Source organism: Hordeum vulgare, chromosome 1H (genome assembly GCF_904849725.1).
Source record: "Hordeum vulgare subsp. vulgare chromosome 1H, MorexV3_pseudomolecules_assembly, whole genome shotgun sequence".
In the NCBI taxonomy this organism is placed as follows: Eukaryota; Viridiplantae; Streptophyta; class Magnoliopsida; order Poales; family Poaceae; genus Hordeum; species Hordeum vulgare.
The window spans coordinates 485,883,254-485,954,461 of record NC_058518.1 but is presented as its reverse complement, the minus strand read 5'-3'; the positions used below and the strand labels follow the sequence as shown (position 1 = coordinate 485,954,461).

The 71,208-nt window shown below is 46.1% G+C and overlaps 4 protein-coding genes and 2 pseudogenes across 5 annotated transcripts; 4 read left to right on the top strand and 2 right to left on the bottom strand.

Moving 5' to 3' along the window:
• Positions 1 to 712, bottom strand: part of LOC123401505 — a 2,683-nt pseudogene extending 1,971 nt beyond the window's left edge.
• Positions 713 to 1,959: 1,247 nt separating this feature from the next.
• Positions 1,960 to 3,919, top strand: LOC123417185. 2 transcript variants are annotated; one of them, XM_045106887.1, is made up of 2 exons: positions 1,960 to 3,054; positions 3,151 to 3,919. In XM_045106887.1, the coding sequence occupies exons 1-2, from the start codon at positions 2,131 to 2,133 to the stop codon at positions 3,664 to 3,666; spliced, it is 1,440 nt and encodes a 479-aa protein (XP_044962822.1). In that variant the 5' UTR covers positions 1,960 to 2,130; the 3' UTR covers positions 3,667 to 3,919. The 2 variants fall into 2 exon arrangements, with proteins under 2 accessions (XP_044962822.1, XP_044962821.1); XM_045106886.1 differs by having other exon boundaries at positions 1,960 to 3,919.
• A 36,416-nt stretch (positions 3,920 to 40,335) lies between these two features.
• On the bottom strand, positions 40,336 to 41,813 carry LOC123401497 (annotated as a pseudogene).
• A 12,191-nt stretch (positions 41,814 to 54,004) lies between these two features.
• On the top strand, positions 54,005 to 55,742 carry LOC123417169. Its single transcript, XM_045106885.1, has one exon. The coding sequence runs from the start codon at positions 54,036 to 54,038 to the stop codon at positions 55,569 to 55,571; it is 1,536 nt and encodes a 511-aa protein (XP_044962820.1). The 5' UTR covers positions 54,005 to 54,035; the 3' UTR covers positions 55,572 to 55,742.
• Positions 55,743 to 61,469: 5,727 nt separating this feature from the next.
• On the top strand, positions 61,470 to 64,346 carry LOC123448182 (protein IQ-DOMAIN 6-like). The gene is made up of 4 exons (XM_045124996.1): positions 61,470 to 61,821; positions 61,939 to 62,169; positions 63,252 to 63,365; positions 63,448 to 64,346. The coding sequence occupies exons 1-4, from the start codon at positions 61,570 to 61,572 to the stop codon at positions 64,084 to 64,086; spliced, it is 1,236 nt and encodes a 411-aa protein (XP_044980931.1). The 5' UTR covers positions 61,470 to 61,569; the 3' UTR covers positions 64,087 to 64,346.
• A 3,082-nt stretch (positions 64,347 to 67,428) lies between these two features.
• On the top strand, positions 67,429 to 69,392 carry LOC123448173 (probable cytokinin riboside 5'-monophosphate phosphoribohydrolase LOGL7). The gene is made up of 7 exons (XM_045124984.1): positions 67,429 to 67,637; positions 67,789 to 67,886; positions 68,010 to 68,040; positions 68,536 to 68,635; positions 68,723 to 68,793; positions 68,937 to 69,080; positions 69,174 to 69,392. Exons 1-7 carry the CDS (start codon positions 67,527 to 67,529, stop codon positions 69,264 to 69,266), a joined length of 648 nt encoding a protein of 215 aa, XP_044980919.1. The 5' UTR covers positions 67,429 to 67,526; the 3' UTR covers positions 69,267 to 69,392.
• The last annotated feature ends 1,816 nt before the right edge of the window (positions 69,393 to 71,208 follow it).

Below are 71,208 nucleotides of genomic sequence, written 5' to 3'. Positions count from 1 at the left end.
AAAATGAGGGTAAGCTAACTGCAGTTGCACGAGGCTGATTTACTGATTTGAGAGACAATTCATGCGGCACCTTTATTTCTCTCCTCATTGACATAGAAATGTTCTTACCTTGGTAAGAAACTGAATTAATGTTACTGGAAGTTTAATACAACAATGTTACTGAAAAAAACTATTTCTACCGCAAGTTAAGCGCTATTAAACAAATGCATCATATTCTTGATATAAAACAGTTGTAATATTCATCTCATAACATTAAAAAAGAAAGAAAGAAAGGGCTTTGTATCCAATGTTTCCAATTCCTTCGAGGCGCTCCTGCACGCGCCCCTAGGAGGCAACCCGTTGTCGGAGTCCCCTCGTACTTCCCTGCATGCCGAAGCCACAACAGAGGAAGAAATAATTTCTTCAGCAAACAACGGCCCAAGAAACCGAAATTCAGAACCTGCACGAGAGGAATCGAGACCTGTGGAGACGGCGCCCTTCTTGAGGTCCACGACAAAGATCTCCTCGTCAACGCCCATCTTCTGTAATCAGATCGAAGCCCCGAGGGCACCAAGCTTCAGGCGGATTCCACGGGGGAAAAAGAGGAAGAGGAGGATGCCATACGTACCTTGGGCGAGATGTTGAGCTGGTAGTAGAAGCCGACCTTGTTGGCGATCTCCTTCTCGGCGTCGGTGGCGAGGTGGCATGCCGCTGTGTGGGATGAAGGACGCATCCCCTTAAGCCAGTCGCCGCCGCCCCTCCGGATCTCCTCCAACCCGTGGCTCCGGCGACCGTCCGTCGCCAGGTCAGGGCCTCATCCCGCCGCCTTCCCCGTGGTCCATCTCCATCGCTTCCTCTCTGCTCCATCGTTAGGCATCCGCTGAAGCCACTCGCCGTCGCCCCCCCGAATCTCTGTCGCTGCTGGAAAAAGGATAAGATAAAACAAAGGATCGCGAGTGAAAATTTTACAGATGTAGGGGCTTTCTTGCAAATCTGAAACGTTTTTTCAGATATCCACTGAATCAGGGACTGCAGGTTGAATCCTCAAAAACGGAGGGACTTTTTTGTAAAAAGGCCGCGACATACGACAGAAGCGCTCCGCGCTAAGTATTCCTTTCATCCGGCTGATCGAACACTGGGCGTCCGTCGCCTTCATCACGCGACGCTTCCCCAGCTCCTGCAGCATGCCATGGCCACCTCAAGCTCACGCAACACCACTGCTCATACGAGCCAGCAGGTCGCCGTCATATGCCCACGTGCTCCCGTGCTCGCCACAGGCTGGGCCTCCACTCCGCCGCCGGCCTGCTGCGTCCCCTCCGGCGTGTGAGGAAGGGGACGCCATGGATTTCCTGCAGGGGCGGAGCGTCAGGAGGTTGCGGCCGCCGAGGAGGAGAACACCTTGGGCGAGCTGGGGCATGGTTGCGGCCGCGCTGCCCTGCCGCGAGTGTGGCGGGCGGGCGGGGGCCGGGGCGCGTGCTGCGGCCGGTTGGTGGGGCAGCGGCGGCGTCAGATCAGAGAAGGGAGAGACGAAAAAAAATTCCGCAGCTTGACCTTTGTTGTAAAAATTCCTGAAACTCTACCATTGTTGCAGAAAATTCTTCCGTAAAAATACCTATGTTACAGAAAGACAAAGAAAAAAAAACTGCAACAAGCAAATCGTTTCCAAAGTTTATTTCTTGCAACAAAGCGAAAGTTTCCGCAATTCGAGCGTCGTTTCAGGAAATAACTATTGATCATGCGACGGGGATGCGGGGCGTTAGATCGGTATCCGACAGCTAGCTAGGTGACGAATAATTTTTAAAAATTATCCGACGAACGCGTAGGGTTCCCCTTATTATTAATTAGGGCCGAGCCCGCCTAACAGATTTGCCTATCCATACTTCCGCAGATCACCGCCAGGCTGGGCCGCCGCAAACCGGTGGCTGCGTGCTCCCCACCTACCCCTCCTCCCCACTTCCAACCCCGATTCAGATCTAAGACACTCTCATATCCAAATCGCCGTCGCCGCGCAATTTCAACTCCGATTAGAACAGGGAATCGTAGCCCCTGTCGGGTCGAATTCGATTTCGCGGCTGAATTTCAGGTCGATGCCTCTTTTAATCGCAAGCCCACCCCTCCCAACACCAACACCGGTCACTAATTTGTTCCCCAATGCCTAGGAAAGATGCCAAGCTCACGCGCCGCCGCCGGCCGCGCGCGGATCGCCTCGGCGACCTCCCCGACGATCTGCTCCTTGATATCCTGCGCCGCCTCGACACACGCACCGCGCTCGGCGCCGCTGCAGTCTCCAGGCGGTGGGCCAGCCTGCCCCGCGAGCTCCCCGTCCTGGACCTCAAGGTCACCGACATACTGCCGCCGCGCTACCACCGGTGCTTCCGCCTCCGCGAGGACGCCAGGGATTCGAAAATAGATTCGACCTGGTCTGACAGGATGCTTCTAGAGGCCATCATCGCCCGGTACGAGCGTCGCGCCATGCGATCCATGGTTTGCTCCGTCAAGGGCCTCCTGGCCAGCCAAGCTCGCCGGCGTGTCGACAGGCTGTCGCTCGAGGTCTTCGCCTACAGCACCTCGGCCCGCATCAACCGCCTGGTCGTGGACGCCGTCGATTCCTGGGGCGTCCGGGATCTGGAGGTTGTTGCCACGCCGACGGGGCCGCTCAAGCGTCGGGACCCGCCGGCCTACAGCTTCCCTCTTGGTCTCATCAGCAGGAAGCCCGGCGAGTCCCGACTGCGAAGCCTCAAGCTTGCCAACTGCTTGCCCCCGCCGCTCCAGGGATTCAACTCGCTCACCACGCTCGTCTTGCGAGACTTGCCGGGTCCCACGCCGGCGGCCGCCTACGAGGGAGTGGTCGCCGCATGCCCGCAGTTGCAAGTGCTGCACATTCTGTCATGCGAGGTCAAGGTAAGAGCCGGCAGGGTGGTCCTGGACGCGCCCAAATCGGAAATCAGGGAGCTTGTAGTTGGCGGCGAGCTCACGTCGGTGGAGATCCGGTCTCTCCCGAAGCTCGAGAGCCTCGCCAGCCAGCAAGCTGACGTGCTGCTTTGCTCCGCCGCCGCCGTGCCGTGCCTTGCGCACGTGAGCCTCGCCTTCTTCGTTGACCGAATGGAATGGGGCGGTTTAGCTGGCCTATACCGCTCCTATTTTGACCGCTTGATTCGGATGCTCGTGCAGTTCTTCCAGGGCGCCATCACCGTCAAGGATCTCGTCTTGCGGTTTACTGGACCAGAGATGTGGATCATGCCGACGAATCCCTTCTCTGCAATGTCGAACCTCAGAAGGCTGCTGGTCGCCGACGTGCCTTCCTCGTGGGACGTCTCATGGCCGCGCCTGCTCATCGAGGCGGCACCGTTACTTGAGAGCCTTTATGTGCATGTCTCCCGCAGCGAAGACGAGCCGAGACAGGAGATACCGGGGGAGACCTCGGCTTCGCGCCATCGCCATTTGAAGGAGCTGGTTGTCATTGGCTTCCAAAGGACGGAGAGACAGATGCACCTAGTGAGGTTCGCCGTGGAGGTGTCCACGGCGCTGCGGCGTGTCGCTCTGCTCAAGCATGGGCGCGTCGAGGACAAGGGGCTCTGTGACTGGGAGGTGGTGAGCCAGCAGAGCGAGTGGTGCGACGAGGAGAGACTCGCCGTTCTGGATGGCATCGGCTGTTCGACGAGACAGATCGAAGTTGTGCTCAGTTGAACTGAGCCTGTCATGTTGGAGAAATGAAGTTGGATTCCTGTAGTTCTGGTCTGGCTCTCCCCAATTCGAATAAATGGAACCTATGCATGTCGGGTGGGGTGATTGCCTGCTGCTCCAACAATTTATTTGTATGCCATGTGTGTGAACTGAAATGTTACATTCAGTTATTTTGGTACTGCTTCTTTGTATTTGAACTTGCTGAAGAATGAGGTCATGCAATATGATTGGAATGTCATGGTTTCTTGTTTTATCATCCTCTTATTAGTTGTTGTCTTATGGATTGGCCCAAAATTGAGATGGCAAAATGTGCATATACGCACGATTAGACATTCAAAATGCATGAACTGGTCTTGTAAACCGAGAAGAGCAATAATTGATGATCTGAAGACTGGAAATGCCCTGCCAAAAATGTCGACAGCGAATTTGAACTGGAATCACTTGAACCACGCTCAGCTCGTTGTAGTTAGTATATGGTGTTTAGGTGAATCTACAGCCTCTGTATATATGACCAGACAAAATACAAAATTTTACATGTACTCATTTTAGGGAGAGGTATGGTTGCTCCACGGTGCAAAAGCCAAAAAGTCCTCTCTTTTTCATCTCTCATGTGAGGAAAGCCTACTGGTTAAGCAGACGAGTAGTAGTTGCTAGTGGGGAGTGGATTAAGGATGTGTTTGGTTCCTGTCATCAAATGAAATAGCACGGATTGGTTTCGTCCCTAAGGTCCACTAGTCGAATGCCCATGCGTTGCCACGTGACAAGAATATAGGTATGAAACATTTTTTTAAGTGAACAATATTTGTCGAACAAGCTATCATGATACGCGCTATGTTATGGAGGGAGATATAGCGGAGGATTTTCTTGCGTGTAAGGATAGCTATGATGTTGAGAAACTTCTGCGCAAGTGGAAAGAAAAATCTCTGAACGCTAGGATGAAATACGACCCGAAGTTTGCTACTTCGCCTATCTTTGTGACCGATAAGGATTATGAATTCTCTGTCGACCCTGAGTTAATCACTCTGGTCGAATCTGATCCTTTTCAGGGTTATCAGTCTGAAACGGTTGTAGCCTATCTTACCAAACTGCACGATATAGCCACCCTATTCACTAGTGAGGAAAAGATCCGCCACTACTATATGATCAAGCTGTTTCCTTTCTCTCTAAAGGATGATGCTAAGACCTGGTTCACTTCTCTTGCTCCTGGATGTGTGCGTAGCCCCAGGATATGGTCTACTACTTCTCTGAAAAATATTTCCCTGCCCATAAGAAGCAAGCTGCCTTGCAGGAAATATACAACTTTGCTCAAGCTGAGGAAGAGAGTCTCCCACAAGCTTGGGGGAGGCTTATCCAGCTACTGAATGCTTTGCCAGATCACCCTCTTGAGAAGAATGAGATACTTGATATCTTCTATAATGGACTTACCGATGCTTCCAAAGACCATCTAGATAGTTGTGTCGATAGTGTTTTTAGGGAACGAACCGTAGAACAATTTGAGATTCTATTGAATAACATCTTGTGCAATGAGAATGCTTGGACTATTCCCGAACCACCACCTAAGCCAACTCCGAAGAAAAGAGGTATTATATTCCTCAGTGCCGAAGATATGCAAGAAACCAAGAAATCTATGCGAGAGAAAGGCATTAAATCTGAAGATGTCAAAAATCTACCACCTATCGAAGAGATCCATGGTCTCGATAACCCGATACAGGTAGTAGAAGTAAATTCTCTGCGTAGGTTTGATGAGAGTGATATTACTTTTGATAAACCTGCTAGCTTATGCATGGATGAATTTGATAACTTTGTTGCCAAACAACAGAGTTTCAATGATTATGTTAGCAGACAATTGGAAAAGAATGCGCGTATGCTTAGTTATTTAAGTGCTTGTGTGGATAGAAACGTCAACGATCTTAAGCTTTTGAGTAAACATGCCTCTATGGTTATTACTCACGTAGAACAAGTACTTAAAGCTCAAAATGACTTGCTCAACGAGTTGAATGACAATTCCGTCAGAGTCGTCACTAGAGGCGGTAGAATGACCCAGGAACCTTTGTATCCTTAGGGTCATCCGAAGAGAATTGAACAAGATTCTCAAGGAGTTAGCACTGATGCACCTAGTCATCCTAGAAAGAAGAAGAAAGATGATAGGAACCTGCATGCTAGCAACCCTGTTGCTGCTACACCTGAGAGTCCAAACGATGCCTCTGTCTCTGATGCTGAAACACAATCTGGTGATGAACATGAGCCTAATGATAATACCAATAGTGATGTTCATGATGATGCTCAACCTAGCAATGAAAAGGATGTGGAGATTGAACCTGTTGATCTTGATAACCCACAGCCTAAGACTAGAAGATACGATAAGAATGACTTCGCTGCTTGGAAGCATGGTAAAGAAAGGGAACCATGGGTTCAGAAACCTATGCCCTTTCCTCCCAAACCATCCAAGAAAAAAGATGATGAAGATTTTGAGCGCTTCGTTGAAATGATCAGACCTGTCTTTCTGCAGATGCGTCTGATGGATATGCTCAAGATGTCTCCGTATGCTAAGTACATGAAAGATATTGTGACTAATAAGAGGAGGATACCTGATCTTGAGATCTCCGCCATGCTTGCTAATTACAATTTCAAGGGTGGAACTCCTAAGAAACTAGGTGATCCCGGTGTGCCCACTATACCTTGATCCATTAATGGCAACTAAGTTAGAACTGCGTTGTGCGACCTTGGAGCCGGTGTTAGTGTTATGCCTCTCTCTCTATCATAGACTTGAACTGGATAGGTTGACACCCACTGAAATCTTTCTGCAAATGGCTGACAAATCAACTGCTTTCCCTATCAGCATTTGCGAGGATGTGCCTGTTGTGGTTGCTAACACCACTATCTTAACAGACTTTGTAATCTTGGATATTCCCGAAGACGATGCCATGGATGTCATCCTCGGAAGACCCTTTTTAAACACTGCAGGGGCTGTTATAGATTGCAACAAAGGCAATGCCACTTTCCATGCCAACGGTAATGAGCATACGGTGCACTTTCCGAAGAAACAATATCGAGTACATTGCATCAATGCTATCGAAAAAACTTCATCGGTTCTTATTGGGAGCTTTGAATGCCCTATTCCTCGTGTGAAGATGAAGTATGATTTGTTTGTTGGGGAGATACACATCCCCATTGATGTGACCTAGTGACTAATCGAAAATTCTCCGTTCTCTTTTGCGGTTTGAAAAGGTTTGTCAAAGAGATTTGATCAACCCCATTGACTGATTTCTTTCGATGACCGTGAGATGGATGAATCAAGGAGTCACAAACCTCTGTTCCAAGCTTTCACCTTCGGTTGCTTAGAAGAAAAATGATAGATTTAGTTTAGTTTTCCCCGTTTTCTGTCTTAGCGTCTCGTGGAAAAGTACCCCGAAAATAAAAGTTCTCCGAACGCTGTGAAAATCTAGTAAGATTTTTTATGGAATATTTGAAAAATACTGGGACAAAGAGTCTATCTGGGGGCCACACCAGTGGGCCACAAGCCCTAGGGGCGCGGGCACCCCCCTGGCCGCGCCACCCAGGCTTGTGGGGCCCACAGGCACCCCCTCCACTCATTCTTGCTCTCATCCGCTTCTCCTACCTCCAGAAAAAATCGTTTCGTAGCTCAAACCCGTGTTCTTGCTCCTCTTGCTGGGATTTTCGATCTCTTTGGTCAAATCACCGTTCTCCGAACTATTTCAGGGAAATTACTCCTTGGTAAGTGACTCCTCCATTGGTCCAATTAGTTTTTGCTCTACTGCCTTATGCTCTGCGCATTTTTGCTGCCTTGGTGACCATGTTCTTGAGCTTTGTATGCTGATTCTAACTGGTCCCAAGAAGTTTTGATGTGTAATATGGCCTCTAGGCACTTGTGGGAGTAGTTGCTACAAGTTTAGTTGAACCTTGTTCACCTTTCCTTTGGGTCACTGAAAATTTCAGAAAAAGGGAGATGTTCAGGAGAAACTTTCATGGTGGTTCTTCAAGCAAGAGAGGTCCCCGTCTTGCGATTCGGGAGCCTGATCCTTACCAACCTAGGGACGCACAGGTTCAACCATGTGAATGGCCTTCTGATGAATTTATGATTGAGGCAGGCTTCAAAGATGAGTTTGATGCACTTGTTCACAACGTCGGACTCGAATAATTCATCTCCGATAAATGTGAACAGTGTGTTGCTCTCACTGCCTCTTTTGTTCGTAGATTCAAATTTTCAGCCGATCGTGAGCCATAGGAACTGTTTGATCTCTGTGATAAATCGTATACCTTGGATTTAGAGGATTTCTGTAGAATTTGCAAAATACCTATTTGGGGTAACCTCAATGATCCTCCTAAATCTTCGTTTAGAGATTTTCGATCTGGTATTACGGTTGGAGAAACTAGATACATTACGCAAGCTACCATGGGGAGTATGCATTTTCCTACCTTGCATTACTTTGCCCTCTTCATAGGCAGATGCATTAATGGTAAGATTGAGCATTGTCACCTGTGCGCACCCGCCTTAGTATCCTTAAGAGCACAGTGACGGGTGACAAAAGCTTAAACATGGGAGCTATTATAGGAAGGAGGCTGAATAAGAATGATACTGAAGGGGATTTCTTTGGTGGGATCTATGCCACTCGCATAGCAAATTTCCTTGGAGTACCCATCCGTGAAGGAGATCCCCCGCTCCATACAGCTTTCCTTGACCGCGTCGCTTTGACACGCTACCAGTTCCTTGAGAGGGATGACGAATCCCTCCTATACCAATTGATATTTAATCGGCAACGTGTTTTCCATATTACCCTTCCTGCTCCTGCCTTCTTTGACTTTCAAGTAAAACATAGATATTACATAACCAGAGGAGAGGCAGAGGAATATGAGAGGGAGTCAAAGGCTGCTCGTCTCCGTGAGGCAGCTATTCAGGCAGTGGCTGCAGCACTCCCGTATAACCCCCATTATGATTTTGGGTTTTGCCAGGACCATCCATGGGAGTAGACCAACTTAGGCCAAAATCCTAAGCTTGGGGGCGTACGTGTTCTCACCAACTTTACATTTTTGCTTATGCTTTCACTTTGTTAGCCGGTGTTCACACTTTGTCACTGTATCATCCATGTTAGTTTATTTTCTTTTTCTTGTTTTCTTTTCGTGTGTCTGTCTAGTTTGAGAAAAACCAAAAATATTTTATTTTTATTTTTTTGCTTGTTGGGAGCTTTCCCGTGTAGATAGTTTTCTTTTTCTTTGGGTCAAGGTAGAAGATATTGGTTACAATGTTTAGTGGCTCTTGCATGCATACCTGTTTAGCTTTCATAGATCCATATTACTTTGTCTTCTCCTTTGTGTTTGCATGTAGATTCCAGCGTAGTCCAATGCACGAGCACTCTTATTATTGTTCACATCGTTCGGTCGTGCAAGTGAAAGGCAATAATGACGATATATGATGAAGTGACTGAGCCTGGAAAAGCTTTTATGAACTTGATCTATTTTGTTTTTGTAAATATGACTAGCTCATCATGTCTGATTCAGCTTTGTTGTGATAGAAACATGTTTGCAATGACAACTTAGAGATCATAGTTGCTTATGCCATGCTTATTTAGCTAGGAGCTTATAATGGTTTGTCTTGGTTGCCAACATGAATGTTGAGATGACTATGATGTAGTATGATAGGATGGTATCCTCCTTTGAATGTTTCAAGTGGCTTGACTTGGCGCATGTTCACGCATGTAGTTGAAACAAAATCAACATAGCCTCTATGATGTTCGTGTTCCTGGTGATTTATGTCCTACTCATGCTTGCACTCAATGTTAGTTACTCTCAATGCATTTTGATGACTGTTGTCGCTCTCTAGTTGGTCGCTTCCCAGTCTTTTGCTATCCTTCACTTGTACTAAGCAGGAATACTGCTTGTGCATCCACTCCCATAAACCCAAAGTTGTGCCATATGAGTCCACCATACCTACCTATGTGCGGTATCTACCTGCCGTTCCAAGTAAATTTGCATGTGCCACTCTCTAAACCTTCAAGAAATAATCTGTTTTGCATGCCCGAACCGCTCATGTGGTGAGAGGGGGTTATTGGTATCTTCCATGCTAGGCGTGTTATCCTCGATATGTGTTTATTCACTATCATTCACGAGAAAGGGGCCAGTAATTGGAATTCCTAGTTCCATGCTCAAATCGAAAAGATAATTGCAAACAAAACTCCCTCAGGATTGATGTTGGTATGGACGGTACCCGAGGATTCGGCTAGCCGTGGAGTGTGATTGATTGGTGGTGGGGGAGTCAAAACTTTACTTTTCTGTTTGGGAACCGCCTATAGCATGTGTAGCATGGAAGATGTTGAGAACTCTTAGTCATTGTGTTGACAATGAAAGCATGCCACCCAAAATTATTATCTCTGTTTTCAAAGCTTGAGCTCTGGTACCTCTGCAAATCAATGCTTCCCTCTGCGAAGGGCCTTTTTATTTATGTTCATGTTGCGTCATCCTCCTCTTACAAAAGCACCAATTAGAGAGCACCTCTGTCATTTTTATGTTTTTCTTTTAACTGTGTTGAGTATGACTATGAATGGATCTTCATTGCCATGAATTACAATGTTTAGTCAGCCCTTGGTCTTTGAAGGTGCTCTGCATTTATGTTTTGTGGTCTCAGAAAGAGCTAGCGAGATATCATCTATTCGTACTGCTTCATGTTGTTTTGATTGAAGTGTTGACACTTGAGGCTTATTATTACTTGCTCGCTAGTTGATTATGCCATTGATATGAGTTTACCGTGAGACCTAGATGTCATTTGCTTATGTGGTTTGCTTGTGATGTTGCTGAAATTCTGGTTATGAGTTAGACATAGTTGCAACAACAAGATCAAACAGAGTTCGTCAAAGTTTTTCTTTTGTCTCTCTCAGTTTGTCAACTGAGTTGCTTGAGGACAAGCAAGGCTTTAAGCTTGGGGGAGTTGATACGTCTCCATCGTATCTACTTTTCTGAACTCTTTTGCCCTTGTTTTGGACTCTAATTTGCATGATTTGAATGGAACTAACCCGGACTAACGCTGTTTTCAGCAGAATTGCCATGGTGTTGTTTTTGTGCAGAAATAAAAGTTCTCGGAATGTCCTGAAAATTTATGGAGATTTTTTTGGAATAAAAGAAAAATACCTGCGTAAAGATCCACCGGAGGGGGCGTGCCAGTGGGCCACAAGGCCACAGGCCGCAGCCACCCCCTATGGCCGCGCCATGCAGGCTTGTGGGGCCCACGTGGCACCACCGCCCCCAATCTCAGCTCTATATCTTCCGTTTCGCCTGGAAAAAAAATCAGAGAGAAGGTTTCATCGCGTTTTGCGATACGGAGGTGCGGTCACATCCTGTTCTTCATCTGGAGGGCAGATCTGGAGTCCGTTTCGGGCTCCGGAGAGGGGAAATCGTCGCCATCGTCGTCATCAACCTTTCTCCATCGTTAATTCCATGATGCTCTTCATCGTTCGTGAGTAATCTCATCGTAGGCTTGCTAGACGGTGATGAGTTGGATGAGATCTATCATGTAATCGAGTTAGTTTTTGACGGGGATTGATCCTTAGTATCCACTATGTTCTAGAATGATGTTGCTACTACTTGGCTATGCTTAATGCTTGTCACTAGGGCCCGAGTGCCATAATTTGAGATCTGAACCTATTATGTTGTCGCCAATATATGTGTGCTTTAGATCCTATCTTGCAAGTTGTAGTCACCTACTATGTGTTATGACCCGGCAACCCCAGAGTGACAATGGCCGGAACCACTCCCGGAGATGACCATAGTATGAGGAGTTCATGTATTCACCGCGTGTTAATGCGTTGGTCCGTTTCTTTATTAAAAGGAGAACCTTAATATCCCGTTGTTTCCATTAGGACCCCGCTGCCATGGGAGGGATGGACAATAGATGTCGTGCAAGTTCTTTTCCCTAAGCACGTATGACTACATACAGAATACATACCTACATTAGATTGACGAACGGGAGCTAGTTACATATCTCTCCGTGTTATAGTTGTTACATGATGAATCACATCCGTCACACTCATCCATCACCGATCCACTGCCTACGAGTCTTTTACTACCGGTCCTCGCTACGTTACTTTGCCTAGGATTGTCCCTTGCTACAAAAGGAATTGGGCCACTTTGCTGCTGTTGTCACTACTGTTGTTACTTGTTACTTTGCTGCTGCTGTCACTACTGCTATTACTTGTTACTTTGCTGCTGCTGTTACTACTCCGCTGTTACTTGTTGCAAGACTTTGTTGGCGCCGTTGCCGGGGAGGCTAGGTAAGCGGCACTAACATCCCGTCAACAAGGCTTTTTTCTGGCACCGTTGCTATCATACTACCTTGCTACTGATACTTCGCTTGCAGACACTAATCTTTCAGGTGTGGTTGAATATGACACATTTAGCTGCTAATTCTTGAGAATATTCTTTCGCTTCCCGTCTTGGCGAATCAACAAATTTGGGTTGAATACTCTACCCTCGAAAACTGTTGCGATCCCATACGCTTGTGGGACATCAGGTAACCAGCTGCTACTTCCTGTGGCTTGAGGTCAGGGGCATACGCCAGGCACCGACTTAGGGTGGTCAGAGCTCCCTTGCGGGCGGCTGACCTCTTTAGCTCCTCTACTTGTGGTGGCAATGTTGACAAGCAACCTAACATATTCTTGATGGACTTTATTGGCTCCTTGTTGCCCATCATTGCCTTCATCGTCAGCATGCTCCTTGTATACAGCTGCTCCATAAAGGTGTAAATCGCCTTCAGCTTCAGGATGCAGTCGTCTTGGAGATTGGCGGTTCGAGGACCTACAAAGGATAAACTTCAGTATTTGCAAACTAAATTATGACTTCTCTTGCCGAACAAGGGAATTGCTTCTTACCAAAGATGGCTTGGGTCATGTTGGAGACGTGCTTTTTTTAGCTCGGAGAGCTCCTGTAGGGAGGCTTCTAGATTTGTCTCGGCTTGTTCAGTCCGCTTCAGAATGGCGGCTTGATCAGCTTTGGCTTTCTTCTCAAATTTTTGGTGGTCGGTTTTCATTTTGTCTATATCAGCCAGGGCCAACCGATATTTTTCTTCAGATGCAGTCCGAGCATCCTGTTGTTCAGCTAAGCTTTTTTTTAAGTCGGCAAGGGATGATTCGACCCGGGTCACAGATTCCTGCAAACAAATTTTGGGGAGACAAGTTTCATAACTGTTGCAAGCAACATCCTTAACACTTGGGGGCTAATGTATGATTCTATTTGAAATCATACAAAATTCAAGACCCGGTTCATCTTTTAAAAGATGACCCAGCCCTTGGGGGCTACAAGTTGAAGTTTTCATGTCATACAAGACCCGACTCATCTTTCAAAAGATGACCCGGCCCTTGGGGGCTACAGGTTGAAGTTTTATCTAATTTAAGACCGTCTCATCTTTCAAAAAATGACCCAACCCTTGGGGGCTACAGGTTGAAGTTTTTATCTAATACAAGACCGACTCATCTTTCAAAAGATGACCCGGCCGTTGGTGGCTACAGGTTGAAGTTTTCATCTCATACAAGACCCGACTCATCTTTCAAAAGATGACCCGACACTTGGGGGCTACAGGTTGAAGTTTTTATCTCATACAAGACCCGACTCATCTTTCAAAAAGATGACTCGACCCTTGGGGGCTACAGGTTAAAGTTTTCATCTAATTCAAGACCCGACTCATCTTTCAAAAGATGACCCGGCCCTTGGGGGCTATGGACAGATATGGGTCTACCAAATATTGCAACAAACATAATTAATCAAGCAAGACTAGTCTCCTGGAAGGCTAATGGGTGGAAGAACACATAATAAAGGACGTACCTCATGCTTGACTCTCATCATGTTGATCAAGCTCTTCTCCATTTCATAACTCGTCTCCAGGCGACTTACGAATCCAGAGCGGAGTTGGTCAAATTCGAGATTCTCATAATGGGGAAGCTTCAGCTTAGTGATATCTTGTTATGCAAAAGGATGGGGCTCTTTTGATGCATGTTTGGATAACACCACTACTGCAGGTTTGGAGTAGCCAGTACCAGTAATAATTACGGTATCTGGATCTTTAGTCGCCTTGGAAGAGCTCGGCGGGTTAACATTGTCAGTGGTTTCCTTTAAAGAGCGTGGAGAGTCGATCCGGACGTCAGGAATATCATCCGCAGGATCATCATGAGCCGCCGTTTGGTCTTCATCAAGCTCTGGGGCACAGGTGCTCATGCCTAACACCTCAGTCATCTTAGGAGGAGAAGACAAGCCGCCAGTTTTTCTCTTCTTTGCTTGTGCTCTGAGATGAAGACATCAAAGTTAGAACAAGTATCATTATTGGGAAGGAAAAAAGGTTAATAGAAGAACTTACCCTTGTACACGAATCATTGGTGGAAGAGCTGACATCACTGAGTCGCCAGATGAAGGAGAAGAAACCTGAAAGAATAAAAGTTCAAGGAGTGAATGAGTTGTGAATCACATTTTCTACAAGGAGGAGAGTGTGTTCAACAGGAGTATACCTCACTTGTGCGCTTCCGACCAGTTGTCTTTTCAGGTAACCCGGAAACTAAGTCGCTAGAACGGCTTCGGGTTTTACGTTTGGGAGTATACTTCGCCTTCTTCAAAAGGAAATTAGGGTCCAGATAAGCATTTGGGTGAGACATGGGAACTTCTCCACAAATCCGCCTGGCCGACCTAGGTGAAGAGGAAGTTGAGTCGGAAGAAATAGAAATTACCTCAACCGCGTCATCTTGGCTCTCATCGTCATCGTCCTACGCATAAAGGTAACATGATATAAGCATAAGTCAGAACATAATGATGATAAACAAAAGGGTAATTTTTTTTACCTTTGACTGTTCTTCGCCGGCTTGGGACTCGCCGACGACGGATGACTCTTTGACGGCGGCTTTGCCATTGCTCGTCTTCTTCTTCTTCTTCGGTGGCGGCTTAGTTGTTTTCTGGGCGGTCACCTTTGGCCTTCGAGACCAAAATGGATCACCTTTCTGGTGGATAGAATCAAATTTCAAACCTGGAACACTGGCACATATGTTGAAAAAGGTAGAAAGAGGCGACTTAGATTGTTACCGGTGGAGCCGCATTGGTAAGGCAGAAAGGCTTGAGCCCGACCTTGGCACAGTTTTCCAAGGACTCACCGATTAACTTCTTGATTATGTCAACAATGTCTTTCTCTGAGAGTCTTCTATGAAAAAAGCATTGGGGATGGTTCACTTTGCCATCATACTCGCACATCAGACCATCCCGACGACTCAGAGGAAGAATATTCCACTCCACCCAGCAACGGAATAGGTCAACCCTGGTGAGCCCATTATTGGTCAAAGACCGCAGCTCGGAGAAGATGGGGATGAATTCCGATTCTTCTTCTTCGGTAAGGTTCTCTGGCAGCTTGAAGTCCATGGGTAAGCGGTCTTCTCTATAACCCGGAAGTGGGTTCTCACCGGGATGAGAAGTGTCACGACAATAAAACCAAGACTCGACCCAGCTTTTGGGATGGCTGGGCAGGAGGACAGACGGAAACCCATGTTCGCGGCGCCACTGGATGTTGACCCCTCCGAGTTCCAAGTTGGGCCCGTTGGAAAATTCGGTCTGGCGGTTCAGATGGAAGAAGTTCCAAAATAATGGAACTATGGGCTCTATCTGCAGGTATGCCTCGCAAAATACTTGAAATTGACAGAGGTTACTAATGGAATTGGGTCCCAGATCCCGAGGGTGAACATTGAGGAAATGCAGAGCGTCTCTAAAGAACTTTGACTCGAGCGGTTTGAAGCCTCGTTCAAGGTGATCAATGAAAACGACTACTCCCCCCTTGCCAGGATTGGGAATCACCTCGCGTGGGGCGGTCCGCCAACCGATGACTTCCTTACAATCAAGATGACCCGACTTGACAAATTTCTCGACAAAGGCGCCATTAATCTTGGTTGGTAGCCAATCGCATTTCGAGATGCTAACCATGACTACGAAAAAGAAGGAACAAGGCGGCTCATTAAGGACCATAAAACGTGGTAACTCGCCACATTGAGATTTACAATATGACTATTGGGACATTATGACTCACCGTCAGGTGACCAAAGGTCTGGATATGAGGATATTTCTAACTCGCCAGATGAGTGATTTATGTTATGTCTACAAAGGCGTTAAGACTCTCCATTCGGCAATCAAAGCGTAGTTATGGTAATGTTCTAACCCGCTATGGTGGAAGAAGGTGAGTGGCGACCCAGAAAGGATTTTTTCCTTAGGGATATTTCCGGGAGTAGGATAAACAAGTTTCTAAAAGCAAGCAATGAAATACGGATCTACGGGTGGATCAAATTAAGGAGATAAAACGAAGCTGCGAAGACTACGAACGCAAGAATGCAACAGGAGTACCGTATGAATCTATGAAGTAAAAACATCAAAATGGCCAGCAGATGCAGCGATCCTACCGTGCTTCAATACTACGGAGGATCTATCGGAAGTATGGCTGGTGAATCTAAAATAGAAAAGGGATCATCGCTACATTCCGAAGCTAACCTAGACTAGACATGGCAGCGAGGTCTAACCCTAATGGGGGAAGAGTGTTTACCTGAGAAAGAAGGGCGGCCCCCGGAGGAGGATGCGGAAGGTTTGCGGCGGATCCTACACTTTCGGTTGGCCTGGATACGTCCGGACCGCGATGGCTGGCGGCGAAGCTTCGGGAGCGGCGAAGAGACAGGGGCGCTGGCGCGAGGAAGATGAAGGTTGATGAGGAAGTCGAAGTGGGGGTAGGTGACGGTGCCCCCACTCCCCCTGCGGTTATTTAAAGGCCAAGTAATGGAATCGAGGTAGCAAGCACGGAAATAGAGGCGACAAACTAAAAATTTGCAATGATGGCGCCTTGATTTTCGGGATAAATAAATGGCGGTGAGAAAGATCCGTTGGGTGGTTGCGTCATTAAGTCCCGAAATTGGAGGGATAAGGTGATGTCATCAAAAACTGCTTGGCGGCTCAAACAATTCGTGATGGATGGCGACTTGTCGTTCGTCAAAAGACGGGAGTAATACAAGTCGCCCCAAAATGAGTGGAAGTTTATTGGCGTGAATAAATTCAAGACAATCTGGGGCCTAATGTTGGGGATATTACCTGTGGTGTAACCCGCCCTAACTGGGCCGGGTCACTGAAGGGACGACTCATCCTTTGGTAATACAAGCCTTGGCCCAGGGGGCCCACGAACCGGATGGCGGTTCAGGAGCTATACAGAGGATAGGCCGCCAAGGAGGTTTCCAGTCTTGGAAAGCGTGACGACTTAGAGATAGGGAAGACCACGATCTGTAGCGTGGCTAGGACTCTTGTAAATCGTAGGGCCTCGACTTGTATATAAAGGCGAGTCCCTGGGGAAGATAGGGCAGGTTAGAAATCATCGAGAGCTAGGTCAGGCGAGTTACGCCCTCCTTGTAATCGAAACCATCATCAATCTACACAAAGCAGGACGTAGGCTTTTACCTCCACACGAGGGACCGAACCTAGGTAAATCTGAGTCTCGCTTTCGCTCACCCCATTTGAGTCGCCACCACGGTGCCATGGCTCCTTCATTAAGTCATTTCACGAGGACATCTGCCGTGACAAAACCACGACAACGGGCATGAGCCTGAAATCCCAAATTCAGCTCTTGGGACATCTCATATGTTCCGTGACGTTCAAAACGTATTCGACGCCTCAATTCTAAGCCGTTAAGCATTACACACTGAACTATCACGTAGTCTTCAAAAACGTGTATGTCAGATGTTCGCAACATCCACAAATGACCCTCGGGTTTCAGCACACCGAGCGGTGCATTAAGGGCATAAGCCTTCCGTGCAGCAATGAGGACAATCCTCAGTTTATGGACCCAGTCCGCATAATTGCTACTATCATCTTTCAACTAAGTTTTCTCTAGAAACATATCAAAAACAGTAGAGCTACAGGGCAAGCTACAACATACTTTGCAAAGACATTTTTGACTATGTTCATGATAATAAGCTCAGTTAATCATATTTCTTTAGAACTCCCACTCAAATTGTCATCCCTCTAGTCATTCGAGTGACACATGATCCAAATTGACGAACTCAAGTCCGATCATCACGTGAGTTGAGTTAGCTTCAATGGTGAACATCTCTATGTTGATCGTATCTACTATATGACTCATGTTTGACCTTTCGGTCTCTTGTGTTCCGAGGCCATGTCTGTACATGCTAGGATCGTCTAGTTTAACCCAAGTGTTCTGCGTGTGCAACTGTTTTGCACCCATATTATGTGAACAAAGAGTCTATCACACTTGATCATCATGTGGTGTCTCGAAATGACGAACTGTCGCAACGGTGCACACTCGGGGAGAACACAATTTTATCTTGAAATTTTAGTGAGGGATCACCATATAATGCTACCGTCCTCCTAAGAAAAATAAGGTGCATAAAAGGATTAACATCACATGCAAATCATAAGTGACATGATATGGCCATGGACTTGTGCTTCTTGGTATCTATCAGCAAAGCACCGGCATGATCTCCATCGTCACTGGCACCACACCATGATCTTCATCATTGTGCTGCCATCGAGGTTGTCGCGCCACCTATGCTTTTACTACTAAAGCTACTGAACTAGCGATAAAGTAAAACATCACCTGGCGCAAAAATAATTAAAGAAAAGCCTATGGCTCCTGTCGGTTGCCGTAGTATCGACGTGCAAGTCGATATTTAACTATTGCAACATGATCATCTCATACATAAAATATATCATATCATGTCTTTGGCTATATCACATCACATGCATACCCTCCAAAAGCAAGTTAGACGTCCTCTAATTTGTTGTTGCATGTTTTATGTGGTTGCTATGGGTATCTAGTATGATCGCATCTTACTTACACAAAACCACAATGGTGATATGCAAGTTGGAGAAACAGACACCCGCCAGTCATCTTTATGCAACAAGTTGCATGTTAGTCGATGAAACCGGTCTCTCGTAAGCGTACAGCTAATGTTGGTCCGGGCCACTTCATCCAACAATACCGCCGAATCAAGAAAAGACTAAGGAGGGCAATAATCTGAATATCAACGCCCACAAACTCCTTTGTGTTCTACTCAAGATGTCATCTACGCATAGACCTAGCTCATGATGCTACTGTTGGGAAACGTCGCATGGGAAACAAAAAATTTCCTACGCGCACACAAGATCTATCCATGGTGATGACCATCTACGAGAGGGGAGAATGCATCTACATACCCTTGTAGATCGCTAAGCGGAAGCGTATATAACTACGGTTGATGTAGTCGTATGTCTTTGCGATCCAATCACGATTCGTCCCGCGATCTCATCACGATCCTTCCCGCGATCTCATCATGATCCTTCCCGATCTAGTGCCGAACGGACGGCACCTCCGCGTTAAGCACACGTACAGCTCGATGACGATCTCCGCCTTCTTGATCCAGCAAGAGGAGTGGAGAGTTAGATGAGTTCTCCAGCATGGCGGCGTGGTGGTGGTGGTGGTGAACTAATCCAGTAGGGCTTCGCCAAGCTTTGTTAAACTAATCTAGAGGAGAAAATGACCTAGAGAGAGAGGGCAGTATGTGGCTTGTTCTGGTTAGGGCTGCCCTCAAATCCTCTACTATATATAGGAGGGAGGTAAGGGAGAAGGTAGGCAAAAAATCCTCTAGTGGTTCGGCCGAACTAGGAGGAGGTGGAAGAGTTCACCTCCAATCCTACTCCAAGTAGGATTCCTCTCGTACTTGGAATCATTCCTCTCCTTTGGGGTGTTTTCCTTTCCCCACCTCTTGGCCGAATAGGCCCTCTTGGGCTGGCTGCACCAGCCCACTATGGGCTGGTGCACAACTTTTAGGCCTATTAGGTTCTCTCCCACGTGGGTGGCCTCTCCCTGTAAAACCACGGAACCCATTCGTCACTCTGGTACTTTACCGGTAATGCCCGAAGACTTTCCAGAAGCCAAATACAACTTTCCTATATATCAATCTTTACCTCTACACCATTTAGGAGCTCCTCGCGACGTCTGGGATCTCATCCGGGACTCCGAACAACTTTCGGTCACCAACATACATAACTCAATAATACCGAAACGTCACCGAACCTTAAGTGTGCAGACCCTGTGGGTTCAAGAACTATGCATACATGACCTGAGACACTCTCCGGTCAATAACCAATAGTGGGACCTAGATGCTCATATTGGTTCCTACATATTCTATGAAAATCTTTATCGGTTGAACCTCTATGTCAAGGATTCAGTTAATCCCGTATGTTGTTCCCTTTGTCCTTCGGTATGTTACTTGCTCGAGATTCGATCGTCGGTATCTCTATACCTAGTTCAATCTCGTTATCGGCATGTATATTTACTCATTTCACAATACAAGATCCCGTGACTAACTCCTTAGTCACATTGCTTGCAAGGCTTGTTGTGATGTTGTATTACCAAGTGGGCCCCGAGGTACGTCTCCGTCACACGGAGTGACAAATCCCAGTCTTGATTCACGCCAACCCAACAGACACCTTCGAAGATACTTGTAGAGCACCTTTATAGTCACCCACTTATGTTCTGACGTTTGATACACACAAGGTATTCCTCCGGTATCCGGTAGTTGCATGATCTCATGGTCATAGGAACAGATACATTAACATGCAGAAAACAGTAGCAATAAACTGACACGATCATATGCTACGTTCGTAGTTTGGGTCTTGTCCATCACATCATTCTCCTAGTGATGTGATCCCGTTATCAAGTGACAACACTTGTCTATGGCTAGGAAACCTTGACCATCTTTGATCAACGAGCTAGTCAACCAGAGGCTCACTAGGGACAGTGTGTTGTCTATGTATCTACACATGTATTTGAGTTTCCAATCAATACAATTCTAGCATGTATAATAAACGATTATCATAAACAAGGAAGTATAATAATAACCAATTTATTATTGCCTCTAGGACATATTTCCAAAAAACGGGTAGAGCAAGAACAACCTTCTCGAGTCATCCCTGAGCATTGGACCATGTTCTTTGATGGATCCAACATGCTCCATGGCTGGGGGGCTGGGGTGGTTCTCGTTTCCCCCACGGGAGATCGATTGAGATACATGCTCGAAATTCACTTCAAGTCATCCAACAATGAGGCCGAGTACGAGGCCCTCCTATATGCACCCCACATGGCATCTGACTTGGCATCCGCCAGTTGCTGGTTTATGGCGACTCGAATCTCGTCGTCAACCAAGTCATGAAGGAATGGGACATCCGAAGCCCAGCGATGATAGTCTACTGCAACGCGGTCAGGAAGCTGGAGAAAAACTTCAAAGGGTTAGAACTACACCATGTGCCCCGAGCCAAGAACCAACCGACTGAAGACTTGGCAAAGATCGAGCCCCGGAGGAAGGACTTCAAATCCTACATGAAATCCACTCAGAACTTGCGGACACCATGCGTCCTCTCGTACCTTGGTGGCCAAGGCCTTCCAACCAGGTTTTTATTGGCCCCAAGCCAATGAGGCAGCAAGGGACTTGGTGGACATGTGCGTGTTGGTAATATGCCCTAGAGGCAATAATAAAATAGTTATTATTATATTGTTCATTATCCATGCTATAATTGTATTGAATGGAAACACAAATGCATGTGTGGAAATATAGACAAAACAATGTCCCTAGTGAGCCTCTAGTTGACTAGCTCGTTGATCAAAGATGGTTGAGGTTTCCTGGCCATGGACAAGTGTTGTTAGTTAATAATGTGATCACATCATTAGGAGCATGATGTGATGGACAAGATCCAAACTATAAACTTAGCATGTGGTCGTGTCATTTTGTTGCTATTGTTTTCTGCATGTCAAGTACACGTTCCTATGACCATGAGATCATGTAACTTACTCACACCGAAGGAATGCCTTGTGTGTATCAAACGTCGCAACGTAACTGGGTGACTATAAAGGTGCTCTACAGGTATCTTCAAAGCTGTCCATTGAGTTAGCATGGATCGAGACTGGGATTTGTCACTCCGTACGACGAAGAGGTATCTCGGGGCCCACTCGATACTACAACATCACAAACAAGCCTTGCAAGCAATGTGACTAAAGAGTTAGCCACGAGATCTTGAATTACATAACAAGTAAAGAAACTTGCTGGTAACGAGATTGAAATAGGTATAGAGATACCGATGATCGAATGTTGGGCAAGTAACATACCAAAGGATAATAAGAATATTATACGGGATTAACTGAATGCTTGACATAGAGGTTTAGTCAATAAAGATCTTCGAAGAATATGTAGGATCCAATATGGGCACTACTACAGCTTGAGCTTGCGTTGGTTTTTCCCTTGAAGAGGAAAGGGTGATGCAGCAGAGTAGCAGTAAGTATTTCCCTCAGTTTGAGAACCAAGGTATCCATCCAGTAGGAGTATCAAGCCAAGTCTCCACCGTACATGCGCAAAAACAACAAACTTGCACCCAACGCTACAAAGGGGTCGTCAATCCCTTCACGATTGATTGCAAGGTGAGATCTGAAGGCGGAAAGTGCAACAAATTAAAAGTGTAGAGCTGAAAATATGATGTGAAGTAGACCCGGGGGCCATAGTGTTCACTAGAGGCTTCTCTCATGATAGCAAATATTACTGTGGGTGAACGAATTACAGTCGAGCAATTGATAGAACCACGCAAAGTCATGATGATATCTAAAGCACTGATCATACATATAGGCATCATGTCCGAGACAAGTAGACCGATACTTTCTGCATCTACTACTGTTACTCCACACATCGACCGCTATCCAGCATGCATCTAGTGTATTGAGTTCATGACAAACAGAGTAACGCCTTAAGCAAGATGACATGATGTAGAGGGATAAATTCATGCAATAGATATAAACCCCATCTTTTTACCCTTGATGGCAACAACATGATGCGTGCCTCGCTACCCCTTCTATCACTGGGTGAGGTCACTGCACGGTATGAACCCAAAACCAAGCACTGCACCCATTGCAAGAATCATAGATCAAGTTGGCCAAACAAAACCCACAACTCGAAGGGAATTACAAGGATATGAAATCATGCATATAAGAGATCAGAAGAAACTCAAATAAGATTCATAGATAATCTGACCATAAATCCACAATTCATCGGATCTCGACAAACACACCGCAAAAGAAGATTACATCGGATAGATCTCCATGAAGATCATGGAGAACTTTGTATTGAAGATCCAAGAGAGAGAAGAAGCCATCTAGCTACTAGCTATGGACCCGAAGGTCTGTGGTGAACTACTCACGCATCATCAGAGAGGCAGTGTTGTTGATGAAGAAGCCCTCCGTGTCTGAATCCCCCTCCGGCAGGGCACCAGAACGTGCCCCGGATGGGATCTTGCGGAGACAGAATCTTGTAGCGGCAGAAAAATATTTTTGTGGCTCTCTCCCGTGGTTTTGGATTTTTCGGGGATTTATAGGCGGAAAAAGTAGGGCAGAGGAGCCACATGGGGCCCACAAGCCTGCTAGGCACCCCCCAGGCCGTGGCTAGGGGGCTTGTGGCCTCCCCTGGTGCCCTCTGCCTTGGTTCTCAAGCTCCCTGCCTATTTTCTGTTCCGGAAAAAATCTTTTCGGAGGTTTTATTCCGTTTGGACTCCGTTTAATATTCTCCTATGAAAAAGGTCAAAAACACGGATAAAACAGGAACTGGCACTGACTTAATAAGTTAGTCCCAAAAAAGATATAAAAGGCATACAAAACATCCAAAGTTTGATAAGATAATAGCATGGAACCATAAAAAATTATAGATACGTTGGAGACGTATCAGGCATCCAGGTCCCGCTATTGGATATTGACCAGAGATTGTCTTGGTCATGTCTACACAGTTCTCGAACCTACAGGGTCTGCATACTTAAAGTGCAGTGACGTTTTGGTATAGTTGAATTATTAATGTTGGTAACCAAATGTTGTTAAGAGTCCCGGATGACATCCCGGACGTCATGAGGTTTCTGTAATGGTCCAGAAATGAAGATTGATATATAGGAATGTTGCATTTGGCTTCCGGAAAGATTTCGGGCATTACCTGTAAAGTACCGGGAGTGACGAATGGGTTCCAAGGTTTTACCGGGAAGGGCCACTCACCTAGGAGAGGACCTAATAGGCCTATGGGTGGCGCACTAGCCCTTAGTGGGCTGGTGAGGCCAGCCCAATAACCTATTTCGGCTAAAGGCAAATATAAAAGGAAAAGGAAAAAAAGGAAGGAGATGGACAACTGGGAAAGGAGTCCTCCACCAAACCAAATTGGAGGAGGACTCCTCCCCTTGGCTCGGCCGAACCCTCCTACTTTGAGTAGGAGGAAAGGCAACCCTCCCTCTTGTTCCACATATATATAGTGGAGGTTTGAGAGGCTTTTTGCACCCCAAGCCATAGTGCAGCCCTCTCTCCATCCACCACTTCATGACACCCCGTAGCTAGTTCGGTATGGCACGAGGAAGCCCTACCGGAGTAGTTCCACGACCATCACCACCACGTCGTCGTGCTGCTGGAGAATTCAGCTACCTCTTCGTCTATCTTGCTAGATCAAGAAGGCAGAGATCGTCATCGAGGTGTACGCGTGCTGAACTCGGAGGTGCCGTCCGTTTGGTACTAGATCGGGACAGAGTTCTGGGATGCTTGCGATTCGGATCACAAAGACGTTATACTACACCAACCGCGTTTCTTAATGCTTCCCGCTTAGCAATCTGCAAGCGTATGTGGATCCGATCTCCCCTCTCGTAGAAGATCATCACCATGATAGGTTTTGCGTGTGCGTAGGAATTTTTTTGTTTTCCATGCAACGTTCCCCAACAGTGGCATCATGATCCAGGTTCATGCGTAGATGATATCTCGAGTAGAACACAAAAGAGATTGTGGGCGTTAATGTTCAACTTGCTACCCTCCTTAGTCTTTTCTTGATTCAGCAGTATTGTTGGATTGAAGCGGCCCAGACCAACATTACTCGTACGCTTACGAGAGACCGGTTTGATCGACTAACATGCAACTTGTTGCATAAAGATGACTGGCGGGTGTGTGTTTCTTCAACTTTAGTTGAATCGGATTTGACCGAGGCGGTCCTTGGAGAAGGTTAAATAGCAATTTTTCATACCACCGTTGTGGCTTTGCGTAAGTAAGATGCGATCATACAAGATACCCATAGCAGCCACGTAAAATTTGCAACAACAAATTAGAGGACGTCTAACTTATTTTTGCAGGGTATGCATGTGATGTGATATGGTCAATGACATGATATGATATATTGTATGTATGAGATGATCATGTTGTAATAGTTAAATATCGACTTGCATGTCGATGCTACGGCAACCAACACGAGCCATAGGGTTGTCTTTAATTATTTTGCGCTTGGAGATGCTTTGCTTTATTGCTAGTAGTAGCTTTAGTAGTAATAGCATAGTTAACGTGACAACCTCGATGGCAGCACGATGATGGAGATCGTGGTGTGGCGCCGGTGATGATGGAGATCATGTCGGTGCTTTGGTGATGGAGATCATGAAGCACAAGTTCATGGCCATATCATGTCACTTATGATTTGCATGTGATGTTAATCCTTTTATGCACCCTATTTTGCTTAGGACGGCGGTAGCATTATAAGATGATCCCTCACTAAAATTTCTAGATAAAATTATCTTCTCCCCGACTGTGCACCGTTGCGACAATTCGTCGTTTCGAGACACCACGAGATGATCGGGTGTGATAGACTCTACGTTCACATACAATGGGCGCAAAACAGTTGCACACGCGGAACATTCGGGTTAAACTTGATGAGCCTAGCATGTACAAACATGGCCTCATAACACAAGAGACCGAAATGTCGAGCATGAATCATATAGTAGATATGATCAACATGGAGATGTTCACCATTGAAACTAAACTCAACTCACGTGATAATCGGACTTGAGTTAGTGAATTTGGATCATGCGACACTCGAATGACTAGAGAGATGGAAATTTGAGTGGGAGTTTATTAGTAATATGATTAGCTAAACTAAATTATCTTGAACATAGTCTAAGTAATCTTTGCAAAAATTTCTGTTGTAGATCAATGGCTCGCGCAGTAGCAACCCTGAATTTTAATGCGTTTCTAGGGAAAGCTAAACTGAAAGATGATGGAAGCAACTTTGCTGACTGGGCCCGTAATGTGAGGCTTATCCTCACAGCTGCCCAAAAGCAATATGTCATTGATGCATCGCTAGGTGATGCACAACCTGATACTGTGACCCAAGACGTTTTGAATGCTTGGGAATCGCGTAAGGATGACTACTCATTAGTTCAATGTGCAGTTTTGTATGGCTTAGAACCGGGACTTCAAAGACGTTTTGAACGTCATGGAGCATATGAGATGTTTCAGGAGTTGAAGTTTATCACCTATGCTCCATGAAACGTCATGGATCATATGAACTTCATGAAGCAGAAACTCTCGGGTCATGTGTTCGCTAAGGAACTTGAGAAAGTCTCATGCTAAGTTTCCAAGAGTTCAAGTTTATCTTTGAGAAGAATGCTCGGATAGAGAGGTATGAAACCTCCGATAAGTTCTATGCTTGGAAAATGGAGGAGAACGGGTCTGTCAGTGAACACATACTCAAAATGTCTAGGTACTCTAACTGTCTAGCTGAACTGGGGATTGCTCTCCCGCAAGAGGCTATCACTGACAGAGTTCTTCAGTCACTACCACCTAGCTATAAGAGCTTCATGTTGAACTATAACATGCAAGGGATGAATATGTCACTCGCCGAGCTGTTTGTGATGCTGAAAGTCGCAGAGTTAGAAATATAGAAAGAGCATCAAGTGTTGATGGTCAATAAGACCACCAGTTTCAAGAAAACGACAAAGGGAAGAAGGGTAACTCCAAGAAGAGTGGCAAAGCTATTGCCCCTCCTTCGAAGAAACCCAAGGTTGGACCCAAGCCGGAAAGTGAGTGTTATTATTGCAAGGGAACTGGTCATTGGAAGCAAAATTGCCGCAAGTATCTGGCCGATAAGAAGGCAGCCAACGCCAAACAAGGTATATTTGATATACATGTTATTGATGTGTACCTCACCAGCTCTCGTAGTAGTCCGTGGGTATTTGATACTGGTTTTGTTGCTCACATTTGCAACTTGAAACAGGAACTGCGGAATAAACGAAGGCTGACGAAGGATGAAGTGACGATGCGCGTGGGAAATGGTTCCAAGGTTGATGCGATCGCTGTCGGCACGATCTGACTTCAGTTACCATCGGGATTAGTGATGAACTTAAATAATTGTTACTTAGGGCCTATGTTGAGCACGAACATTATATCTGGATCTTGTTTATTGCGAGACGATTACTCATTTAAGTCAGAGAATAATGGTTGTTCTATTTATATGAGTAATATCTTTTATGGTCATGCACCCAATGTGAGGGGTTTGTTCATGTTGAATCTCGATAGTGATGATATCTTGATTGGGATTATCTAATTTCAGTATATGCTGCACCAAAAAGAAATAAACTGTTATCGACATGAAACTTGCAAATTTAGAAGGATGTGCATGCTTTTTTGAAAATTTACCTCTGCAAAACATGGGCCTAATATTAGTCTGTCTTCATCACTATCTTGTGTAGGCTCTCTGCTCCCCCAGATATATGCTATTTCGTTCAGCACCCTCTTTTCAAAGCGAGCTTTATGGAGTCATGGTGTTGGTCCAAATGTTGCCTTCAGATGCGCTCCAGTTAAAATTGGTTCTGACTGTCCATGCCTCCGCTTATATAGATTTTTGCTGTGAAAAGAAAAAAAAGAATTATTGATGCTGAGCGGAATATGAAAAGTATCTTGAGGTATTATTCTGCATTCATGAGTAAAACAGGTCACTTTTTGAATTCATTTTGCCATTTGTCGCTCATGATTAGTTGCAGGAGCTTGATTGCGTCGTCTGTGTGCTCAAAGCGTGGTGCTTCTTGCTTTGGATACGTCACGCTGCTTTATTGTTTGCCCTTACGTTTGCTCATCGTCTCTGACAGAGCAGCAAAAAATTAATGGTCATTGTTTCTATGCTAGAAAATATATGTCAAACTGTCTGGTCATAGATTGTCAGCGCGTTGCTTCGGAAAAGTCATCTCACCTTCCTTGCGAGAAAAAATATTTGAATTCATTGGCTTGAATTGTTGAATTGCTGCAAGCAGCTGGTGCCACTTTATTTGATTAGTTTTACCAAATATCGCTGTGAATAGGAACTCTGGTTTCCATTCGTCATCCACCTTAGTATAGTGCAGTCATGATATCCGAATACTTACTACTTCCATGGAAACTTTGATTCTGGAAGTAATTAAAAATTTCTATTGTTAACTTACATGGAGTTCGTCATCATCCTTCGCTAGTGATTGGCCATTCCAGTATTTTGCAAATTGCACCATGAATTGTCCACATTGCGCATCCCTTTGTTTTGGTGAGTTAACTCTTCTAGGCCTGGCTGCCAATTGTCCCCAATTTGGTTCATCGTGGGCTTTCAGTGTTGCTTCCCCGTAATGCCTCCTCAGTAGTACATACATCCTTTCAATCTGTGATTTCACTTTTCTCTCAATGTTAAGGAAAGTAATGATACCGTGTTACCAACAGAGAAATAACAAGTCTTAAGACCCACATACCAGTTCTTTACAGCTTCTATGTTGGTATCTCCATGTCTTGTTAACACACCTCTTGTAATCTAGCGAGTCCAGAATGTCAAGTCTATTCTCATACTTGTTAAGGACATACAACGTGTGGTGTGAAGCGGTGTTATGAGGTATCATGATCTGCATTGAGTCACATAGAGAGAGTCAAAATGGCATGACAACATGCGGGCTTAAGAAGAACAATAACTTATGTGAGGTGGTATTACCAGCTTCTTATCTAGAAGGTTTATTCCTTTCACGGTTGCTTGAAACTGCTGTAGTGAATCATCCTCGTTGAATTCTTTTAGTCCTCCATCTTCATATTCGAGGCCGAGTACAAGCTGCAAGAAAAAATAAGTATTCATTTAGCCAAACATTTTTTCTATCGTTTGTGTGATTGAAGTGCCTTCATGGAACAGGGTTCTACGGACATTAGCAAATTCTGTTGTCAGTATAGATTTATCACTTGCATTGTACTGTTTCTGTTATGTCCATTCCTCGAACAATGCATTACACATGGTCACCTACATTTGCCCCTTTCCTCCTTTCTGGAGCTGGTCCAACATGATTTGTTCAGTAATACAATCTTCACGAACTGCGCTTTTATACAAGTTTGCACTGCAACACCAAAAACATTTACACAAAAAATAGAGTCACTGATTACATAGGTTCGCTTGTTTTTCTTTTTTAAGGTCACAGAGGCTACTTACTTTCTGCATTCCTTCTGGCCTTCATCGCTCATTAGATAGTCATGAAGAGCTTTGGCTTTGTCCATGTGAATGAAGTGTTGATGCTCAAATATTGGAATGTTAGTTACGCCGTAGACCCTGGTTGACCGCTTTAACGGCCTCTTGATAGATATTATGTTTGTCGGCGTGATCTCAGATGACTAACGTGTTGACGTATCTGGGGAATCCGACTGCAACCTTGTCAGGCGCTCATACGCTTCCTTGTTAAAATTCTTCTCAGCTTCCATCACTAACGCTGTTTTGAAATGTTGAAAATCCATTTGTCCTTTAACAACAAGTCCATTGTAGGTGTGTACTTGAGCCGGTGACAGGCTCTCAACATAGAGTGTCACTTCTTCTTCAGGGCTAGCGTTTTTGGACGTAAGAACTCCAAAGACTCGCCTGTGCATGATGTGCTGCTTATTGCTGGGTTTTTCTCCACTTTTCCCTTCACACCTTTGCTTTCTTCTTTAGGAACAGAAATCGCAGCATCGCGTTTGCGCTGTTCAATTATCCTCTATTCACATATCTTTATATTCTCCTGACTTGGGCCGGGAAGTCGATCTGATTTTATTGGAGGATCCTTCCGTTCATGCTCCCACTACAAATGTTGACTGTTGTCCTTGCGTTCATCTTCACTGTCTAACACTTCAAATTGCTTGTGTATCTCGAGCGCTCGTATAAATTTCCTCGGCAAATTGAGGAATTCCTACTTCAGCCATGCCGCATTGAACTTATTTCATTTCTCCGTCTTCAATTACAACCTTATGTTTCAGCATATCTATCCGACAAGAACAAACAGACAAGAATTGTCAGCCTTTGCTTGTAAAAACTACATCTCAGAACAGAATTAGTTTTGTTTTTAAAGACGAAACTCTCGTACAGTTTAGCAATACTAAGTTTGCATTGCCGATATGCTCGCTCAATAAATGATACAGAATTCTCTTCCACAACTCAGGGACTTGTTCTTCAGTCAATGACATGGTTGTTCCTTTTTCAGAATAGTGCTTGACGTTCATGTACATGTAGAACGCACAGTCCAGCCTACGAGTTGGGACAATTATTCGTTACTATTGCGCTCCCCTTGGTATCAAAATACTTTATATGTTTTCATGTAAAACCGTCTCAACAACGAGCTATTTTTAGGACCACAAGAATTAATTGTTACTCCATCCTCCCTCACAAAATAAGTGACTAAAAAGTGGCTCAACTTTGTACTAAAGTTAGTGCAAAGTTGAGTCACTTATTATGGGATGGAGGCACTAGATTAAACATAAAGAACAAGGATGTTACTAGTGTTTACGTGTCTGGTCCCTGAAGTGGCACATGCACATCGAACTCCTTGAAATGGTCAATGTTACTTGGAGAAAGTTGAATCTTTGATCCCATTTCTCTCCAAATCTTCTTGAATTTTTTTGCTACAACACTGAAGAATTGTCTTGCCCCGCTATAATCCTTTATAGAGTCAAGCAGGTCGAAGCGCTGTTTTTTCATATTGACTGATATGGCCACAAAGTGGCCGATAGTCTTCTGATTCACGAACCCCCCTAAAGCAGTTGGCAAAAGAAACTGCAAAAAGGAAAATATTGAAACATAAACATTTGTAACATAAACGTAAACGTTTGTAGTCATTCTTAGATATGGTAGTTTGTTCAGTTTACCATGTCATAATCTTGCAGATCCTCTCCTTTTTTGATATCAAAAAACCTCATAAGTTGCTTGGGTATAACTCTTTCTTTAATTTTATTGTCATCTTAGTCTCTAAAGTACAAGGGATCTTTGTCATCAGCTTCGTGTATTGAATGTTGTTTGTTTTGTAATGCGTACATATAAAGAATTTTGTGAGTACACATGTGCACATGCTAATATTCATTTACTTAAAACATGAAATTGTGCCGTGGTTTTTACTTACAGTGTTGTGTAGCATTTGGATCTTCCTCCCTGAGTCCTTGAATTCATTTTGTAGCATCAGTAACAAAGGCTCGATGATTGTACTGTGCACCGCATTGCCAATTTGGAAGCTTCTGGCAGCGTTTCCGATGTTGGTAGTCATGTCACACGTTATTATGAAATCACCATTTCTGCAACATATGTATATGTATATATATACATAGAGAGATACAGATAAAGGACATATTAGTTAACAGGTAAAAAAATATTGAAATAAATTATTCTGTGGAAGTAACATACTTTTCTTCATCCGTTCATTCCCTGCGACGTAGAGCGTTGAATATTTTTTCGATGAATTCTTTCGTGGGCTCAGTGTCTCTGCTGCGTGAAGAGGACAGGATTACAGATTTAATTGACATCGTAGAAGTTGATACTTTCTTTTATGCTATTAGAGGTGTTCTACCTTGTCTTTTTTTGTCACTTTCCTGTCTTGCTGTGTCATGAGATGCCTCAACTTGTGCATGTGTCATCTCTGTAAGCTTTGAAGATTTGTCCTGCGCACTTTCGATTGCATTCTCGTTTTTGTCGAGAACACTCTGAAGATTTGCTTCACTATGTATATGTGTGGGCTCTTCTTCATCCACTATCCGTGTTATCACCTACATGTGTAATTAAATCAAATTAAAACTGCAATATTTAAATTTGTATAATCAGCTTATGGAATACCACCTCTTGTGATGTTGTCACCGTTGTCGTGTCCTGTGGTCCTATTGTTTGGTTCGTTTTGTTGACCTTTTCAGTAATTTTGAGAAGAGCTTTGCCTTGTAATCTTACTTCTTCCTCCTTGTCTACTGAACTTACTTGTTCTGTATTTTCCAAATCTTGTTGTTTGTCTCCAGTGAAAGGGCTGCTGCCTTGCTGTTCTGTGACGATCATTCCTTTTTCCTATTTTTGTGAACCAAAAAATGTAAATATCAATGGATATTTAATTTTTATAAAATCAGCTTGAGGAATACCACATATTTGGTTGTTGTCGCTGGTGCCGCGTCCTGATATCATGTTGTTTGTTGCTCTTCTTTATCATGCGGCTGTTCAAAGAAAGAGTTAATTTTAAATACTAGTGATAGATACATCTTTATCGATGTGTGAATGTTTTCGTAGTGATATGTTTGTTGACCTCTTCTGATTGTTCGCCTGCGTCTAAGACGTAAGTACTATCATTTGTTTCAAGCTGCTGTTCAAACTAAAAATAAATTATTAGGGACTGTTTTTTCTTCTTTGTGCACTAATTATATTTATTTTAAAAGAAATTATTAGGAATTGTAATTCTTGGCTGGTTTTCTTGACCTCTACAGTGACTTTGACATGAGTTGCGCCTCAAAATCTTCCTTCTTCCTCCTCGTCTACTGAACTTCCTGGTCCTGTTTTTTCCAAGTATTGTTCTTGGTCTCCGGTGATAGGACTGCCTTGCTGTTCTATGACGATGCTTTCTTTTTCCTGCTTTTATGAACAAAAAATGTAAATAACAATGGAACTAAAGGATGAGACGATAGGGTCATTAGAGACACTGAGCCTAATATTTAGATTATGCTCAGGCAGAGGAAAAGGACTCTTAAAGGATGGCGACTTATTGACATAAAGCTTCTTGAGCCTATTAGGAACTAAAGTATGTGTACAAAAACATCGGTATTCCCCTTTTTGTTTCTTACATCTGATAAAACTAAATAGTAATTACAAGGAATTGTTTTTCTTTACTAGATACCATTTTTTGTGATTGTTGAAGGAAAAAAGTAAGTAACAATAAAACTTCATTTGGAACATACAATCTTTTATAACTCTTGTCCTAACTTTACCTTCATAGTCATTCGTGCTTGTGGGATATCTCCTACTATTTGTGTTTGGTCCGAAACCTGCTCTTCTCTTACAACAATTAATTCCGTTGTACTGACAACCTCCCCCGTATTTTTGGTTTCCACCTGTTCTGTTTTTTCTAGTTCTTCTGCAGCAGTGCTGGCATTTTTTTTCTTGTGTAACATTGAGATAAAAAATGTTATCGTAATTAACCGGAACACAAGATAAATCTCCCAAATAGGATTTTTATTGTCGTTTGATTTTACCTGTCCGTCGGTCGTCGCCGTGATCATCTTGTCCTCATCTGTCATCTCTGAGACTTGTACATCTGTATCAGGAGCAACTTCATCTTGAGAGCGGCTTTGCACATCATGCTCTCTATTTCCTGTTCTTGTAATACCAGGGTATGAAACATGGTGAGTTTTTGTAGTACATTTTGTTTAGACATGTTCTATGGGGTAAGTTGGTTATGGACGGTCACCTCATTAGTTGTTTCTCCTTGCTGTTTCTCTTCATCTTCTGATATGTCACTGCTTGATTTTACCTGTTAAATCCCCCAAATAACATTGAGATAAAAAATGTTATCGTAATTAACCGGATCACAAGATAAATCTCTCAAATAGGTTTTTTATTGTCGTTTGATTTTACCTGTTCGTCGGTCGTCGTCGTGATCAACTCTGCATCCAGTGGTATTTCTTTCTAAGGAAAAATAGTTTTGAGCTTGTCATCAACTGTCATCTCTGAGACTTGTTGATCTGTATCAGGAGCAACTTCATCTTGAGTGTGGCTTTGCACAACATGCTCTAGTATTTCCTGTTCTTGTAATACCAGGGTATGAAACATGTTGAGTTTTTGTAGTACATTTTGTTTAGACATGTTCTATGGGGGTAAGTCGGTTATGGAAGGTCACCTCATTAGTTGTTTCTCCTTGCTATTTCTCTTCATCTTCTGATCTCATGTTGCTTGATTTTACCTGTTAAATCTCCCAAATAACATTGAGATAAAAAATGATATCGTAATTAACCGGATCACAAGATAAATCTCCGAAATAGGATTTTTATTGTCGTTTGATTTTACCTGTCCGTCGGTCGTCGTCGTGATCAACTCTACATCCAGTGGTATTTCTTTCTGAGGAAAAATAGTTTTGAGCTTGTCATCATCTGTCATCTCTGAGACTTGTTGATGTGTATCAGGAGAAACTTCATCTTGAGTGTGGCTTTGCACATCATGCTCTAGTATTTCCTGTTCTTGTAATACCAGGGTATGAAACATGGTGAGTTTTTGTAGTACATTTTGTTTAGACATGTTCTATGGGGGTAATTCGGTTATGGAAGGTCACCTCATTAGTTGTTTCTCCTTGCTGTTTCTCTTCATCTTCTGATCTGACGCTGCTTGAACCAAACTCTGTTGCACTTGTTTGTTGTTTCTTGTCCAGCGGGCCTACATTTCATTACAGGTTTGTTAGCTTCCAAAAAAATTACATGTCGAGCTCAAAACTATTACTTACTTCTTGACTTGTTACGATGCCTGAGCATGAGCCTTTCCTTGCGGGTTCCCTCGTATCTGCACATATGGCAATTGATGTCTTATATGCATGCTCGTGCCCAGTGTTGCTGCCGTCGTCATGCCTGCGCTCCTCATATCGCTTGTCTTCTGAATGCTTCTTATGTGTTTTGGCTCGGCTTTCAGTTCTCTTCTTTTGTGTTCTTGTTCTTTTCGTTCCTTCTAGTTTATCTTATACTTCATTTCTTGCTTCTCTCGTTCTTATCAGTGCCTCTTCTACTGTTTCAGCTATCGGTGCCTCTTCTACTGTTTCAGCTATTGGTGTCAGGTTCCTATTGCAACACATGCGCTGATAGGCATTGTGTTGTTCGAAAGTAGCAATCAGTGACTCCGTTTGGTCTGCAAGTACTTGTCTGGCCAATTCGTCGTAATTTGCCTCGTCATCACTGCATCCTGCCAAATTAATCTGCCTTAATGTCGGTAATTGTCTTGCTTGCACAAGCACTTGTTCCAACATTTTGCTGATCCTTTTGAAAGCTTCTTCAGATTCCTTGCTCGCTCTTATCTCAGGTTCGCTTATTGTTCTGATGCTGGATGCTCGTTCATGCATAAGCTTAGGTGCATCTATTAGCAGTTTTGTAGCTTGCTTGCCACGTCTCCTACTCTCTCGTGGTACCACTTGCAGTGAAGTTGAAGGTGATCCTGCGTTTACATGAGCCATAAAGAATATCCTATCCCTTTCCATGTCTGCATTGATTCGATAAGACAAAGTTTTTTAGAATAAACGATGTTTTTTGCATGGTAACGATGAATTAATAGACACCAGAGATACCTTAATCTTGCCAAATTCATAGTCATCTGGACGTCCTTTTCCATCCTTCTTCATGTCTTCTTTAGCTATCTTCTTTAGATCCTTCTCGTCAAGATAGTTCGCTCTAGGTGTTGAACTATGATTCATTTTCTTAGCAATCCTATTCATTTCTCTTGTGTTTGGTAACAGCAACGAGTCGAGGTACATGATTACTGGTCCCTGTGCCAAGCCGTAGAGGTGGTCTTTGTTTCCTTTCTCACCCTTTTTCATTTTTTGCCAATCAATAGCTCCAGCCTGAATTGTTTCGACAATGACCTGGCAGAAATCCATCTGCGCCATATCTTCATAATTCATATCCTTCACCATCACTGCTTGTCTATTCTAGCAAGGGAAGGTTGTCCCACACACAACCTTGTTGAAAAATATGAGGAAGAAGATTTTGACAGCCTTTTTGTTTTCTTCTTCTCGATCTATTTCTACAAGCAACTTTAGTTTCTTAATCAGATCTGAATGTGTGAACTCAGTATTTCTAAAGCCAAGCTCTGATTGGAGGACCTTCATTGATTCGTTGCAATTCATTGGCCTTGGTGTTGTCTTTTTCTCGCCATTTGGGTATCCAAAAACCTTATGGATGCCTTCCTTGGTAATCTTTATTTCCTTCTTTGCATCGCCGTCGCCGAAGCTTATCGTCATCGTGTTTGTGTCCATGTTTTTGTAGATATATGCTGCGAGGTTCATGTTGATTGAACCCTTTATTTTGCAGCATCTATGCTGTCAAATCCAGCCGTCTTAACATCTCTTCGGTGACGTTCTTTGAGAATTCCCCATGCTTCATTGACCTGTACAAACGTAGCTCCAGCCATGACTTGACATTTTTCGTCAGTTCCTGTTTTATCTGCTTCGTTGGCTATCATCAGTGGCGATTTTTTTCCACCTATCCTTCTCTTATTTCTTCCCTTTTGGCTTGTATTTCCCTGGTGTGGAAAAAACAGAAACAAAAGCTTTGTTAGGAGGTACAGTTCTATTTTCAGTAGCATCAAATACTTGTAGAGAAATCATCTCTTACACGATCACTCTCGTCCTCACCGGCATCACTGTCGTTTGCGGGATTGAAATCGTTATCACTTTCTGTGTTGCCACTACCACTGCCAGCCCTGGAATCATCTAAAACTCTGATTTTTGAGTCCTCTCCTTCTTCAGCTTGCTGTCGTTTCTTCTTGTTCTTCCCATCGTTTTGTTTTATGTTTGCAGATGGTTTTGCTTGACGATGTGGTGGTGCGATTACCATTAGAGGCGTTGGCTGTTGCTTCAAGGTTTCAGTCATGACCAAGACCTCACTGCTTTTCTTTCCCTTATATGTCTTTTTCACAAGCTTAGTAACATCTGTTGTTTCTACTTGGCAAGGGGACATGTTTTGTCCACCTTCAAATTGTTCATTAATTTCAGAGAGAACTGCTTGAATATCGACGTTTTCGTGACCTTCGTGCCCTGCTTAATTACGAACAGATAAGGTTCGTAATATAACATTTAATATAAACAATAAGACATAATATTTACTATAAACAGTAAGACATTATACATGAGATATGCAATGACATTATACATGATTTTCCTAGTGTAAGTTAACAGTTACCTTGTTTGACTGTTGGGTCGACAACATTACCTATTTTCTCTTGGTCATCTTGTACAAAGTCCTTTGCACCAGCCATTTCTACAGGTAAAAGAACATGCGGTGAAGTACCTACTTGGATTTGACAGCAAATTACTATACATGGAGCACGGATTTTCAAAATCAGGTCACGTAATTTGAAATCCGTAAACAATTGTTAGATAAATTGAGACAAAGTATTCTAAAACAGATTTAGGATGACTGCTAGGGTTTCCTAATTGGGGGAAATAGATACTACTAAAAGCGAATTGGTGCATCGGGACGAAATGCAAAAATGTTTACCTTGGATTTCGCATGCGGAACTCCTCGAATCCATCCTCCGTTGTCCTTGCTCTTCCTTGTTATCTCCGCTGTTGTTTTGCGACCGTAGTTCTTCCTGGATGGTCGCCGCTGGCGGGATGGGATCTTGTCGCGGGGCACCTTTCAAGTGCTTTGTGTCGCAGTGGAGGGTGGTTGGCGAAGCGCGGCGGCAGTTACCGACGAAGGTAGAGCCAGTTTTCGATCTCCGCGTGCTTGAGAAGCAGAAGGAGAAGAGAGAGCGTGCGAGAGGGGAAGTGTTTGCGATTTTCAATTCGGGGAAGGAGAAGCAAGGGAGTAGTACGGACTAGGAAGAGCGAGGGAAGCGATGGAACCGTCCTGAAAATTGCATCAAGATTCGTAAAAGGAACCGTTTTGTTTTTTTGCTTTATTATTAACCGTCAGGAAGCGTGACGCTATAATCAAGAACGTGTCACAGAACACCACACGCATGTTGTCTAGACAAAAGATATAAAAACACAGATGTCTAGACACAGATGTCAAAATTTATATGAATGCTAACCGAGCTGAAGGCGAGCTAGTGTCGCGCTGCTCGAGGCGTCATCTGCACGCAAGAACGACGAAAAAGGGAGGAACGACGAAAAATGCGCTGCGACCTAGGACCCCCCCCCCCTTCAAGATTTATATGAATGCTAACCGAGCCGAAGGCGAGCTAATGTCGCGCCGCCGAAGGCGTTGTCTGCACGCGGGAACGACGACAAAGGGAGGAACGATGAAAAATGCGCTGCGACCTAGGACCCCCCCTTCAAGATTTATATGAATGCTAACCAAGCCGAAGGTGAGCTAGTGTCGCGCCGCAGGAGGCGCCGTCTGCATGCTGGAACGACGAAAAAGGGAGGAACGACGAAAAATGCGCTGCGACCTAGGACCCCCCCTTCAAGATTTATATGAATGCTAACCGAGCCGAAGGCGAGCTAGTGTCGCGCCGTTGGAGGCGCCGTGTGCACGCGGGAACGAAGAAAAAGGGAGGAACGACGAAAAATGCGCTGCAACCTAGGATCCCCCCCTTCAGGATTTATATGAATGCTAACCAAGCCGAATGCGAGCTAGTGTCGCGCCGCCGGAGGCGCCGTCTGCACGCGGGAACGACGAATAAGGGAGGAACGATGAAAAAGGTGCTGCGACCTAGGACCCCCCCCCTTCAAGATTTATATGAATGCTAACCGAGCTGAAGACGAGCTAGTGTCGCGCCGCCAGAGGCGCCGCCTGCACACGGGAACGACGAAAAAGGCGTTGCGACCTAGGACCCCCCTTGAAGATTTATATGAATGCTAACCGAACCGAAGGCGAGCTAGTGTCGCGCCGCCGGAGGCGCTGCCTGCATGCAGGAACGACGAAAAAGGGAGGAACGACGAAAAAGGGGGGAACGACGAAAAAGGGATGAACCGTGCCTCTAAATTTTGATGAACCGTGCCTCTAAGGTTTGATGAATCGTGCCTCTATTTATTCATGGGGCGTGCCTCTATTATCCGTGCCTCTAAATTTTGATGAACCGTGTCTCTAAAGATTAATGAACCGTGCCTCTATTTATTCATGGGGCGTGCCGTGAAATAATTTTGATATGTAAAGCTTGGATCCTATCCTTAAAGTTGACATTTGATCATGTTGGAAGCTCCCACCCGTAACTTCCCCTAAAATCTCAATATCCCGGAAATATAATGGAAAAAACGGAAAGGGAAACAAGGAAAACACGGAACAAGGCTGAACTAAAAACGCAAAAGGTTCAAGGGGTTATTTGAAAAATGTCCAAAACCGGAAACGGAAACGGGAAAACGGGTGCGCTCCGCGCGTGACACTTGTCACGCGCCTGGCGCGCGCGTCAACTAGTTGCTCCCCGATAGGTCCCCACCGGGACACGTGTCACGCATTAGAGGAGGCTTATGGCCCGACGAAATCAGTCGGCTGATTTTAATCTTTTTTTAAATAAAACACTAGCACACATGCCCGTGCGTTGCAACGGGAAAAAATAAATCATCCCCCGTACACATACTCAACGACACCAAGAAATCATATGAATTCTTTCACAACGTAGTACGAGAAACAACATGATGCGTGATGTTGTGCACAAATATAAAGGTGGGATGATTTTTTTAAGTAACTAAAGTTGTGTCCAATTTATTAGACAACAAACATATCTACCTAGTTGTCGGTATTAATTCACATCTTAGTGGTGTTCCTCCTTAGTAATACCCAAAAAATAATGCATTACCCGTAAAAATAATAACATGTCTACCTAGTTGCCGGTATCAATTCACGTCTTTGTGGTGTTCCTCCTTAGTGATCCCTAAAACACAATGCATTACCCATAAAAATAATAATGCGTAAAATAGCAAATTACACTTTAGTACTAAATGATAGCACGTGCATAAGAGCATTAGTTTTGTTTTGTTGATATATGTGTTTGTAACTGTAATCCAAGTCTTAATTTGCTTGCAAACATGTTAGATATCTACATTGAAAAAAATCAATTTGTAATGATATGTAAAACGAATAGGAATTTTCAAACACTCCATATAAAATAAACTACTAATTAAGGGTGTAACATAAAAATAATTTTAGAGATGATTATCATGCAAGATAATATCATATCTAGAATGTACACATTTTTCAGTGATTTCCATATAAAACTTTCTAAATTTCAAGTTAGCATTTGAAAGATATGAATATTTTTAAAAATACTTGAATCTGCCAAATAAAATAAGAAGAAAATGGCTGGGCTTGGGCGAGGCTGTTCTATCTTACGCTCACATGAAATCAAGAGAAAAGAAATAAAAAGGGGGAGCGATGGGTATCAAACTCAGGTTGGCTGAGTGGGAGCATGAGGCCCCAACCAGTAGGCTACAAGCAGAATTATGATTACTCACGAGATAACATACTACATAAATATGTCGGACACTAGTGACTTTAGAAAGAAACGAATTGATATTATAACTTACGCGTGGCATTGATGGGTAATTTTGCTAACTTCAGGGGTAAATATAATGACGAACGACAAAAGCTATATTTGCTTTATTATATACTAGTACAAATGCCCGAACGTTGCATCGGGTGAAAAAAAGATACAACTTGTCATATGTAATTGTGCATCATTTTTATAATTAATTTTAATATACATCGATAATAAAGTTAAACTATTTATAGCAAAAATGTTTACCAGTCACCAGACACCAGTCACGGGCACAATATGAAAACGAAGAAACGAAACGCCGTTTAATCTGACAAGGGAAGTGTTTAACGACATGCTGCTTTATTTTCCTCCGTGAAACCCTTCCTTATTCTATCGCTCCACACTCCGTACGCCAGCCAAAAGCAAATAAAAACCATTCATTCCCTGGTACAGACGATGAATCTCTGACGTTGTTATCAGGACCAATGGAAATCAGGGGGGAGTTCATTCAGGATGATGATGAGTTCTTGAGGACCCACTCCACCAGGATGGACACGCCAAAGCCAGTCGCGACACGCTTCTTGTCGTTCCACACCGGGCCTGCCATGTCGATGTGCATCCACTGAACCTTCTCATCGACAAACTGCAATGCAAGCACATTAGAGTTCGTCAGCTCTGCCGGAGGAAAACTCAACCTAGTACAAGTATGATGCGACCTTCTTTTTCAACGAATACATGTGGATGCTTTGGTCATTCTAGAGAGATGCTATACCTATTTTAGGAACATGGCAGCTGTGATTGAACCGCCCTATCGACCGCCCGTGTTGACCATGTCAGCCACACCAGACTTCATCTGTTCCCAGTAGCTTTCCTCCATGGGCAATCTCGAGAACTTCTCCCCCGATAACTCAGTTGCAACAGTGACTTCCTGGGCTAGTTCATCACTTGGTGTGAAGATTCCTGAAGAGACATGTTCATTAGTATGCATGACTTCATAGTACTCCACTATTTCCATCTTAGAAGCACACAAAATTGAAGTTGGTTGAGAGGAAAATATGTGTTTGAGCTTACCAGCAATGCTAGGCCCAAGTGCAACAACACAGGCACCGGTTAGTGTTGCCAGATTAATAATCTGCATGTCATAATAATTACATTAAGTCGCAAGGCAACTGAGTAAAAAGTTCAAAGTAAACTAATGAACATCACTTCTCTATTCTAAGTTATCTTTCTCTTTCAACAGATATGATAAGCATAATTGATTGCTTAGGTCATGTAGTCCTATGCATAACTCCTTATATGGCAAGCTAAAAAGGGAAAATGATAAATCATGCTTCTGTAAGTGGACTGAGCAAATAAAGTAGTGACCCTCGATGCTGAATAAGGATATGAATTTTACTACAGATTTTTCAACATATCCGCATTACAACTACTACAACAATATTTGCTTGATATTTCACTGAAAGTTCTCTACATCAATCGTCAAAGCCGCCAAATTTGTATGAACAATATATGATGTCTAAAGAAGCGATTTATTACCTTGTCAACACCTTGATTACAAGCATAGAACAATTTATTAACTTATCAGAGTACCGCACGTGGTAAAAAGAACTGAAATATCGCTGTTAACATCAACAAGAAAACAAGAATAGCATCCACAAATAAGCAAAAAAATGATAATATTACGATTGATGATAGCATCCACAAATCTTTTGTTAAAAACATGACATAGAGATCGATTTTTTGTCCATGGAAAAACTAATATTACATGACCATGGGTCCATATCCGGCTGCGGCATTTTGACGAACACCTGTCCTGCCTTACTTGCGGATGCCGTTCAGGCACTCGACGACGGTGATGAGTCCCTGCAGGCACAACTTGGCATCGCCGGTGGCAACCATGGCCGAGAACTCAAGACACTCAAGAACTGAGATGCTATGGAAGGAAAAGCATAGCCATAATCTTCTCCAGATTGGAGGTGAAGCAGTCCCTGCTAAAATAGATAGAACATTCCAGCTAAAAGAAATTGGTGCCTTTGATAATATTTGCTGGAAATCATCCCATTTCTTTTTCTTACATTCATTTCTGCTATCACCCAATTGGAATCCATGAACCCGCTCCAGAGCTGCAGCCCCAAAATAGAACTTGGCATTTGAGTTTGAGAAGAATAACGATTACATCTATTCAGGTGTATTTCATATCGATATAAGTTGCATAAGCTCTGTTGAACAAACAAGTTTCCACGTCGTTGAAAAAAGTACTTTCTGTACAGAGCAGTTAGATGCATGCTGAGCACAAAACCCTTGGCCATCATGCTGCTCACAACATCCTCCGCCTTCCTGACCGCAGATTCAGAAGAGGGAGAATTCTCTCCCTCACCCACAAGGATGTGCACAAAAATTCAGAAGAGTGGAATATCAAAGCATATTAAAAGTAGTCAGGATAGTAACTAATAATTTTGTAAAGAAAATGAACATAAAATGAGGGTAAGCTAACTACAGTTGCGGGAGACTCATTTACGGATTTGAGAGACAATTCATGCAGCACCTTTATTTCTCTCCTCATTGACATAGAAATGTTCTTACCTTGGTAAGAAACTGAATTAATGTTACTGGAAGTTTAATACAACAATGTTACTGAAAAAAACTATTTCTACCGCAAGTTAAGCGCTATTAAACAAATGCATCATATTCTTGATTTAAAACAGTTGTAATATTCATCTCATAACATTAAGAAAGAAAGAAAGGGCTTTGTATCCAATGTTTCCAATTCCTTCGAGGCGCTCCTGCACGCGCCCCTAGGAGGCAACCCGTCATCGGAGTCCCCTCGTACTTCCCTGCATGCCGAAGCCACAACAGAGGAAGAAATAATTTCTTCAGCAAACAACGGCCCCAGGAACCGAAATTCAGAACCTGCACGAGACGAATCGAGACCTGTGGAGACGGCGCCCTTCTTGAGGTCCACGACAAAGATCTCCTCGTCAACGCCCATCTTCTGTAATCAGATCGAAGCCCCGAGGGCACCAAGCTTCAGGCGGATTCCACGGGGGAAAAAGAGGAAGAGGGGGATGCCATACGTACCTTGGGCGAGATGTTGAGCTGGTAGACGAAGCCGACCTTGTTGGCGATCTCCTTCCCGGCGTCAGTGGCGAGGTGGCATGCCGTTGTGTGGGATGAAGGACGCATCCCCTTAAGCCAGTCGCCGCCGCCCCTCCGGATCTCCTCCAACCCGTGGCTCCGGCGACCGTCCATCGCCAGGTCAGGGCCTTATCCGGCCGCCTTCCCCGTGGTCCATCTCCATCGCTTCCTCTCTGCTCCATCGTTAGGCATCCGCTGAAGCCACTCGCCGTCGCCCCTCCGAATCTCCGTCGCTGCTGGAAAAAGGATTAGATAAAACAAAGGATCGCGAGTGAAAATTTTACAGATGCAGGGGCTTTCTTGCAAATCTGAAACGTTTTTTCAGATATCCACTGAATCAGGGACTGCAGGTTGAATCCTCAAAAACGGAGGGACTTTTTTGTAAAAAGGCCGTGACGTACGACAGAAGCGCTCCGTGCTAAGTATTCCTTTCATCCGGCTGATCGAACACTGGGCGTCCGTCGCCTTCATCATGCGACGCTTCCCCAGCTCCTGCAGCATGCCATGGCCACCTCAAGCTCACGCAACGCCACTGCTCATACGAGCCAGCAGGTCGTCGTCATATGCCCACGCGCTCCCGTGCTCGCCACAGGATGGGCCTCCACTCCGCCGCCGGCCTGCTGCGTCCCCTCCGGCGTGTGAGGAAGGGGAGGCCATGGATTTCCTGCAGGGGTGGAGCGTCAGGAGGCTGCGGCCGCCGAGGAGGAGAATTACTTGGGCGAGCTGGGGCATGGCTGCGGCCGCGCTGCCCTGCCACGAGTGTGGCGGGCGGGCGGGGGCCGGGGCGCGTGCTGCGGCCGGTTGGTGGGGCAGCGGCGGTGTCAGATCGGAGAAGGGAGAGACGAAAAAAATTCCGTAGCTTGACCTTTGTTGCAAAAATTCCTGAAACTCAACCATTGTTGCAGAAAATTCTTCCGTAAAAATACCTATGTTGCAGAAAGACAAAGAAAAAAAAATGCAACAAGCAAATTGTTTGTGAAACTCGACCGTTGTTTCAGGAATTAACGGATCCAAAGTTTATTTCTTGCAACAAAGCAAAAGTTTCCGCAACTCGAGCGTCGTTTCAGGAAATAACTACTGACCATGCGGCGGGGATGCGGGGTGTTAGATCGGTATCCGACGGCTAGCTAGGTGACGGATAATTTTTAAAAATCATCCGACGGACGCCTAGCGTTCCCCTTATTATTATTAGGGTCGAGCCCGCCTAACAGATTTGCCTATCCATACTTCCGCAGATCACCGCCAGGCTGGGCCGCCGCAAACCGGTGGCTGCGTGCTCCCCACCTACCCCTCCTCCCCACTTCCAACGACAAAATTGACAAAAATGACCCCTGGGGCGAAAGAACTCAGGGATTGACCCCTCAGGGGAAATATTTCACCGGCCTGACCCTTTTGTGTGGCGCCCGACACCTAGGCGCCACACTGTACTGTGTGACGCCTCGAGGTTCGGTGCCACACCCCCGACCACGTGGCAGGGAGGGGCCCACCCCCAGGCAGTGTGACGCCTAAGCCTCAGGCGTCACACATTGTAATGTGTGGCGCCTAACGCTTAGGCGCCACACATGGACTTAACTGGCCACGGGCCAACCCCCCTCCCCACCCCCTCCCTCATTCCCCTCCCCGAGCCCCTCTCCAAGCCACTGTCCCCTCCCTCAAATCCTTCTCTACATCAGCACATCTGAAGGTTTGGACCGGACATTTGTTGTCCAATCACTCCCCTAAGGTAATCCCCACCTCTCCCCTCATTCTCATCCAAAGGAAAATCTTTTGTGTTCTTTTTTTGCAAATTTGAAGAAACCCTAGTTTTTCATGAAATGTGGGATGTATATGAAATGAGGAAACCCTAGTTTTTCATGAAATCACAATGGCTGGAGTATCATGGAGTACAACTATGGCCCGACCCAGAGTGGAAGGTTGTGAAACTGGGAGGACGAAAGACAAAGCATTTTAGAGGAGACATGGATGGATGGGGCCATGGTGGTGGCAGAGAAATGGGGAACAACCAATTCCAAGAGCCTACTGAGAGATCACAATGTGGAGATTGCGGTGTAACATGGCACAACACAAGAAGGTGTACGACGCGAAAGAAGAAGTCCAAAAACAATGATTCTAGGTCAAGCCAACCAAGTCCTAGCCAACCAAGTTCAGGCCAACAAGGGACGGGTCAAGGAAGCACGAGCCAACAAAGGACGGGTCAAGGAAGCACGAGCCAACAAGGGACGGGTCAAGCAAGCACGACCCAACAAGTTCCTACTCAACATGTTCCTAGCCGACTTGGTCTTACTAGAGGACGTGGTGCTAGAGGAAGTGGTGGTGGTAGAGGCAGGGGTGCTGCTAGAGGCAGGGGTGGGATAGGTCGTGGTGGTGCTAGAGGAGGGGTGGGATAGGTGGTGGTGCTGCTAGAGGCAGTGGTGGGATAGGTGGTGGACTTACTAGGATTGGTATGCGTGGATACCTACGAGGACCATTTCCGTATGTCACTTATTTCACTTATCTTTATCATGTTGTTTTTGGTGCTCCTTTGTGTGTTATTTTACTAATTATGAGCTTTGATGCCTGTTTTGTAGGTATGGCCACTTCTCAACTGAACAAGGAAAAAGCAGAGTGGGGGGAGGAGAAGGATGCAGCCAGTGAGGAGCAGCTGTTGATGGAGAGGGCTGCAAAGAAGTTGAGAGAGGAGGATGCAGCGGAAGCGCGAAAGAAGAAGGATGAGGAGCATAAGGCAAAGATGGATGAGGACTAGCAAATGTTCCTTGAGCATAAGCGATATGAGGCTAGGATAAAGTAGAATGACAGGAAAACGCTAGAGAAACGTAAAAAAGAATATGAAGCTAACTTTAAGAAGATGTGGGCAGAGGCCGCAACAAAGAGAGAGCGGGAGCATCAACGCTTCACGGAGAGGGTTAAGGAAGAGGCTTCAAAAATGCGCAAAAGGGAAGAGGAAGAGGAAGAAGAGAGCAAGAAGAAGAAGGGTAAGGGGCCTTGCTCGACCCAATAGAGCCGGATGCTTCTATTCTATGTGTTGTTGAACCTTGTTCGGTTCCGCGCTTTATTACTATGAAACTCCACTATGTATGCACTTTTGGACGTATGTTACTTCAAGAACCGTATGTAGGTTTGAACTCCACCACCACTACCATGCGCTTTATGTTGTATGTTTTAGCGTATGTATTTGAACTCCTCCACCACTACTATGTGTTGTATATTTGTGATGTATATTTGAACTCCTCCACCACTGTGTGCTGCAGTTTTCAGCATGACAGAATGTGTGGCGCCTAAGCCTTAGGCGTTGCACATGTGTGGCGCCTTAGGCTTAGGCGCCACACATGTGAAATAGAGTAACAGAAAGTGTGCATTTTGGATGCCAGTAGGTTTTCAATTGTGTGGCGCCTAAGGCTTAGGCGCCACACAATGGAAAACCTACTGGCATCGAAAATTCACACTTTCTCTTAGTCTATTTCACATGTGTGGCGACTAAGCCTAAGGCGCCACACATCACATGTGTGGCGCCTAAGGCTTAGGCGCCACACATGTGAAACAGAGTAACTTGGCTACTCTTAGTTTCACTTTGTTCTAATTTTTCTCTTAGTTTCACTATGTTGGTATTAGTTTCACTAAGTTGGTCTTAGTTTCACTATGTTGGTCTTAGTTTCAATTTGTTCTCATTTTTCTCTTAGTTTCACTTTGTTCTCTGTTTCATCAAGACTATGTTTCTCATTTCATCAAGACTCTGTTTCATCAAGACTCTGTTTCATTATCCATGCTGAAATTAAGATACAACTTGCTGAAATTAAGATACAACTTGCTGAAATTAAGATGCAACTTGCTCATACAACTTCGTGAAATCTACTGAGTCCAACGTGGATGTTTTCCTTTTCCATCACTGGCTTCTTCTGCTGCCTTGGCCGCACGAGCTCTTTCTCTCTTTCTCTCCCTCTCAGCTTCACGGGCTTGTTCCCGCTGTCTGTAAACCTTCTCCAGTCGTAGTTTCTCTTCTTGGTTTTTCCTTATCATCTCATCAAGAAAAGCCCTATGCTCCACACAGTACTCTTCTCACTCTTTCTTCTGCGCTGCTTTCTCCTCTGCATCAGCCTTCTCGCGGCGCTCTTCCAAGTCCCAGCTAGCCCATGCACGACGACCTCTTTCACGAATCTCGGTCACCGCCCAGTCCGGCATTTCCGTGTCAATCCAACGATAGTACATGCAGAGAGGAGGAGGAGACTACGAGGAGGATCAGGTTCAAGTAAACAAAAATATCACATAAACAATAATCTGGATGACTTGAGCATACCGGAGGCCTGATGTACGCAGAAATACATTCGGGTGGATCAGATTCATAATTGGCGCACATGAAAAACTTCATGCCCAACCAATCTTAAAAATCCTTCACCTCCTTCACCTTGCAGAGATCACCGCACCAACATCGAACTGCTTCCACACCCTGAGGTAAACTCGCACTCTTCATTTTCTTAGGCCTCATGCTTTGATCCGAGCAAGGCAAACTCATATTGACTAAAGCGGTGGTAGTGTTCTCAAGTGTGATAGCTTGGCTTATTAGGGATGATAGACTACTCATATCAATAAGGAATTCCTTCTTTTCCGGGAGCCCATTCAAACAGAACTCTCAAGTTAAGTGTGCTTGGCTTGGAGTAGTTCTAGGATGGGTGACCGACCGGGAAGTTCATCCCGGGTGCGCATGAGTGAGGACAAAGTGCGCAGAAAAGACTAGTATTGATATGTGGGGCCAGTCTAGATCCCGCCAGGAGTAACGACCGCCGGCGGGTGTGTCCGGGGCGTTACAAGTTTGGTATCAGAGCCAGGTTCTCGCGGTTGCACGGATGTTTGCGGACAGGTGCGCAGTCATGTTGTTCATGACGTTTGTGACCCGTCGTGGCACACGGCATGGTACATGTACTGGACTAGATGCACAGACGTTTGTACCAAGAGGGAACGCTCCTGTGACCCGACGAGGACGTCGGTTCCTCTGAGTGGTGGTGTATGTGATAGCCTGGCTTATTAGGGATGATAGACTACTCATATCAATAAGGAATTCCTTCTTTTCCGGGAGCCCATTCAAACAGAACTCTCAAGTTAAGCGTGGTTGGCTTGGAGTAGTTCTAGGATGGGTGACCGACCGGGAAGTTCATCCCGGGTGCGCATGAGTGAGGAAAAAGTGCGCAGAAAAGACTAGTATTGATATGTGTGGCCAGTCTAGATCCCGCCAGGAGTAACGACCGCCGGCGGGTGTGTCCGGGGCGTTACAAGTTTGGTATCAGCGCCGACCCTCGCGGTTACACGGATGTTTGCGGACAGGTGCGCAGTCATGTTGTTCATGACGTTTGTGACCCGTCGTGGCACACGGCATGGTACATGTACTGGACTAGATGCACAGACGTTTGTACCAAGAGGGAACGCTCATGTGACCCGACGAGGACGTCGGTTCCTCTGAGTGGTGGTGTATGTGATAGCCTGGCTTATTAGGGATGATAGACTACTCATATCAATAAGGAATTCCTTCTTTTCCGGGAGCCCATTCAAACAGAACTCTCAAGTTAAGCGTGGTTGGCTTGGAGTAGTTCTAGGATGGGTGACCGACCGGGAAGTTCATCCCGGGTGCGCATGAGTGAGGACAAAGTGCGCAGAAAAGACTAGTATTGATATGTGGGGCCAGTCTAGATCCCGCCAGGAGTAACGACCGCCGACGGGTGTGTCCGGGGCGTTACAAGTTTTGGTATCAGAGCCAGGTTTATGTGATAGCCTGGCTTATTAGGGATGATAGACTACTCATATCAATAAGGAATTCCTTCTTTTCCGGGAGCCCATTCAAACAGAACTCTCAAGTTAAGCGTGCTTGGCTTGGAGTAGTTCTAGGATGGGTGACCGACCGGGAAGTTCATCCCGGGTGCGCATGAGTGAGGACAAAGTGCGCAGAAAAGACTAGTATTGATATGTGTGGCCAGTCTAGATCCCGCCAGGAGTAACGACCGCCGGCGGGTGTGTCCGGGGCGTTACAAGTTTGGTATCAGAGCCGACCCTCGCGGTTACACGGATGTTTGCGGACAGGTGCGCAGTCATGTTGTTCATGATGTTTGTGACCCGTCGTGGCACACGGCATGGTACATGTACTGGACTAGATGCACAGACGTTTGTACCAAGAGGGAACGCTCCTGTGACCCGACGAGGACGTCGGTTCCTCTGAGTGGTGGTGTATGTGATAGCCTGGCTTATTAGGGATGATAGACTACTCATATCAATAAGGAATTCCTTCTTTTCTGGGAGCCCATTCAAACAGAACTCTCAAGTTAAGCGTGCTTGGCTTGGAGTAGTTCTAGGATGGGTGACCGACCGGGAAGTTCATCCCGGGTGCGCATGAGTGAGGACAAAGTGCGCAGAAAAGACTAGTATTGATATGTGGGGCCAGTCTAGATCCCGCCAGGAGTAACGACCGCCGGCGGGTGTGTCCGGGGCGTTACATCAAGCTAGGGTGGATGACGAAGGAAGGCAGTCCAATGCCAACTTTTATAGACCGGAGGAGGGAAAGGTGGCGGGAAAGGAAACGTGGAAATTTAGGCGGGAACGGAGGAGGGAAAGGTGGCGGGAAAGAAGACGTGGAAATTTAGGAGGGAACGAAGGAGGGAAAGGTGGCGGGAAAGGAAACGTGGAAATTTTGGCGGGAACGGAGGAGCCAAAGGTGGCGGGAAAGAAGACGCGGAAATTTTGGCGGGAACGGAGGACGGAATGGTGGCGGGAAATAGTGGGCTTTGAGATTCCAGCAGGTTTTCACATGTGAAAGCCCGAGGCTTAGGCGCCACACATGTGAAAACCTGCTGGAATCTGAATTTAGACAGCAATACAACATTTTTCACAGCATCAAGTGCAACAGCATCGTCATATATGTACACAACATTTCTGACAGCATCAAGTGCAACAAGTGAAATCATCATATATGTGAAATCCAAGGAATCATCAAGTGCAACAATTATTGACATCGTCATCATAGCCAACAACTCAATGGTTCACAACAAGTGCAACAACAACTAAATGGTTCACAACTAGAAATAGTTGACAACAAAAGTCAATAGTTCACAACACAAGTGCAACACCAACTCCAAATCACTCCGGTTCACATCTTGGGGCCTCGTCCCCTCTTGGATACTAGCTTCTTCCTTCTCGCAACCACAAATTGCTCCGGGTCATCCGACTCATCGTCATCGTCATCCTCCACCTCATCGTCCATGCTTCTCATCCTTGACAAACGAGAGCCCCCGGCCACCGGATTCTTTCCTTTCGCATAATCATCCGGTGAGTACCGCTTAAATTCCTTCCTGGGCTTCAACATGTAAGCGGAGCATTGGAAATCCTTCAACGTCATGTCGTCCGCAGCCTAATACATATGAAGGTTGAAAGTTCAAATTTGAAGGTTCAAAGCTGAAGGTTGAAAGTGCAAATTGTATGGCTATGTCATACCTCAGGAGTGTCAACATCATCCTCTACAGTATTTCTCTGGGTATTAGCTGCCGAGGTAATGTCACCATCGTCCATACGAGCGCCCGAAGAAGCTGAATCGTCAAGAGTATTTCTTTCGGATGAACCGGATCTCGAAGGTGAAACATATTTAGGGTCACGGCAACCTAAAATGTTGGATAGGCGCCGTAACTTCTGGCCCTGTTCCTGTTAGATTCAAATATAAATGACATATATTAGGTAACCTATAATGTTGCATTCGTGGGCAAAATAATAATAATGACACAACACCTTTATGAATAGACGAAGTGCAGATTCTCCCTTTTTTCCTCCAGCAGTGTTATCTAGAATATCTTCGGACTCATCAGCTTATTTCTCGACCTCTTTGCGCTATGATCACAAGACAATGACAACAAATAAGTGCAAGTGAATAGGTACACTAGAATTCATAATTTTCATAGGTGAGCACACTTACCACAAAGTTCAGGACAGGGGCGAAGGAAGTTTGGTACCCTTCGCGAATCAACTTGTTGTAACGACCTTGGGCAAGTGCATTGTACTCAGTGGGTTCTTCCAATATTTCCTCCTCGTAAGCCGGCGGACAAATCTCGACACGAGTACTCGCCTAAAACCATCTTAAGTAGTTGCTGAACGCAAGAGGACAATGCTGGCAGTACTAGGTTCGTTGTATGCTCGAAGTTGCCTGCACACTTTGCTCGAACATAACGACATAGCTCTTATGATGCTTCTGCCAATCCTTGATTTTTCGCTGCCTCCTCCTATCCAACCTGCTTTGAACAAAACACATCAGTAGCTCGCTCAACACTAAGAACAAAACTAATCACTACTTATTTTTTGTTACCTGTGAAGCTGTGTGTCCGTGTCCACCCACTCCGGCGGGTGTGGCTGAAAGTACCCAAATTGACACATCACACGATGCGGGAGATGAAACTCAACCGCCCAATTGCATATTAGGGGACAACGCATTAGCCAAAGATGTCTTTCCTGCACGCATAGTGGATTCAGCTCGAACGTGTGTGCATCACCAAAGTTTGTCCCGACACCATATGGCTCCCATTCAACCTACAACACAAGATGAATACCACAATTCATTTTACTCACAACATAGAAGCTGGAAGTCAACTCTGAAACCATCTTACCTGCTCGGGGGTAAGCGAATCCATCTCGTTGATGTATTGCTTGTACAATAGGTTCACTTCGCTTGCCACCTCCGATACCAAGTCCCACTTGTAAGCCCATGTAGGTTGCCGTACAGGGTTGCCGTGGTCATCCCAGGTATTCCACTGTGAGCTTTTAGGGCGTCCAACAGGTAGGCATTCCCAGCACCATACTGAAAGTAGGAGCATACAACCACCAACTCCACCGTCCTTTGTCGTCCTGCGACAAGCATCGTCCAACTACAAGTAACAACAAACATGCATCAGTTTAGCAGAAAAAGATAACAGAGAGTACTTAATACAAACAATTTATTACCTGCCGATACAAGTAAGCCAGTGCGGCCGAGCCCCAGCTGAACTTGTTGTCGAAAACAGTCAACGCCTTCAGCCACATCCATGGAGCATTCTTGCCTGTGCCTTCAGCAAAGATAGTCCTAGAGATGACGTACCACATGTAGACGCGAGCATACCTCTGGATCACCTCGTCATCTGCGTCCTCAGGACAATGAGCAAAGTTGGCGGCAATCCAAGTGAAAGTGGCGCCGACAGGGACTCTATCTTTCTTCCCTCCATCTTCTACCTCCGGCTCCTGCGGCAACATACCAATAAGAGCCTCCATTTGTTGTCGCCATCCCTCAGAATCAGTGCTCATACATAGTGGCTTCCCCTCGATCGGAAGAGCGGTGATCATGGAAACATCTTGAAGAGTAACCGTCATCTCTCCGGTCCGGAGGTGAAAACTATGTGTCTCCGGCCTCCAACGATCAATGAGTGATGTGACTGCCGCAGCATTCAGATTGGGAGTTGACCGACTCACAAGCTGCACGAATGGAAGGAGTCCCGTCATCTCGATGTACGAGGTGTACCGCTCATCGTAGTGCATTACAGAGGATGCCCCATGAGACCGGATCTTCAAGGGCGTAAGCTCCTGCAAACATATAGGAGAAGAAGATATCAAGTGCTTATTACATATTCAAAAAATTGCTCATCTACTAATCATTTTCTACTTACCATCTTCTTCTCCGACATGAAATAGACCCGGTGTTCAACGTCATAAACATTATTCAGAAGCCACACCATCCTACAAATCACAAAAAAATTACTCATATACTAACTAATATTCAAATAAGACTCATATTCAAACAATTACACCATCCTACAATTCTAAGAACTACTACTAATACTAACTATACTCATATGAACTACTACTAATACTAACTACTATGAACTACTACTAATACTCATATTCAAATAAGACTCATATTCAAATAAGACTCATATACTCATATGAACTACTACTAATACTAACTACTACTACTAACTACTACTACTACTAACTACTCATATACTCAAATCCTAAGAACTCATATGAACTACTACTAATACTAACTACTAATACTAACTATTAATACTAACTACAAATATGAACTACTACTACTATCCTAACTAGTCAAATCCTAAGAACCTACTCAAATCAATCTACTAAAATCAATCTACTCAACCAAAACCTAATACAATTGGATAGAAGGATGGGAAAGGGAAGAGATGGGGGAGGAGATTACCTTGGGGGATCAATCCAAGGAAGAAATCATCAGATCTGAAGGAGATGGGGGAGGGGATTAGGGAGGGGGTGAGAGACAGCCGCCGCCGCAGTTGCAGTTTCTGTTTGAATGAGGGAGGGGTGGGGAGGGGGTGGGGAGGGGGGCTGGCCCGTGGCCAGTTAAGTCCATGTGTGGCGCCTAAGCGTTAGGCGCCACACATTACAATGTGTGACGCCTGAGGCTTAGGCGTCACACTGCCTGGGGGGTGGGCCCTTCCCTGCCACATGGTCGGGGGTGTGGCGCCGAACCTTTAGGCGTCACACAGTACAGTGTGGCGCCTAGGTGTCGGGCGCCACACAAAAGGGTCAGGCCGGTGAATTATTTTCCCCGAGAGATCAATCCGTGAGTTCTTTCGCCCCACGGGTCATTTTTCTCAATTCTGCCACTTCCAACCCGATTCAGATCTACTCCCTCCGTACCTAAATATAAGTCTTCTAAGATATTTCACTAGGTGTCTACATACAAAATAAAATGAGTGAATCTATACTTTAAAGCATGTCTATATACATCCGTATGTAATCCATTAGTGAAACCTCTAGAAAGACTTGTATTTAGGAACGAGTGAGTAAGACACTCTCATATCCAAATCGTCGTCGCCGCGCAATTTCAACTCCGATTAGAACAGGGAATCGTAGCCCCTGTCGGGTCGAATTCGATTTCGCGGCTGAATTTCAGGTCGATGCCTCTTTTAATCGCAAGCCCACCCCTCCCAACGCCAACACCGGTCACTAATTTGTTCCCCAATGCCTAGGAAAGATGCCAAGCTCACGCGCCGCCGCCGGCCGCGCGCGGATCGCCTCGGTGACCTCCCCGACGATCTGCTCCTTGATATCCTGCGCCGCCTCGACACACGCACCGCGCTCGGCGCCGCTGCGCTCTCCAGGCGGTGGGCCAGCCTGCCCCGCGAGCTCCCCGTCCTGGACCTCAAGGTCACCGACATACTGCCGCCGCGCTACCACCGGTGCTTCCGCCTCCGCGAGGACGCCAGGGATTCGAAAATAGATTCGACCTGGTCTGACAGGATGCTTCTAGAGGCCATCATCGCCCGGTACGAGCGTCGCGCCATGCGATCCATGGTCTGCTCCGTCAAGGGCCTCCTGGCCAGCCAAGCTCGCCGGCGTGTCGACAGACTGTCGCTCGAGGTCTTCGCCTATAGCACCTCGGCCCGCATCAACCGGCTGGTCGTGGACGCCGTCGATTCCTGGGGCGTCCGGGATCTGGAGGTTGTTGCCACGCCGACGGGGCCGCTCAAGCGTCGGGACCCGCCGGCCTACAGCTTCCCTCTTGGTCTCATCAGCAGGAAGCCCGGCGAGTCCCGACTGCGAAGCCTCAAGCTTGCCAACTGCTTGCCCCCGCCGCTCCAGGGATTCAACTCGCTCACCACGCTCGTCTTGCGAGACTTGCCGGTTCCCACGCCGGCGGCCGCCTACGAGGGAGTGGTCGCCGCATGCCCGCAGTTGCAAGTGCTGCACATTCTGTCATGCGAGGTCAAGGTAAGAGCCGGCACGGTGGTCCTGGACGCGCCCAGATCGGAAATCAGGGAGCTTGTAGTCGGCGGCGAGCTCACGTCGGTGGAGATCCGGTCTCTCCCGAAGCTCGAGAGCCTCGCCAGCCAGCAAGCTGACGTGCTGCTTTGCTCCGCCACCGCCGTGCCGTGCCTTGCGCACGTGAGCCTCGCCTTCTTCGTTGACCGAATGGAATGGGGCGGTTTAGCTGGCCTATGCCGCTCCTATTTTGACCGCTTGATTCGGATGCTCGTGCAGTTCTTCCAGGGCGCCATCACCGTCAAGGATCTCGTCTTGCGGTTTACTGGACCAGAGATGTGGATCATGCCGACGAATCCCTTCTCTGCAATGTCGAACCTCAGAAGGCTGCTGGTCGCCGACGTGCCTTCCTCGTGGGACGTCTCATGGCCGCGCCTGCTCATCGAGGCGGCACCGTTACTTGAGAGCCTTTATGTGCATGTCTCCCGCAGCGAAGACGAGCCGAGACAGGAGATACCGGGGGAGACCTCGGCTTCGCGCCATCGCCGTTTGAAGGAGCTGGTTGTCATTGGCTTCCAAAGGACGGAGAGACAGATGCACCTAGTGAGGTTCGCCGTGGAGGTGTCCACGGCGCTGCGGCGTGTCGCTCTGCTCAAGCATGGGCGCGTCGAGGACAAGGGGCTCTGTGACTGGGAGGTGGTGAGCCAGCACAGCGAGTGGTGCGACGAGGAGAGACTCGCCGTTCTGGATGGCATCGGCTGTTCGACGAGACAGATCGAAGTTGTGCTCAGTTGAACTGAGCCTGTCATGTTGGAGAAATGAAGTTGGATTCCTGTAGTTCTGGTCTGGCTCTCCCCAATTCGAATAAATGGAACCTATGCATGTCGGGTGGGGTGATTGCCTGCTGCTCCAACAATTTATTTGTATGCCATGTGTGTGAACTGAAATGTTACATTCAGTTATTTTTGTACTGCTTCTTTGTATTTGAACTTGCTGAAGAATGAGGTCATGCAATATGATTGGAATGTCATGGTTTCTTGTTTTATCATCCTCTTATTAGTTGTTGTCTTATGGATTGGCCCAAAATTGAGATGGCAAAATGTGCATATACGCACGATTAGACATTCAAAATGCATGAACTGGTCTTGTAAACCGAGAAGAGCAATAATTGATGATCTGAAGACTGGAAATGCCCTGCCAAAAATGTCGACAGCGAATTTGAACTGGAATCACTTGAACCACGCTCAGCTCGTTGTAGTTAGTATATGGTGTTTAGGTGAATCTACAGCCTCTGTATATATGACCAGACAAAATACACAATTTTACATGTACTCATTTTAGGGAGAGGTATGGTTGCTCCACGGTGCAAAAGCCAAAAAGTCCTCTCTTTTTTTTCTTGAAAAAACAGAGGAAATGCAAGGTTGAGTATTCTGCATGATTCACTCATATAATTTCATCTCTCATGTGAGGAAAGCCTACTGGTTAAGCAGACGAGTAGTAGTTGCTAGTGGGGAGTGGATTAAGGATGTGTTTGGTTCCTGTCATCAAATGAAATAGCACGAATCGGTTTCGCCCCTAAGGTCCATTCGCGCGTTTGGATAGTCAAAGGAACGAAAACCACATGGTTCCAGGAACGCATATTCCCTGTTTATGCCTTCCTGCATGGTTCCTCTAAATCGAGTAGACCATGCGGAAGCGCTCACACAACCTCTCTGTCTCGCACGAAGCCTCTCACTTCTCCTTCTCTTGCACGAACCTTGGCTCCCTCGCTGGATCCGCCCCGCCGGCTCCTCCTCCCTGGATCCGCCCCGTCGGTTCCTCCTCCTTGGATCCGCGCCGCTGACCGCTCCCCTCCTTCATCCACGGCGCGGGCCGCTCCCCTCCTTCATCCGCGGTGCGGCCGCTCCCCTCCTTGTATCGCGCTATCGGCCTCTTGATCCTCTTGTTCATGCGCTTCGACGGTCGCTCGATCCTCTCTCTCGATCGCACCGACGACCAGGAAGACGCGCACCAGTGCCCAACGCTCAACCAATAGCCATGGCACGGTGGATGCATGAATCGTGGATGCGTGGCTAGCAGGGAGACGACGGATGCGGGGCTAGCAGGGGGACGACGGATGCGAGACTCACGGCCAGGAAGAGGCGCTCGGGTGGCAGCCGGGGAGGCGGCCGACGCGGGTGGCACCGATGGTTGCGAGGTCATTCTATTCCATCAACTAAACATTGAGAGAGAACCATTCCATTCCACCTCATTATTCAACCGTACATAGAGACGGGGCGTTCCATTTCGATGGAATGGAACCATGACATCCCATTCCACTTGGTTCCTCAACCAAACACACCCTAAGAGCATTTTCAACAACAACCTTGTAATAGGACAGCTGCCCAAAACAACATATATTTTTGCTTGGGCCATAAAGTTTCGGATGTGTCTCTTTTTGTAGTGTGAGTGCAACGGTGGATGGCCTCGGTTCAACTGAGCACCACTTCGATATGCCCCGTTGAACAGACAACGCTAGAGCGGTACTACCGTTCTCATGAGCGATACTATCGTCAAAAGACATAGGTAACAAAGAACTAGCGGTAGTGGAAGAGGAAGTACCGCTCGAAGCGGTACTACCATCTAACTATCGGATAGGTAAATTCGGCACTAGAAACTTGCATAGAAGAATTTCCTCCAAGCGATAGTGACAGCGTCAGTAAAATGCGGAAGTACCGCTAAGAGAAATTAGGCAACATAAATTTTGAGAGAAGGAAAATCACAAGCGATAGATACTGCGGTAGTCTATAGGGAAGTGTCGTCTGAGCCGTACTATCGTGGTACCGAGCGGTAGTACCGCTTGGGTGCAATAAAGTTATCCAAGAAAACACGTGGATTCTCCATGTTGCGGGAAGGGTATGTGGGTGCAAATGGGCTTGTGTATGTGTTAATTTCACCCATAACTTTTCAAAGCCCCCCCTCATACGTCTCCAACACATGTATACTTTTTTATTGTTTCATCCTACCTTTATATAGATCTTATATATTTTAGAGGCCATTTTATATCATTTCTCGAAACTAACCTACTAACCTAGTGCCCACTTCCAGTTTCTGTTTTTTCCTATTTTCTTGTTTCGCGGGAAATCACTACCAAACAAAGTCCAAACGGAACGAAATTTTATGGTGATTTTTTCTGTACCAACACGGACCCCTCGAGCATCCGGAGGAGACCTGAAGCCACAAGAGAGGGCCACAACCTTAGGAGGCACCCCCAAGGGGGCGCGTCGTGTGAGCTTGTGGGCCCCTAGAGCCTCTCCTTCGCCGCCTCTTCGTCCTATAAGTTCACATATAGTCCAGAAACCCTAAAAGGAGCGCCGAAACAATTTTACCGATGCTGCAAGTTTTTGTTATGCCACGATCACATCTGCATAACTCTGCAGTACTCTGTCGGAGGAGAAACGATCACGGAGGTCATCCACATCAACCATGTTGCCTCCATGATGATGTGTGAGTAGTTCATCATAGACCTACGGGCCATAGTGATTAGCTAGATTACTCTCTCTTTCCCTCTCTATGATCTTCAATACCATGTTCTCTTTGGGGATCAATCCGATATAATCCTCTTTTGGAGTGTGTTTGTTGAGATCAGATGAATTATGGGTTATGATCAGATTATTCATTGAAGAGTAATTGAATCTTCTCGTAAATTTATAATGACTTTATTATGTATGATTGTTATAGCTATATATGTTTTACGGTCTATGAGTCTTCTTTGGCCTATAGATGAGTGGATCATCACAGGGAATGGTGCATAGTAATAGGTTCAATCTTGTGGTGTCCTCTCCGAGTGACAGAAGGAGTAGCGAGACACGTATTTGTATTGTTGCTACTAAGTATAAAACGACAGGGTATAAACATATTGCTTGTCATACTTTGTATACATTTTGATATCTTGCTTAAAGCGTCATTCTTTTTATCATGAACTTAATACCATAAATGCATGCTGATAGCGGTCGATTGGTTGGGTAATAGTAGTAGATGCAGACAGGAGTGAGTCTATTCGTCACAGACGTAATGCTTATGTACATGATCATACCATGAATAAAATCATAACTATGCGCTTTTTTATTAATTGTTCAACAATAATTTGTCAACCCACCGTATGTTATGTTCTTGAGAGAGATGCCTCTAGTGAAAATTATAGCCCCCGGACATATTCCACATATTACCAAAGCTTCATTTACTTACTGTCGTTTACTTGACCGGCTAGGTGAGGGCGTGGGTGGCAACCTAAAGCCGCTCAAGCCATTTTTTTGCCGGTTGACCATAGACGGACTTATTTCGGCTCGTGGGGGCGCCTTAACGGTTTGAGATGCTCTTAGGGCCAGTTCTGTTCACCTCATAATTCTTCAAAATCATAATTCTCGGAAACTGCCCACATAATCGTCTCGCCACAAAATTGTCTGTCCAGTTCTTTTATGTAATTCTAGCATGTAATTGTTGTTTGAGTTGTATGTTAAAATGTCTAAAACGCCCCTAGACTGAAAATGGAGAAGGGGAGGCGGCGGCGCAAGAGCAGGGTGGTCGGGCGGGGAGGCGTCGAGATGTGGCGGCCCGACTGGAAGGAGAGGAGGAGAAGGGGTGGCGGCCTGGAGACGTGGGAGCAGGGTGACCGGGTAGGGAGGCATCGAGATTTGGCAGCTCGGCGGGATGGAGAGAAGGAGAGGGGGCGGTGGCGGCGCAGGAGTAGGGTGGCCGGGTGGGGAGGCGTCGAGATGTGGCGGTCCGGCGGCATAGGGTGGTGGCCCAACGACGCAGGAGCAGTGTGGCCGGGCGGGAGGCGTCGAGATGCAGCGGCCCGGCGGGATGGATATGAGGAGAAGAGGCGGCGGCGGCGCAGGGGTGGCGGCCCGGCTGTGCAGGACTAGGGTGGCCTGTCTGGGGAGGCGGCGACGCAGGGTGGCGGGGATCTGACGGCTGGCGGCGGCACTGGGGTGGTGGAACGAAACGGGTGGCTCTGTTTTGGCCCTGTTGCGGTGTATTCCTAGTGGCAATTTGAACGTAATATCGCCATTCAATAGGGATAGCAGTTCAAAACGAAAGGTTTTCTTTTGAGTGGCTGGCTAGAATTGTCAGAATTGTCTGGTTTTCACAATTCTGAAAATGCACTAGTAATTCTCGTAATTCTCACATAATGATCGGGAAGAAACGAGTTCTTTTGAAATTGTAATTTCTCGGGAAATAATTCTTAAGAATTGAGTCAAAAGAACTGGCCCTTAGCTATCGAGTACACAGAGGTCCATCCGCCTGGTGACGCCGGTTGTAGATATTTTTATCATGGGCACCGCTCTGCGTCGGCGTACCAGCGCGAGCGCTCCCGTCGGTCGGGCGACAGTCGTTCGATATGACTGCGATAGCCGGCGCACAACCCCGCGTGCCTCCGACTTCCTGCCGCACGAGCACCCCATCCCTCTCCCCCTGTCGTCGCCGCTCGTGCGCGCACACGCTTGTCCCCCGAACTCCAGTTTGAAGCTTTTTTCACTTTGGTTGAAACTTTTTTCATGTCATTTGAAGCTTTTTCCATAACGATTGAAGCTTTTTCCATGTCGCTTGAAGCTTTTTGCTGGTTGTAGCAAAAATGACAGGCTTTCCTCGTCGGTCTGTGGTTGAAGCTTTTCAGACATATGGTTGAAGCTCTTGTGTCAACGATTGCAGTTTTTTGTGTTTCGCTGTCGCCGGTTGAAGCTTTTTTCTAACCGGTTGAAACTTTTTTCATCGTCGGTTGCAACATTCGCGGTTTGCGTGGTGGGTGGCCCTTGATTCCCCTCGTCTCTGGTTGAATCTTTCGACAATGCCGGTTGTAGCATTTTTTATCGCCGGTTTGAAGATTTTTTCGTCCCCGGTTGCAACATCGTCTTCTCTGTCATAGCTTTTCGTCTCCAACACCGGTGGCATCCGATGCGATTCCATGACGGCCGACGGAACGAGATCCAACAGGGGAGAGACGCCGGCCTAAAGGAACACCGCGGATCTACCCGACGAAGGCAGGGGCCGGCGATGTCGACGGCAACAGCGCAGGGGCGCGCGGGGGAAGTACGCGAGGGGACGACGACGGCCTGCGCAAAGGGAAACGCCGATCCACGCAAATCGAATGAATGTGGTGCGTCCGGCCGAAACGGTTCTCCGAGAGCGCCGTGTATAGATGTTTATCATTCATCTATACTTGTGAGAAACAGCGCGTGAAAGCGCACCAATGGTCCGTTGTGCCCACGGCTCCCGACGCCTTGCCGTGGCGAGGCCGCCGTCGACCGGCCAGCGCGAGCCCATCGTCCCCGCCTCCCCCAAGGCCGTCCGTTACTGACATGTGCGCCCACGTTCGCCGTGGACCCGACGGGTCAGCGTCCCGGGCCCATCCCACGAGAAAGCCACGTTCCAGACGCGTCCTTCTTTCCCGGAAACCGACGCGCCACGGGAACTCCGGCGTGCCTCCTCCCACCTGAACCAGCAAACACGTGGGTCCCACCCCCAACTCGAGTGCCGGGCCCGCGGTCAGCGTCCCCGGCGTGCTCGCCATCGGGGCCAGCTTTCCTTGTCGCCGTTCGAAATTCGAATCGAACGCCCTCCCACGAGCACGAGGCGGAGCGAAACGGACGGTCGGAAGCTCCCCCCGGAGGAGAGAAAAAGACAACGGCTACCTCCCCCACCACCCCCGCTTCCGTTTTGTCTCGTCCACATCGGCGTTCTTCTTCTTCATCGGTCGTCACCCCTTTCCTCCTCAGTCCTCACTCACGCCCGCAGTGCCACGCGGACGTCGATGGGGAAGTGGATCAGGTCGCTGGTGGGCCTCAAGGCGCCGTCGTCGTCCGCCGCGCCGGGGAAGGGGCCGCGGAAGTGGAGCCGGCTGTGGCGGGGCGCGTCCAGGGACGCCGCCGGGGGCTCCGAGACGTCCTCGACCACGTCGTCCACGGTCGTCGCGGCCGTGGCGCGGGCGCCGCCCGCAGACTTCCGCGTGATCAGGCAGGAGTGGGCCGCCGTCCGCATCCAAGCCGCCTTCCGCGCCCTCCTGGTATGGTAAACCCAACGCGCAGATTACTCCCACGGTTTCGTGCCACCACTACGTATTCTGATCTCTGATGCGCTGCTGGGTGTCGATGAACTGATGATCTCGCGTGCGGTTGATCAGGCGAGGCGGGCGCTGAAGGCGCTGCGGGGCATCGTGCGGCTGCAGGCGCTGGTGCGCGGCCGGCTGGTGCGGAGGCAGCTCGCCGTCACGCTCAGCCGCATGGAGGCGCTGCTGAGGGTGCAGGAGCGCGCCATGGAGCGCCGGGCGCGCTGCTCCGCCGACGCGCACTCGCAGTCACAGGACGCGCCCACCGACCGCAACGGCCGCGCCCACCCTCTCAGGGAAACCGAGGTGCACACGTGTTTCCATCGCAACATGTCGTACTATTTGCATTACTCGGTAATGTTGAGAATGTACATGTCATTTTTATTCCTGCAATGCAAAGCTGACTGAATGGCTCCATTCCTTGTGGTGAGAATATGTTTTTTTTTTTTTTTGTGGGGAGCATTTGATGGAGGATCGGAGGAGACTGTGCCTTCCTGAAATATGGGCCTCCACTTCTTCTTTTTAGTTAGTTGTGGCCCATGGGCTCTGTTGTTGAGTCCACTCGCTTCCATTCCGAAAGGGAAAAAAAAACAGTCGTATGATGGCACAAATATTAGTTTCCTCCAAAAGAATGCCATTTAGTATTTTTTATCAGATCTGAATTCTAGTTATGGAGTAGTAACAAATCTTGACATGCACACGTTCTGCATCTAGTTGGTAAATAATTACTTGTACAAACAAAATTTTATTTGACCATGCGTTTTGGAGATCGTTTCGCTTCGAGTGAATTCCGGGATGATTTTGAAGCTGGAAATCGTCATCTGAATGCTCGACTCCCAAAGGGAGTTCAATTTAGTTCAAGTAGGTTCTTATATTTCAACTCTTGTATTTTTCTTTTCTTCTAGAGCAGCTTATGCATGATTTGAAAGGTTTGTACTGGTTCCTTAAAGAGAAAGAGATGTCTGGCTTAATATGGCTACTTTTATCTGAGAAGGACTTCTACCAGTATGACTAAGACTGATACGGACAGTTAAACTTCTTTTGTTTCGGATGATGATTGAGTCCATTATAAGATTGTTGGATTTTGCTTTCACATGTACCATGCATGTTTGAATCGATCCTTGTAGTGACGATGTTAGGTGAGAAAAGCAATACGTATACACCAAGGAGATGATATCTTATGCAATTAGTGATAGCCAACCATGTTTTAAGTTCAGAACACAGCTTACACACAATGGAGCCCAGAGGACATTTTTACATTTCTGTAAACTAATGAGGATGAGCAAATATAATATATTTGGTGTTTCCATTGGAGGAACTATGTAAGTTGATTAAGAGATGTGATATCATACTGGTTTGTGACGTAACTAACATTGTTAGCACTGTAGGAACAATGGTGTGACAGGCAGGGTTCTGTCAACCAAGTAAAATCAAGGATGCACATGAAGCATGAGGGCGCAGTGAAGAGACAAAGGGCAATTGCTTATGCTCATTCTCACCAGGTAAATGCTGAACCAATGGGAGATCTGTAATACTGCGTACACACCTTAATTTGATACTGAATTTTGCTCATAATTGCTCCAGCGACAGAGTTCAAGATACAGTGGAAGGCCAAGCTCCCCTGCAAGGTCCCTCAGGAACCACGAGTCTTATATAGAAGGATGGATGGCAACAAAACCCTGGGAGAGCACGCATGTGGACTCAAACCTCGGCGAGTCGCGGCGTCTACAGAGCTACAAGGAGAAGATGAACTTTGAAGATTCCAAATATTCATGTGCTGGCTCCATCAAGATCAGAAGAAACAATGAGTCAACCAGGGTTGAAGCAATGCCTCAACTGGCTCTCTCGGCTTCCTCTTCGGACTTTGGGTGCGATGAGAGCTCTCCGTCGACATCTTCGATGACCCCTGGATACTCTGCCAACACCTTGGGATCAGAGGCGAGATCCGGCAGTGGTGGAGGGCCGGGCTACATGAGCTTGACCAAAGCTGCTAAAGCAAGGCTGGAGGACGCCAGCGACAGTCGTAGAGGGCCGTTTCAGCTACAGAGGCAGCGATCTGGGGGCGTGCCGTATTACAACAGAAGGGTAGCACTCTCGTCGTTGGACTCCGAGAGCAATGCCGGCTCGGATGTTTCGGTCGCCGCAAGGAGATTGAACAGCTTGTCTCTGAAAGGCCAGAGCATGACCCGAAGCTTGGACAAGGAGAATGAGAGTTGGTTCTAGGTTGTTACTTGCTCGCATGGACAAACCCAGTTTGCACCTTGCATACTTTTTTCACAAGTTTCTTCTGCTTTAGCATTATATTTGTACACACCCAGTGTCAAGTTCATGTCCTCATTGCTTGCATCAATAAATATCTTAGATGACATTGGTCAGACAATTGCAAAGAACACTGAGTTGGAAAAAAAACGGCCATCTAATGTGTTACTGGCATGTGGTCCCAACCGCCTCACTGAGTTGGTATATCCTCCTAATTTAAAACCTCTTCTGAGACCGTCTTTTGTTAATCACATCTCCAAGTCATCTACTGCTGAGGACACATGTCAAAAGTTGAATCTCCTGGCTCTACTGCGAGCATCTCCAACAAGTTCCTTAAAAAACAACCCTCAAAGTGGTTATACGGGATATTCATATAATTTAGGGGATGTTTGCAGGTCAGGTACTTTAGCTGATTCCATATTCATATTCTCCAAAAACATGTTTTATCTCTCTCTCTCTCTTTAAACTAGCATATGCATGTCTACACTATTAACATAATAATTCAAATTATTTTATTTCGAACACACATACTTGATCATCATTTCAAAACCACAATTTCTAAAATAAAATTTGTCTCAAAATTCAAATTCAGTAAATGATTCAAAGTGGACATAACGAATGCTCCGACAACATTGATCAAACATGCAGCAAATGGTTCACCTAAAAAAGGACATCAATCATAAAGCATAAACATGAAGATCAATCATACAGCATCACTCCTAACTTCCACTACTATTGTCATGTTCACTTCAATGGCCATCCGCTTTGCCATGTGCATTTGCACCTGCACCCCCTGCCATCTTCGATGCTCTCATTCATACCTTGATTAACTCAAGATACTGTAGGTGGGAGGGGTCAAGTCCTATAGGGCTCATGAACATGATCTTGTATTCTTGCTCCATTTTCTTCGCCTCGGCTTCCTCTGCAAGGACTTGCAACTTCTCTTCTTTGATTGCCGCCTTGGGCTCCTCACATGTCACTTTAAGCTCCACTAATGCCTTGAACTCAAACCACCTCAAGCTGTTCTCTTGTTTTTTCACTTTCTCCAACTTACTTCTGCTTGCTATGATCTCGTCCACCCCAGCCTTGAATGACTGAAGGATTACCTAGGTTGGGCTGGTGGCAACGAACTTGGGTAGAGGAGGCCAGGGCGGTCAGTAGTACAAGGGTCACGGCGGACAGCAAGGCCACAACAGACAGGGGATGCGGGGTCGACGGCGTTGGCGAGCGAAGGGGCCTATGAAACTTCACGCGACAGAGGGAGGTTGTTTCCCGCCAGGTTTAAGTGCCAGGGCAATGCTCTGCGGCGCGCCGGCCCAATCGTTCGGCTGGCCGCACGGGGACCGCCTGATCCGCAGCTGTACAGGGCCGCGTCGTTAGATCTTCATACAACAATTGTTTCTCGATGCAATAAATTTCGTTCACGATGAAGTAATTTTCGTCAACGGTTGCAACAAAAATATAGTTGTAACAAAAAAATATCTACGTAATCGTAGCAAAAAAAAACGAAACTGATGATGTGTGGTATCAAAACAAAAAAAGGGTTGTAGCAAAACAATCTGGTGAACTCGGGTTGCAACTCTAACGAACGTGTATGCAACTTTTTTACTAAACGGTTGCAGCAAAAAAAGATACCGGTTGTAACAAAAATCAACACGGTTGTAGCAAAAAAAATCAACGAACTCGAGTTGCAACCAAACATGGATGTAACTTTTTTAATGAACAAGTTGCAATAAATGGAAAAGGCTGGTAGCAAATTTAACCGCGGTTGTAGCAAATCTACGTTAAAAAAATGTCGCATGTGTGGGCCAGCCACCGCGCAGGCTGCGTGCGACCGGCCGAACGGTTCGACCGGCGCACCGGCTATAAGCGTTTCCCATGTTTATATGGTTTATACATGTCTCCTATTTTCTCGCATATGTGGGAAGCAGTTTTTTTACATGCGATCGTTCCCAACCCTTAAACTTTCATCTAACGACCGTCAGTCATTTTATACCTTCAACCATTCTCTTAAAAACACATTACAACACCTCATCTTCTTCCTTCCCACACTTTCTTTCCAACCGCCCCCACTCATCATCGACCAGACCGTCAACCACAAGCCTCTCCTCCCCGCCCTCCCCTCAACCGCTGCTCACCATCATGTTGCCGCCGTCCCCGACCCTCCCTCTAGCCCCAATGATGCCTAATTTTCTTTCCGACAAACCTGCACCACACACACGCCCCTAAGATAGATAATGGGGTCGTTTGCCATCCTAAGTTAGATAGTCTGGTCGCCGGCGAGCTTGTTCCTTTCCTCCGACGAGTCTTCCTCCCCTTTCATTGTTCGTTCCTTCACATGAAAATCGATGACCCAAATTTTGAATTAAGGCAACTTACGATTACCTATTGTGATTTTTTTTATACGAGAAAGTGGATCTGTTGGAGATGCTGTCACACTGTACATACGGGTCACCAACGAACGGTCGATGAAATTGACAAATCTCCCCGTTTCAATCGGTTGAGATAAAATTGACAACGGCGCGCATGTCGTGTTCCTGAAGATCCCGTGACGCGCCTCGGGGGCTCGGGGGATCGCACATTCGCGCAAACAATTTGCGCTGCTTGCTCGGATTGGCCCTTCCCAATATACGATGCGCTCATCGGATCTGAACCGAGCGCCGTCCATGTATGTAAAGTAAAGCATTCACTTTGCGGTTAACACGTCTCCCTCCCCTTTGACCTGTCTATTTCGGCCACGTTCGACTAACCATCTTGTTGATGATGCCTTTCGCTAGCTAAGCTTTCACCTGCTCGATCGAGACCCAAAGGCCAGAGCCAAAAGTGTGTTAGAGTACTGCTCGTAGCTGTTACCGCCGGCGCTGTCTCCTGACACTGACGGTGCTAGTGGTAACTTGTTCGGTTCGGTGGCGTGCATGCTCCTCGTGCCACAATGGAGGCATGGTTAGACGATCCAGATTTGCATGGCGTACTGTAGGGCCGGCGACGGATGGTCCATGTCTCCATGCGATGCGGCATCGGCGCCGGCGAGAACAGTGCGGCCCATGCCGTTATCCTGAGGCGGGGCAGCGGCAGTCAGTGTGACGGGACGGGCAAGATTCTCGAGGACGGCGGGAGGGAGACAATTCAGAGTTACAGGCTTTCGTCAGAGCAGGGATGGGGGACCCGGGGCTACGGCGATTGGTGTCAATTGGCATGGCGTGGCGTGGTCACCGCGCGCGCGAAAGTGACAGCGACGAAGCAGGGGGCGCGACCCCGACCCCGGAGTTAAATGGAGCCGGTCGTTACCCAGCGTCACCTCGTAGCAGCTGTCTTGACGCCACCACCGTCGGCGCGCGCAGCCACGACGACGCCGCCGCCGCCGCGAGCCGAGGTCGGTCGGAGAAGTGCCCGGTCGGCCGGCGATGGCGGATGGGGCGGCGAGCAGGTTCCGCACGGTGTGCGTCTTCTGCGGCAGCAGCGCCGGCCGCCGCAGGGTGTTCGGCGACGCCGCCCTCGACCTTGGCCACGAGCTGGTGGGTGGATCAAATGGCCAAACTAGGAGCTACAAACTCGCCTCTGCTCTGCCAACGCGCATCTTTGCTAGCTATATGCTCCGCAGCTCCATGGCCGTGCGGCGTTTGGGTTGCGAGAGCTAAGCCGTGTGGGATTCATCGATCCTTGCAGGTGAGGAGGGGCGTCGACCTCGTCTACGGCGGCGGCAGCATCGGCCTCATGGGCCTCATCGCGCGGACGGTGCTCGACGGAGGCCGCCGTGTCGTCGGGTACGTACGTCCGTCCGTGTACAGCTTCCTTCCCTTCTGCACGAGTTCTCCTCTGCTTCTTGCAGAGATGCTCTGCTCTGCCGTTCTAAACTTCTAATACTTGCACTGAGTGTTTCTTGGCAGGGTGATTCCCAGGGCTCTCATGCCCGTCGAGGTACGCTACCTCGACGATTCAGATTTCTATCTATCTACATTCTACTGCACGTACTTAGCATTCTGTACGGGTAGCCTCCCAGAGTAAGAAAATGCTTTCCGGTTCAGTCACGTGGTGTGTACTGATGTTTGAAATTCATGCATCTTCCGACTCATCCTGAAACTGAACTGTGAAAGAAGTGAAAGTTCTTGCACTTTTCCTGCAATAATTTTAAAAGAAGTAAAAAAAACATAGAGAAATTCATGTGAATTTGGTCAAGGTTTTTATTTTTGTCATCTGAATCCAGCCGTACACCTGAAGTTCACTTGGCACATGAGGTTATCTCAGCTGAATTTGAAGTGTGTGGCCAAACATCCAAATTAAGTGCATCTTACTGAAATGCTGACCATGCCATCCCAGGGGGCGACGGATTGACACGTGTCTGATTTTGTACGTACAACATTATATATCCATCTGCCGTTTCTCTGAAAGTTTCACTTCAAATTGTACCGACAGATATTAGGTGAGAGCGTGGGAGAAGTGAAGGTTGTATCTGACATGCACGAGAGGAAAGCAGAGATGGCTCGACAGTCCGAAGCATTCATCGCTCTTCCAGGTTCCACATGTCTAACGATCTTCCTAATCGTTCTGCCATCATCGCTGATAAGTAAGTAGAAATTGCTTACAATTTTCTGTTCATCAGGGGGGTACGGAACCATGGAGGAGCTGTTGGAGATGATAACATGGTCCCAACTCGGAATTCACAACAAACCGGTAAGCAACCGAGGATAGCAAAACGCTCTTATATCATGGAACGGAGGGAGCAGTAGATTATACTGCATGACAAATTTGGCCGCAGTTTTTACTCCAAACGAATCGAGATTTCCAAGGCTTACAAAGAATTAATATCAATATAGGTTGGTCTGCTAAATGTGGATGGTTACTATGACACCCTGCTGGCACTGTTTGACAAAGGCGCCAGAGAGGGCTTCATCAACCCAGATTGTATGCACATACTTGTCTCCGCGCCAACCGCCGCTGAACTGCTGACAAAGATGGAGGTGATTTGATAATTTCTTTGTGAAATTCAACTTTAAATTCTCGTACTACATTTTAAAATGTGTTCTACATGTCCTTTTTTTTCATGTGTCCAGCAATACACTCGGTCGCACCAGGAGGTGGCCCCATCAACGAGCTGGGAGGTCTCCGAGCTTGGCTACACGAGATCACCACCGGCTGATGGATGAACCCTAGCTTTCATTCCACATTTCCACTGATACGATGATGCATTTGTTGTTTTTCTTTAATGTTTTTTCCTATGTGCCAACAGAAATTTAACATCACGATTGAGATATGATTTTCTCTTGGTTTAATTGTACGGTGTGCTTGTCGTTGCCATCTATGGTTTTCAAGTTTGAATTGCATTGCCAAGTATGTTCGTTCTTCTTGTTGTCTAAGGTGAATCCGATCCGGCCTTGGTTGTACGCGTAGAAGCATATGGGACATGTTATAGGTGACTTATACTTTTTTTGGCTTCCTGACAATTTACAAGCATTGCAAAAATTCATAAAAAAGTTACAGTAGCTATTACAAGTTAAGTAATTGACTGGCAAAAATCCATCGTGTGATCTTGTGCACAACTCCATAGTTGTCACATTTTTATACCCAAATTTATATAAATATGTTGCTATGCCTTCTCTAGAGGGATAGCTATAGTTTTCCATAATTGAGAAGACGTAATTTGTTATGTATGTTTATCTAATATAATGAGTGCATTCTGCGTTTTACTTCTTAGTTGGCGTTATTATCTCATTTTACGAGAATTCTACCAGATTACTCATTTAGTTGAAATATATTTACATTTTTACCGTATATAAGTTTTGAACCCATTATGAAGCTCAAGATCATGTTGGCAGCCATGGTATGTCACGACAATCCCCACAGTACAATGAGAGTTGTTGTGGAGTAGTTTAAAGCATACAGGGTGCTCTTGTCAAGCAACCTCCATGACGACCTTCCTATGCTTTGTTGGCCGACCGACGTATGTCGTATCATCCAAAAACTCATCCACAGACCACAACAAATCTTGCTCCACGCGTAAACCGGCAAGGTACTACGAGTATCATGCCCTTAAGCTCAACACACACATCCTCAATAAATCCGCCCATGCGTGTGGTTCTAGAGTTAGAGACGAGTCACTCTATGCCAAGATCAAGATCAACTATGGCTTCATGAGCTCCCTGTTGTACGTCTGTGGGATGCAGGAGCCAACAATTATCCGGCCCACGACAAGAGGCTCATGACGTTGCTAACACGTGGTGAACTGGCAATGAACCTAAGAGATAGTGTAGCTATGCGCTATTTTTTTTCCAGTTTGTGTGTCTTCCTCATGTATTCTCGTTTGAGTTCAAAAACAATCATATGACAAAAGCTAGGCCCGTGTAGATACCAACAACCCTAAACTGACACAATTAGTGTGGACAAGACCAAATAACAACATAATGGTCCTCGAAAACAAATGCCTCCATATGGTCAAAACAGAGTCTTCCTCATTATCCTCCAACAAAGACTAAGGTAGAGCAACAACATAACCTTGAATCAATAAGCCACATGATCACAATTAGTCATCCACTCAAAATCTTTCCATCGTCCATTGATCAGTCAACAACATGTGACCACAGTTAGATTGTGTAGACTTACATTTGTCTCCCAATATGAATGGTCATTTCAGGTTAACTATGACAAAATGGGGCTTAGAAAGCTAAGTGCCACACCCCAACTACTTGAGATGTGGTCCTAAGGTGTGAAAGCGGTCCACAACTTGAATGGAGTAAAATGTAGAAATACATTTGACTGCCAAATTATAGATATTTATCATGCAACTTGCCTAAGGAAGGCCGTGACATGAGCCATCATATACTCCTGAATTTTGTATGAGTGAGTGAAATATAAATTTATTATCACAACAGAATTCTTATATGACGCAACAACAAATGTAGAGAACCAAAAAGTCGGTACCAAATTGAAGTGTAGCACACACCTCTCACAACAGAAGGTAATATAAGTTGGCTAAAGAGCATGTATTCCATGTTATAACCATCATACGAGAGGATTCACCGTCTACATGCACATAGCAAGGGAACTAGGGAGCACTTGGATTTAGAGGCATCAAGTGTGATAACTTCACCA

What these genes read in the sequence shown, in the direction of transcription:
- LOC123448182 (XM_045124996.1), top strand. Translation starts at nt 61,570, where the DNA reads ATGGGGAAGTGGATCAGGTCGCTGGTGGGCCTCAAGGCGCCGTCGTCG. An exon ending in CCGCCTTCCGCGCCCTCCTG is followed by an intron (nt 61,822 to 61,938) that starts GTATGGTAAACC and finishes GCGGTTGATCAG; the next exon opens with GCGAGGCGGGCGCTGAAGGC. An exon ending in ACCCTCTCAGGGAAACCGAG is followed by an intron (nt 62,170 to 63,251) that starts GTGCACACGTGT and finishes TTAGCACTGTAG; the next exon opens with GAACAATGGTGTGACAGGCA.
- LOC123448173 (XM_045124984.1), top strand. Translation starts at nt 67,527, where the DNA reads ATGGCGGATGGGGCGGCGAGCAGGTTCCGCACGGTGTGCGTCTTCTGC. An exon ending in GGAGGCCGCCGTGTCGTCGG is followed by an intron (nt 67,887 to 68,009) that starts GTACGTACGTCC and finishes GTTTCTTGGCAG; the next exon opens with GGTGATTCCCAGGGCTCTCA. An exon ending in AGCATTCATCGCTCTTCCAG is followed by an intron (nt 68,636 to 68,722) that starts GTTCCACATGTC and finishes TCTGTTCATCAG; the next exon opens with GGGGGTACGGAACCATGGAG.
- LOC123417169 (XM_045106885.1), top strand. Translation starts at nt 54,036, where the DNA reads ATGCCTAGGAAAGATGCCAAGCTCACGCGCCGCCGCCGGCCGCGCGCG.
- LOC123417185 (XM_045106886.1), top strand. Translation starts at nt 2,131, where the DNA reads ATGCCTAGGAAAGATGCCAAGCTCACGCGCCGCCGCCGGCCGCGCGCG.